Source organism: Callithrix jacchus, chromosome 12, assembly GCF_049354715.1.
Source record: "Callithrix jacchus isolate 240 chromosome 12, calJac240_pri, whole genome shotgun sequence".
Lineage (NCBI taxonomy): Eukaryota > Metazoa > Chordata > Mammalia > Primates > Cebidae > Callithrix > Callithrix jacchus.
In genome coordinates this window covers 688,900-760,988 of record NC_133513.1, presented here as the reverse complement: position 1 = coordinate 760,988, position 72,089 = coordinate 688,900, and positions in this window count along the sequence as shown.

The following is a 72,089-nucleotide window of genomic DNA, read 5'->3' as shown; positions in this document are numbered from 1 at the left end:
ATAATATTTAGATATTTTTCGATTCGCGTAAAATTAGAATTTCGGTATTTTACATGAGAGAGCATATTGAGTTGGTGTATATACTCCAAAACAGAGTAGAAAAGGGCATTGTATATTTTTTATGACAGATTATATTCACAGGAATTTTGCTTTTAACATTGGGGTGTCAAGATAATATTTAGATTTTTTTCCTTTCGGGTAAAATTAGAATATCCGTATTTAACATGAGAGAGCATATTGAGTTGGAGGATATACTCCAAAACAGAGTAGAAAAGGGCATTGTATATTTTTTCTGACAGATTATATTCAGAGCAATTTTGCTTTTAAAATTGGGGTACCTAGATAATACTTAGATTTTTTTTCGATTCACGTAAAATTAGAATTTCAGTATTTTACATGAGAGAGCATATTAAGTTGGTGTATATACTCCAAAACAGAGTAGAATAGGGCATTGTATATTTTTTCTAACAAATTATTTTCAGAGCAATTTTGCTTTTAAGATTGGGGTGCCTAGATAATATTTAGATTTTTATCGATTCACGTAAATTTATAATTTCGGTATTTTACATGAGACAGCATATTGAGTGGGTGTATATACACCAAAACAGAGTAGAGAAGGGCATTGTATATTTTTTTTGAATGATTATATTTAGATCAATTTTGCTTTTAACATTGGGGTGCCTAGATGATATTTGTTTTTTTTTTCGACTCGCGTAAAATTAGAATTTAGGTATTTTACATGAGAGAGCATATTGAGTTGGGTTATGTACTCCAAAACAGAGTAGAAAAGGGCATTGTGTATTTTCTCTGACAGATTATATTCAGAGCCATTTTTTTTAACATTGGGTTGCCTAGAAAATATTTAGATGTTTTTCGATTCGTGTATAATTAGAATTTCAGAATTTTACATGACAGAGCATATTGACTTGGTGTATATACTCCAAAACAGAGTAGAAAAGAAAATTGTATATTTTTTCTGACAGATTATATTCAGAGCAATTTTGCTTTTAACAATGGGGTGCCTAGATAATATTTAGATTTTTTTTGATTGACGTAAATTTAGAATTTCGGTATTTTACATGAGAGAGCATATTGAATTGGTGTATATACTCAAAAACAGAGTAGAAAAGGGCATTGTATATTATTTATGACAGATTGTATTCAGAGGCATTTTGCTTTTAACGTTGAGATGCCTAGATAATATTTAGATTTTTTTCGATTCGCGTAAAATTAGAATTTTCGTACTTTACATGAGAAAGCATATTGAGTTGGTGTATATAACCCAAAACACAGCAGAAAAGGGCATTGTATATATTTTCTAACAGATTATATTCAGTGAAATTTTGCTTTTAACATTGGGGTGCCTAGATAATATCTAGATTATTTTCGATTTGCGTAAATTTAATATTTCAGTATGTCATATGAGGGAGAATATTGAGTTGGTGTATATACTCCAAAACGAAGTAGAAAGGGCATTGTGTATTTTTTCTGACAGATTATATTCAGAGTAATTTTGCTTTTAACATTGGAATGCTTAGAAAATATTTAGATTTATTTCGGTTCCTGTAAAATAAGAATTTCGGTATATTACATGAGAGAGCATATTCAGTTGGTGTATATACTGCAAAACAGAGTAGAATAGGGCATTGTATATATTTTTTGACAGATTATATGCAGAGCAATTTTGTTTTTAACATTGGGTTGCCTACATAGTATTTAGATTTTTTTCGATTCTCTTAAATATACAATTTCGGTATTTTACATGAGAGCGCATATGGAGTTAGTGTATATACTACAAAACAAAGTAGAATAGGGCATTGTATATTTTTTCAGACAGACTATCTTCAGAGCCATTTTCTATTAACTTTGGGGTGCCTAGGTATTATTTAGATTTTTTTTGATTCGCGTAAATTTAGAATTTCTGTATTTCACATGAGAGAGCATATGGAGTTGGTGTATATACTCCAAAACAGAGTAGAATAGGGCATTGTATATTTTCTCTGACAGATGATATTCAGAGCAATTTGCTTTTGACATTGGGGTGCCTAGATAATATTTAGATTTATTCGATTTGGGTAATATTAGAATTTCTGTATTTGACATGAGAGAGCATACTGAGTTGGTTTATATACTCGAAAACAGAGTAGAAAAGGGCATTGTGTATTTTTTCTGACAGATTACATTCAGAGCCATTTTGCTTTTAACATTGGTGTGCCTAGATAATATTTAGATTTTTTTCGATTCACCTAAAATTAGAATTTCGGCATTTTACATGAGAGAGCAGAGTGAGTTGGTGTATATACTCCAAAACAGAGTAGAATAAGGCAGTGTATATTTTTTTAACAGACGATATTCAGAGCCATTTTCTTTTAACTTTGTGGCGCCTAAATATTACTTAGATTTTTTTCGTTTTGCGTAAAATTAGAATTTCTGTATTTTACATGAGAGAGCATATTGAGTTGGTGTATATACTACAATAAAGAGTAGAAAAGGGCATTGTATATTTTTTCTGACAGATTATATTCAGAGCAGTTTTGTTTTTAACATTGGGGTTCCTAGGTAATATTTAGATGTTTTTCGATTCGGTTAAATATAGATTTTCTGTATTTCAGATGAGAGAGCATATGGAGTTGGTGTATATACTCCAAAAAAATGTAGAGTAAGGCATTGTATATTTTTTCTAACAGACTATATTCAGAGCCATTTTCTTTTAACTTTAAGGCACCTAGCTATTATTTAGATTTATTTTGATTCGTGTACAATTAGAATTTCGGTATTTTACATGAGAGAGTATATTGAGGTGGTGTATATACTCCAAAACAGAGTAGAAAATGGCATTGTGTATTTTTTCTGACAGATTATATTCAGAGCAATTTTGCTTTAAACATTGGGTTGCCTAGATAATATTTAGATTATTTTTGATTCACTTAAATATAGAACTTATGTATTTTACATGAGAGAGCATATGGAGTTGGTGTATATACTCCAAAACAGAGTAGAATAGGGCATTGTATATTTTTTCAGACAGATTATATACAGAGAAATTTTTTTTTTAACATTGGGGTGCGTAGATATTATTTTGATTTTTTTCGATTCGCTTAAGTATAGAATTTCTGTGTTTTACACGAGAGAGCATATGGAGTTGGTGTATATACTCAAAAAGAGATTATAACAGGGCATTGTATATTTTTTCTGACAAATTATATTCATAGAAATTTTTCTTTTAAAATTCAAGTGCCTAGATAATATTTAGATTTTTTCGATTCGGGAAAAATTAGAATTTCAGTATTTTACATGAGAGAGCATACTGAGTTGGTGTATATACTCCAACAAAGAGTAGAATAAGGCATTTTATATTTCTTGTAACAAACTATATTCAGAGCCATTTTATTTTAATTTGGGGCGCCTAGATATTATTTAGATTTTTTTCGCTTCGAGTAAAGTTAAAATTTCTGTATTTTACACGAGAGAGCATATTGAGTTAGTGTATATACTCCAAAACAAAATAGAAAAGGGTATTGTATTTTTTTTTGACAGATTATATTCAGAGCAATTTTTATTTTAACATAAGGGTGCCTAGTTCATAATTAGATTTTTTTTGATTCACGTAAAATTAGAATTTCGTTATTTTACATGAGAGAGCATACTGAGTTGCTGTATATACTCCAAAATAGAGTAGAATAAGGCATTGTATCTTTTTTCTAACAGACTATATTCAGAGCCATTTTTTTTAACTTTGGCGTGCCTAGATATTATTTAGATTTTTATCGATTCGTGTAAAATTAGAGTTTCGATATTTTACATGAGAGAGCATATTGAGTTGGTGTATATTCTCCAAAACCGAGTAGAAATAAGCATTGTATATTTTTTCTGACAGATTATATTCAGAGCATTTTCTTTTTAACATTGGGGTTCCTAGATAATATTTAGAATTTTTTGATTCACTTAAATATAGATTTTTTCGGTTTTACATGAGAGAGCATATATAGTTGGTGTATATATTCCAAAACAGAGAATAGCGCATTGTACATTTTTTCTGACAGATTATATTCAGAGCAATTTCGTTTTTAACATTGGGGTGCCTAGATAATATTTAGATTATTTTCGATTCACGTAAAATTAGAATTTCGGTATTTTACATGAGGCAGTATATTGAGTTGGTGTATATACTCGAAAACAGAGTAGAATAAGGCATTGTATATTTTCTCTAACAGACTATATTCAAAGCCATTTTCTTTTAACTTTGGGGCACCTAGATTTATTTAGATTTTTTTTGATTTGCGTAACATTAGTATTACGGTATTTTACATAAGAGAGCATATTGAGTTGTTATATATACTACAAAACAGAGTAGTAAAGGGCATTGTATATTTTTTCTGACAGATTATATTCAGAGAAATTTTGCTTTTAACATTGGGGTGCCTAGATAATATTTAAATTTCTTTCGATTCACGTAAATTTAGAATTTCTGTATTTTACATGAGAGAGCATACTGAGTTGGTGTATATACTCCAAAACAGAGTAGAATAGGGCATTGTATATTTTTTCTGACCGATTATATTCGGAGCAATTTTGTTTTTATCATTGCGATGCCTATATAATATTTAGATTTTTTTCGATTCACGTAAAATTGGAATTTCTGTATTTTACATGAGAGAGCATACTGAGTTGTTGTATATACTCCAAAAGAAAGTAGAATAAGGCATTGTATATGTTTTCTAACATACTATATTAAGAGCCATTTACTTATAACTTTGGGGCACCTGCATATTATATAGATCATTTTCGATTCGCGTAAAATTAGAATTTCGGTATTTTACATGAAAGAGAATATTGAGTAGGTGTATATACTCCAAAACAGTGTAGAAAAGGGCATTGTATATATTTTCTGACAGATTATTTTCAGAGCAATTTTGCTTTTAACATTGGGGTGCCTAGATAATATTTAGATTTTTTTCGATTCGCTTAAATATAGAATTTCTGTATTTTACATAAGTGAGCATACTGAGTTGGTGTATATACTCCAAAACAGAGTAGAATAGGGCATTGTATATTTTTTCTGACATTATATTATGAGCAGTTTTGTTTTTAACATTTGGATGCCTAGATAATATTTAGATTTTTTTCGATTTGCTTCAATATAGAATTTCTGTATTTTACAAAAGAGAGAATATGTAGTTGGTCTATATACCCCAAAACAGAGTAGAATATGGCATTGTATATTTTTTATAACAGACTATATTCAGAGCCATTTACTTTTAACATTGGGGCGACTAGATATTGTTTAGATTTTTTTGAATTCGCATAAAATTAGAATTTCGGTATTTTATATGAAAAAGAATATTGAGTTGGTGTATATACTCAAAAACAGAGTAGAAAATGGCATTCTATATTTTTTCTGACACTTTATTTTCAGAGCAATTTTGCTTTTAACATTGGGGTGCCTAGATAATATGTAGATTTGTTGGATTAACGTAAAATTAGAATTTCGGTGTTTTACCTGTGAGAGCATACTGAGTTTGTGTATATACTCCAAAACAGAGTAGAATAAGGCATTGCATATTTATTCTAACAGACTGTATTCAGAGTCACTTTCCTTTAACTTTGGGGCACCTAGATATTATTTAGATCTTTTTCGATTCGTGTGAAATTAGAATTTCGGTATTTTACATGAGAGAGCATATTGATTTGGTGTATATATTACAAAAATGAGTAGAAAAGGGCATTGTACATTTTCTCTGACAGATTATATTCAGAGCAATTTTGCTTTTAACATTGGGGTGCCTAGATAATATTTAGATTTCTTTCTATTCACGTAAAATTAGAATTTCTGTATTTTACATGTGAGAGCATACTCAGTTGGTGTATATACTCCAAAACAGAGTAGAATAAGGCAGTGTATATTTTTTCTAACAGAGTATATTCAGAGCCATTTTCTTTTAACTTTGGAACGCCTAGATATTATTTAGACTTTTTTCGATTTGCGTAAAATTAGAATTTCGTTATTTTACATGAGAGAGCATATTGAATTGGTGTATATACTCCAAAACAGAGTAGAAAAGGGCATTGTATATTTTTATGACAGATTATATTCTGAGAAATTATGCTTTTAACATTGGGGTGCCTAGATAATATTTAGATTTTTTTCGATTCACTTAAAATTAGAATTTTGGTGTTTTACATGAGAGAGCATACTGAGTTGGTGTATATACTCCAAAACAGAGTAGAACAAGGCATTGTATATTTTTTCTAACAGATTATATTCAGAGCTATTTTCTTTTAACTTTGGGGCCCCTAGATATTATTTAGATTTTTATCGATTCACGTGAAATTAGAATTTCTGTATTTTATATGAGACAGCATACTGAGTTGGTGTATATACTCCAAAGACGAGTAGAGTAGGGCATTGTATATTTCTTCTGACAGACTATATTCAGAGCAGTTTTCTCTTTAATATTGGGCTTCATAGATAATATTTAGATTTTGTCGATTCGGGTAAAATTAGAATTTCTGTATTTTACATGAGAGAGCATACTGAGTTGGTGTATATACTCCATAACACAGTAGAATATGGCACTGTATATTTTTTCTAACAGACTATATTCAGAGCCATTTACTTTTAGGTTTGCGGCACCTAGATATTATTTAGATTTTTTTCGCTTCACGTAAAATTAAAATTTCGGTATTTTACATGAGAGAGCATATTGAGTTGGGGTATATACTAGAAAACAGAGTAGAAAAGGGCATTGTATATTTCTTCTGACAAATTATATTCAGAGCAATTTCGCTTTTAACATTGGGGTGTCGAGGTAATATTTAGGTTTTTCGATTCGGGTAAAATTGGAATTTCTATATTTTACATGAGAGAGCATACTGAGTTGGTGTATATACTCCAAAACGGAGTACAATAAGGCATTGTATATTTTTCCTAACAGAGAATATTCAGAGCCATTTTCTTTTAATTTTGGGTCGCCTAGATATTATTTAGATGTTTTTCGCTTTGCGTAAATTTAGAATTTCAGTTTTTTACATGAGAGAGCATATTGAGTTAAGAATATACTACAAAACAGAGTAGAAAACGGCATTGTATATTTTTTCTGACAGATTATATTCAGAGCAATTTTGCCTTTAACATTGGGGTTCCTAGATAATATTTGGATTTTTTTTCGATTCACTTAAATTTAGAATTACAGTATTTTACATGAGAGAGCATAATGACTTGGTTTATATACTCCAAAGCAGAGTAGAATAGGGCATTGTATATTTTTTCTGACAGATTATATTCAGAGCAATTTTATTTTAACATTGAGGTGCCTACATAATATTTAGATTTTTTCAATTCAGGTAAAATTAAAATTTCTGTATTTTACACGAGAGAGCATACTGAGTTGGTGTATATACTCCAAAACAGAGTAGAATAAGACATTGTATATTTTTTCTAACAGACGATGTTCAGAGCCATTATCTTTTAAATTTAGGACGTCTAGATATTATTTAGATTTTATTCGATTCGTGTAAAATTAGAATTTCGATATTTTACAAGAGAGTATATTGAGTTGGTGTATATACTCCAAAACAGAGTAGAAAAAGGCATTGTATATTTTTTATGACAGATTATACTAAGAGCAATTTTGCTTTTAACGTTGGGGTGCATAGATAATATTTAGATTTTTTTTGATTCGCTTAAATATAGAATTTCTGTATTTTACATGAGAGAGCATATTGAGTTGGTGTATATACTCCAAAACAGACTAGAATAAGGCATTGTATATTTTATCTGACAGATTATATTCAGAGCAATTTTGTTTTTAACATTGGGCTGCCTAGATAATATTTAGATTTTGTCAATTCGGGTAAAATTATAATTTCTGTGTTTTACATGAGAGAGCATATTGAGTTGGTGTATATAATTCAAAACAGAGTAGGAAAGGGCATTGTATATTTTTTCTGACAGATTATATTCAGCGCAATTTTGCTTTTAACATTGGGGTGCCTAGTTAATATTTAGATTTGTTTTGATTCACTTAAAATTAGAATTTCGTTATTTTACATGAGAGAGCATGCTGAGTTGGTGTATATACTTCAAAACAGAGTAGAAGAGGGCATTGTATATTTTTTCTGACAGATGATATTCAGAGTAATTTCGCTTTTAACATTGGGGTGCCTAGAGAATATTTAGATATTTTTCGATTCGCTTAAATATAAAATTTCTTTAATTTTACATGAGAGAGCATACGGTGTTGGTGTATATACTACGAAACAGAGTATGATAGGGCATTGTACATTATTTCTGACAGATTATATTCAGAGAAATTTTGTTTGTAATATTAGGGTGCCCAAATAATATTTAGATTTTTTTCGATTCCAATAAATTTAGAATTTCTGTATTTTACATGAGAGAGCATACTGAGTTGTTGTATATACTCCAAAACAGAGTAGAATATGGCATTGTATATTTTTTCTAACAGACTATATTCAGAGCCATTTTCTTTTAAGTTTGGGGCGCCAAGATATTATTTAGATTTTTTTCGTTTCACGTAAATTTAGAATTTCGGTATTTTACATGAATGAGCATATTGAGTTAGGGTATATACTACAAAACGGAGTAGAAAAGGGCATTGTATATATTCTTTCTGACAGATTATATTCAGAGCAATTTTTCTTTTAACATTGGGGTGCCTAGATAATATATAGATTTTTTTCGAATCGCTTAAATATAGAATTTCTGTATTTTACATGAGAGAGCATACTGACTAGGTTTATATACTCAAAATCAGAGTAGAATAGGGCATTGTATATTTTTTCTGACAGATTATATTCAGAGCAATTTTGCTTTTAACATTGGGGTGCCTAGATAATATTTAGATTTTTTTCGATTCGGTTACATATAGAATTTCTGTATTTTACATTAGAGAGCTTATGGATTTGGTGTATATACTCCAAAACAGAATAGAATAGGACATTGTAATTTCTTTCTGACTGATTATATTCAGAGCAATTTTGTTTATACCATTGGGGTGCCTAGATAATATTTAGATTTTTTTCGATTTGCTTAAATATAGAATTTCTGTATTTTACATGAGAGAGAATACTGAGTTGATGTATATACTTCAAAACAGAATAGAATAAGGCATTGCATATTTTTTCTAACAGACTACATTCAGAGCCATTTTCTTTAACTTTGGAACGCCTAGATATTATTCAGATTTTTTTTTTCGATTCGCATAAAATTAGAATTTTGGTATTTTACATGACAGAGCATACTGAGTTGGTGTATATACACCAAAACAGAGTAGAATAAGGCATTGTATATTTTTTCTAACAGACTGTATTCAGAGCCATTTTCTTTAACTTTGGGGCTTGTAGATATTATTTAGATTTATTTTGATTCCCGTAAAATTCGAAATTCGGTATTTTACATGAGAGAGCATATTCTGTTGGTGTATAAACTACAAAACAGAGTAGAAAAGGTCATTCTATATTTTTTATGACAGATTATATTCAGAGCAATTTTGTTTTTAACATTTGGGTGCCTAGATAATTAGATATTTTTCGATTCACGTAAAATTAGAATTTCGGTATTTTACATGAGGATCATATTGAATTGGTGTATATACTACAAAACAGAGTAGAAGAGGACATTGTATATTTTTTCTGACAGATTATATTCAGAGCAATTTTGTTTTGAACATTGGAGTGCCTCGACAATATTTAGATTTTTTTCGATTTGCTTAAATATAGAATTTCTGTGTTTTCTATAAGAGAGCATATGGAGTTGGTGTATATACTTTACAACGGAGTAGAATAGGACATTGTATATTTATTCTGACAGATTATATTCAGAGAAATTTTATTTTTTACATTTGGCTGCCTAGATAATATTTAGATTTTTTTTGATTCGTGTATAATTTCAATTTGGGTATTTTACATGAGAGAGCATACTGAGTTGGTGTATATACTCCAAAACAGAGTAGAATAAGGCATTGTATATTTTTTCTAACAAAATATATTCAGAGCTATTTCTTTTAACTTTCGGGCCCCTAGATATTATTTAGATTTTTTTCGATTCGCGTACAAATGGAATTTCGTTATTTTACACGAGAGAGCATATTGAGTTGGTGTATATACTTTAAAACAGAGTAAGAAAGGGCATTGTATATTTTTTCTGACAGATAATATTCAAAGGAATTTTGCTTTTAACATTGGGGTGTCTAGATAGTATTTAGATTTTTTTCGATTCACGTAAAATTCGAATTTTGGTATTTTACATGAGAGAGCATACTGAGTTGGTGTATATACTCCAAAACAGAGTAGAATAAGAAATTGTAGATTTTTTCTTTCAGACTATATACATAACCATTTTCTTTTAACTTTGAAGCACCTAGATATTATTTTTATTCATTTCGATACTCGTAAAATTTGAATTTCAGTATTTTACATGACCGAGCATATTGAGTTGGTGTATATACTCCAAAACAGAGTAGAAAAGGCCATTGTATATTTTTTCTGACAGATAATATTCAGAGCAATTTTGCTTTTAACATTGGGGTGCCTAGATTATATTTAGATCTTTTTCGATTTGCTTTAATATAGAATTTCTGTATTTTACATGAGAGCATATGGAGTTGGTGTATATACTTTAAAAGAGAGTAGAATAGAGCATTGTATATTTTTTCTGAGAGATTATATTCTGAGCAATTTTGTTTTTTACATTGGGGTGCCTCGATAATGTTTAGATTTTTTTTGATTCGCTTAAATAGAGAATTTTTGTATTTTACATGAGAGAGCATACTGAGTTGGTGTATATACTCCAAAACAGAGCAGAATAAGGCATTGTATATTTTCTCTAACAGACTATATTCAGAGCCATTTTCTTGTAACTTTTGGGCGCCTAGATATTATTTAGAGTTTTTTCGATTTGCGTAAAATTATAATTTCGGTATATTACATGAGACAGCATATTGAGTTAGTGTATATACTACAAACCAGAGTAGAAAAGGGCATAGTATATTTTCTCTGACAGATTATATTCAGTGCAATTTTTCTTATAACCTTGGGGTTCCTAGATAGTATTTAGATATTTTTCGATTCTTTTAACTATAGAATTTCTGTATTTTACATGAGAGAGCATATTGAGTTGGTGTATATACTCCAAAACAGAGTAGAATAGGGCATTGCATATTTTTTCTGACAGACTATATTCAGAGCAATTTTGATTTTAACATTGGGGTGCCTAGATAATATGTAGATTCTTTCGATTTGGGTAAAATTATAATTTCTGTATTTTACGTGAGAGAGCATACAGAGTTTGTGAATATACTACAAAACAGAGTAGAATTAGGCATTGTATATTTTTTCTAACAGACTCGATTGAGAGCCATTTTCTTTTAAATTTGGGGCGCCTGGATATTATTCAGATTTTTCTCAATTAGCGGAAAATTAGAATTTCAGTATTTTACATGAGAGAGCTTATTCAGTTTGTGTATATACTCCAAGAAAGTGCAGAAAAGGGCATTGTATATTTTTTCTGACTGACTATATTCAGAGCAATTTTGCTTTTAACATTCGGGTGACTAGATAATATTTATTTTTTTTTCGATTCACGTAAATTAGAATTTAAGTATTTTACATGAGAGAGCATATTGAGTGGGTGTATTTACTCCAAAACAGAGTAGAATAAAACATTGTATATTTTTTTCTGACAGACTATATTCAGAGCAATTTTGTTTTTAACATTGTGCTGTCTAGATTATATTTAGATTTTTTTCGATTCACATAAAATTAGAAGTTCGGTATTTTACATAAGGGAGCATATTGAGTTGGTTTATATACTCGAAAACAGAGTAGAAAAGGGTATTGTATATTTTTTCTGACAGATTATATTCAGAGTAATTTTTCTTTTAACATTGTGGTGCCTAGATAGTATTTAGATTTTTTGAGAATCGATTAAATACAGAAAATCTGTTTTTTACATGAGAGAGCGTATGGAGTTGGTTTATATACTCCAAAACAGAGTAGAATAGGCATTGTATATTTTTTCTGACAGATTATATTCAGAGCAGTTTTTTTTTAACATTGGGGTGCCTAGATAGTATTTAGATTTATTTCGATTCGCTTAAATATAGAATTTCTGTATTTTATAAGAGAGAGCATATGGAGTTGGTGTATATACTCCAAAACAGAGTAGAATAGGGCATTGTATATTTTTTCTGACAGATTATATTCAGAGCAATTTTGTTTTTAACATTGAGGTGCCTAGATAATATTTAGATTTTTTCGATTTGGGTAAAGTTAGAATTTCGATATTTTACATGAGAGAGGATACTGAGTTGGTGTATATACTCGAAAACAGATTAGAATAAGGCATTGTATATTTTTTCTAACTGACTATATTCATAGCCATTACTTTTAACTTTGGGGTGGCTAGATATTATTTAAAATTTTTTTGATTCGGGTAAAATTCGAATTTCGGTATTTTACATGAGAGAGCATACTGAGTTGGTGTATATACTCCAAAAAAGAGTAGAAAGTGACATTGTATATTTTTTCTGACAGATTTTATTCAGAGCAATTTTTCTTTTGATTTTGGGGTGCCTAGATAATATTTAGGATTTTTTCGATCCGCTTAAATATAGAATTTTGGTATTTTACATGAGAGAGCATATGGAGTTGGTGTATATACTCCAAAACAGAGTAGAAAAGGGCATTGTATATTTTTTCTAACAGATTGTATTCAGAGAAATTTTGTTTTTAACATTGGGGTGCCTAGATAATATTTAGATTTTTTTTGATTCACTGAAATATAAAATTTCTGTATTTTACCTGAGAGAGCATACTGAGTTGGTGTTTATATTCCAAAAAAGTGTAGAATAAGGCGTTGTAAATTTTTTCTAACAGACTATATTCAGAGCCATTTTCTTTTAACTTTGGGGTGCCTAGATATTATTTACATTTTATTCGATTTGCGTAAAATTAGAATTTCGGTATTTTATATGAGAGATGATATTAAGTTGGTGTATATACTCCAAAACAGTGTAGAAAAGAGCATTGTATATTTTTTCTGACAGATTATATTCATAGCAATTTTGCTTTTTACATTGGCATGCCTAGATAATATTTAGATTTTTTCGATTCATGTAAAATTTGAATTTCCGTATTTTATATGAGAGAGCATACTGACTTGGAGTATATACTCAAAAACAGAGTAGAATAAGGCATTGTATATTTTTTCTAACAGACTATATTAAGAGCCATTTTCTATTAATTTTTGGGCGCCTAGATATTATTTGGATTTTTTTCGATTCACGTAAAATTAGAATTTCTGTATTTTACGAGTGAGCATATTGAGTTGTTGTATATATTCCAAAACACAGTAGAAAAGGGCATTGTATATTGGTTCTAACAGAATATATTCAGAGCAATTTTGCTTATAACATTGGGATGCCTAAATAACATTTAGATTTTAAAGATTTGCTTAAATATAGAATTTCTGTATTTTACATGAGAGAGCAGATGGAGTTGGTTTACATACTCCAAAACAGAGTAGAATAGGGCATTGTATGTTTTTTCTGACAGATTATATTCAGAGCAATATTGTTTTTAATATTGGGGTGCCAAGGTAATATTTAAATTTTTTTCGATTGGCTTAAATATTGAATTTCTTTATTTTACATGAGAGAGCATATGGGGTTGGTGTATATACTCCAAAACAGAGTAGAATAAGTCGTTATATATTTTTTCTAACAGACTGTATTCAGATCCATTTTCTTTTAACTTTGGGGCAACTAGATATTATTTAGATTTTATTCGATTCGTGCTAAATTAGAATTTTGGTATTGTACATGAGAGAAAATAGTTGGCGTATATACTTCAAAACAGAGTAGAAAAAAGCACTGTATATAATTTCTGACAGCGTATATTCAGACCCATTTTGCTTTTAACATTGGGGTGCCTAGATAATATTTAGAGTTTTGCGAATCTGGTAAATTTAGAATTTCGATACTTTACATGAGAGAGCATACTGAGTTGGTGTATATACTCCAAAACAGAGTAAAATGAGGCATTGTATATTTTTTCTAACAGAGTATATTCAGAGCCATTTTTTTAAATCTTGGGGTGCCTAGATATTATTTAGATTTTTTTCGATTCGCATAAAATTCGAATTTCGATATTTTACATGAGAGAGCATACTGAGTTGTTTTATATACTCCAAAACAGAGTAGGAAAGGGCATTGTATATTTTTTCTGAGAGATTGTATTCAGAGCAATTCTTCTTTTAACATTGGGGTGCCTAGATAATATTTAGATTTTTTCGATTCGGGTAAATTTATAATTTCGATACTTTACATAAGAGAGCATACTGAGTTGGTGTATATACTCCAAAACAGAGAAGAATAAGGCATTGTATATTTTGTCAAACAGACTATATTCAGAGCCATTTTCTTTTAACCTTGGGGCGCCTAGATATTATTTAGATGTTTCTCGATTCGCATAGAATTAGAATTTCGGTATTTTACATGAGAGAGCATATTGAGTTGGAGTATATACTGCAAAACAGAGTAGAAAAGGGCATTTTTTTCTGACAGATTATATTCAGAGCAATTTTGCTTTTAACATTGGTGTGCCTAGATAATATTTAGATTTTTTTCGATTCGGTTAAATATAGAATTTCTGTATTTTACATTAGAGAACATAAGGAGATGGTGTATATAATCCAAAACAGAGTAGAATAGGGCATTGTATATTTTTTTCTGACAGATTATATTCAGAGCAATTTTTTTTTAAATACTGAGGTTCGTAGATAATATTTAGATTTTTTTTGATTCGTGTAAAATTAGAATTTCGGTATTTTACATGAGTGAGCATATTGAGTTGGTGTATATACTCCAAAACAGAGTAGAAAAAAGCATTGTATATTTTTTCTGACAGATTATATTCAGAGCAATTTTGCTATTAACATTGGGGTGCCTCGATAATATTTAGATTTTTTTCGCCTCACTTAAATATAGAATTTCTGTATTTTACATGAGAGAGCATATTGACTTGGTGTATATACTCCAAAATAAAGTAGAATAGGGCATTGTATATTTTTTCTGACAGATTATATTCAGAGCAATTTTTCTTTTAACATTGTTGTTCGTAGATAATAGTTAGATTTTTTCGATTCGGGTAAATTTTGAATTTCAATACTTTACATGAGAGAGCATACTGAGTTGTTGTATATACTCAAAAACAGAGTAGAATAAGGCATTGTATATTTTGTCTAACAGACTATATTCAGAGCCATTTTCTTTCAACCTTGGGGCGCCTAGATATTATTTAGATTCTTTTCGATTCGTGTAGAATTAGAAGTTCAGTATTTTACATGAGGGAGCATATTGAGTTGGTTTATATACTACAAAACAGAGTAGAAAATGTCGTTGTATATTTTCTCTGACAGATTATATTCAGAGCAATTTTGCTTTTAACATTCGGGTGCCTAGATAATATTTAGATTTTATTAGATTCGCTTTTATATTGAATATCTGTATTTTACATGACAGAGCATATGGAGTTGGTGTATATATGCCAAAACAGAGTAGAATAGGGCATTGTATATTTTTTCTGACAGACTATATTCAGAGCAATTATGTTTTTAACATTCGGTGCCTAGATAATATTTAGATTAATTTGATTCAGGTAAAATTAGAATTTCTGTATTATACATGACAGAGCATACTGAGTTGATGTATATACTACAAAACAGATTGGAATAAGGCATTGTATATATATATTTTTTTTAATTTTTTATTGGATTATAGGTTTTGGGGTACATGAGCAGAGCATGCAAGACAGTTGCGTAGGTACACACATGGCAGTGTGCTTTGCTTTTCTTCTCCCCTTCACCCACATTTGGCATTTCTCCCCAGGCTATCCCTCCCCACCTCCCCCTCCCACTGGCCCTCCCCTTTTCCCCCCAATAGACCCCAGTGTTTAGTACTCCCCTTTCTGTGTCCATGTGTTCTCGTTTTTCATCACCCACCTATGAGTGAGAATATGCGGTGTTTCATTTTCTGTTCTTGTGTCAGTTTGCTGAGGATGATGTTTTCCAGATTCATCCATGTCCCTACAAACGACACGAACTCATCATTTCTGATTGCTGCATAATATTCCATGGTGTATATGTGCCACATTTTTCCAATCCAGTCTATTATCAATGGGCATTTGGGTTGATTCCAGGTCTTTGCTATTGTAAACAGTGCTGCAATGAACATTCGTGTACATGTGTCCTTATAGTAGAAGGATTTATAGTCTTTTGGATATATACCCAGTAATGGGATTGCTGGGTCAAATGGAATTTCTATTTCTAAGGCCTTGAGGAATCGCCACACTGTCTTCCACAATGGTTGAACTAATTTACACTCCCACCAACAGTGTAAAAGTGTTCCTTTTTCTCCACATCCTCTCCAGCATCTGTTGTCTCCAGATTTTTTAATGATCGCCATTCTAACTGGCGTGAGATGGTATCTCAATGTGGTTTTGATTTGCATCTCTCTGATGACCAGTGACGATGAGCATTTTTTCATATGATTGTTGGCCTCATATATGTCTTCTTTCGTAAAGTATCTGTTCATATCCTTTGCCCACTTTTGAATGGGCTTGTTTGGTTTTTTCCTGTAAATCTGCTTGAGTTGTTTGTAAATTCTGGATATCAGCCCTTTGTCAGATGGGTAGACTGCGAAAATTTTTTCCCATTCTGTTGGTTGCCGATCCACTCTAGTGACTGTTTCTTTTGCCGTGCAGAAGCTGTGGAGTTTCATTAGGTCCCATTTGTCTATTTTGGCTTTTGTTGCCAATGCTCTTGGTGTTTTGTTCATGAAGTCCTTGCCTACTCCTATGTCCTGGATAGTTTTGCCTAGATTTCCTTCTAGGGTTTTTATGGTGCCAGGTCTTATGTTTAAGTCTTTAATCCATCTGGAGTTAATTTTAGTGTAAGGTGTCAGGAAGGGGTCCAGTTTCTGCTTTCTGCACATGGCTAGCCAGTTTTCCCAACACCATTTGTTAAACATGAAATCCTTGCCCCATTGCTTGTTTTTGTCAGGTTTATCAAAGATTGTATAGTTGTATGTATGTTGTGTTGCCTCCGGTGCCTCTGTTTTGTTCCATTGGTCTATATCTCTGTTTTGGTACCAGTACCATGCTGTTTTGATTACTGTAGCCTTGTAGTATAGTTTGCAATCCGGTAGTGTGATGCCCCCCGCTGTGTTCTTTTTGCTTAGAATTGACTTGGCTATGTGGGCTCTCTTTTGGTTCCATATGAAGTTCATGGTGGTTTTTTCCAGTTCTGTGAAGAAAGTCAATGGTAGCTTGATGGGGATAGCGTTGATTCTGTAAATTACTTTGGGCAGTATAGCCATTTTCACGATATTAATTCTTCCTAACCATGAACATGGAATGTTTCTCCATCTGTTTGTGTCCTCTCTGATTTCGTTGAGCAGTGGTTTGTAGTTCTCCTTGAAGAGGTCCCTTACGTTCCTTGTGAGTTGTATTCCAAGGTATTTTATTCTTTTTGTAGCAATTGCGAATGGCAGTTCGCTCTTGATTTGGCTTTCTTTAAGTCTGTTATTGGTGTAGACGAATGCTTGTGATTTTTGCACATTGATTTTATAGCCTGAGACTTTGCTGAAGTTGTTTATCAGTTTCAGGAGTTTTTGGGCTGAGGCGATGGGGTCTTCTAGGTATACTATCATGTCGTCTGCAAATAGAGACAATTTGGCTTCCACCTTTCCTATTTGAATACCCTTTATTTCTTTTTCTTGCCTGATTGCTCTGGCTAGAACTTCCAGTACTATATTGAATAGGAGTGGTGAGAGAGGGCATCCTTGTCTAGTACCAGATTTCAAAGGGAATGCTTCCAGTTTTTGCCCATTCAGTATGATATTGGCTGTTGGTTTGTCATAAATAGCTTTTATTACTTTGAGATATGTTCCATCGATACCGAGTTTATTGAGGGTTTTTAGCATAAAGGGCTGTTGAATTTTGTCGAATGCCTTCTCTGCGTCAATTGAGATAATCATGTGGTTTTTGTTTTTGGTTCTGTTTATGTGGTGAATTACGTTTATAGACTTGCGTATGTTGAACCAGCCTTGCATCCCTGGGATGAATCCTACTTGATCATGATAAGTTTTTTGATTTGCTGTTGCAATCGGCTTGCCAATATTTTATTGAAGATTTTTGCATCTATGTTCATCATGGATATTGGCCTGAAGTTTTCTTTTCTCGTTGGGTCTCTGCCGGGTTTTGGTATCAGGATGATGTTGGTCTCATAAAATGATTTGGGAAGGATTCCCTCTTTTTGGATTGTTTGAAATAGTTTTAGAAGGAATGGTACCAGCTCCTCCTTGTGTGTCTGGTAGAATTCGGCTGTGAACCCATCTGGACCTGGGCTTTTTTTGTGAGGTAGGCTCTTAATTGCTGCCTCAACTTCAGACCTTGTTATTGGTCTATTCATAGTTTCAGCTTCCTCCTGGTTTAGGCTTGGGAGGACAAAGGAGTCCAGGAATTTATCCATTTCTTCCAGGTTTACTAGTTAATGTGCATAGAGTTGTTTGTAATATTCTCTGATGATGGTTTGAATTTCTGTGGAATCTGTGGTGATTTCCCCTTTATCATTTTTTATTGCATCTATTTGGTTGTTCTCTCTTTTATTTTTAATCAATCTGGCTAGTGGTCTGTCTATTTTGTTGATCTTTTCAAAAAACCAGCTCTTGGATTTATTGATTTTTTGAAGGGTTTTTCGTGTCTCAATCTCCTTCAGCTCAGCTCTGATCTTAGTAATTTCTTGTCTTCTGCTGGGTTTTGAGTTTTTTTGATCTTGCTCCTCTAGCTCTTTCAATTTTGACGATAGGGTGTCAATTTTGGATCTCTCCATTCTCCTCATATGGGCACTTATTGCTATATACTTTCCTCTAGAGACTGCTTTAAATGTGTCCCAGAGGTTCTGGCACGTTGTGTCTTCGTTCTCATTGGTTTCGAAGAACTTCTTTATTTCTGCCTTCATTTCGTTGTTTACCCAGTCAACATTCAAGAGCCAGTTGTTCAGTTTCCATGAAGCTGTGCGGTTCTGTGTCGGTTTCTGAATTCTGAGTTCTAACTTGATTGCACTATGGTCTGAGAGGCTGTTTGTTATGATTTCAGCTGTTTTGCATTTGTTGAGCAGTGCTTTACTTCCAATTATGTGGTCAATTTTAGAGTAGGTGTGATGTGGTGCTGAGAAGAATGTGTATTCTGTGGATTTGGGGTGGAGAGTTCTATAAATGTCCACCAGGTTTGCTTGCTCCAGGTCTGAGTTCAAGCCCTGGATATCCTTGTTGATTTTCTGTCTGGTTGATCTGTCTAGTATTGACAGTGGAGTGTTAAAGTCTCCCACTATTATTGTGTGGGAGTCTAAGTCCTTCTGTAAGTCATTAAGAACTTGCCTTATGTATCTGGGTGCTCCTGTGTTGGGTCCATATATGTTTAGGATCGTTAGCTCTTCTTGTTGTATCGATCCTTTTACCATTATGTAATGGCCTTCTTTGTCTCTTTTGATCTTTGTTGCTTTAAAGTCTATTTTATCAGAGATGAGAATTGCAACTCCTGCTTTTTTTTGCTTTCCATTAGCTTGGTAAATCTTCCTCCATCCCTTTATTTTGAGCCTTTGTGTATCCTTGCATGTGAGATGGGTTTCCTGGATACAGCACACTGATGGGTTTTGGCTTTTTATCCAATTTGCCAGTCTGTGTCTTTTGATTGGTGCATTTAGTCCATTTACATTTAGGTTTAATATTGTTATGTGTGAATTTGATACTGCCATTTTGATTCTAAGTGGCTGTTTTGCCTGTTAGTTGTTGTAGATTCTTCATTATGTTGAAGCTCTTTAGCATTCAGTGTGATTTTGGAATGGCTGGTACTGATTGATCCTTTCTATGTGTAGTGCCTCTTTTAGGAGCTCTTGTAAAGCAGGCCTGGTGGTGACAAAATCTCTGAGTACTTGCTTGTTCTCAAAGGATTTTATTCTTCCTTCACTTCTGAAGCTCAGTTTGGCTGGATATGAAATTCTGGGTTGAAAGTTCTTTTCTTTAAGAATGTTGAATATTTGCCCCCACTCTCTTTTGGCTTGTAGTGTTTCTGCCGAGAGATCTGCTGTGAGTCTGATGGGCTTCCCTTTGTGGGTGACCCGACCTTTCTCTCTGGCTGCCCTTAGTATTCTCTCCTTTATTTCAACCCTGTTGAATCTGACGATTATGTGCCTTGGGGTTGCTCTTCTTGCGGAATATCTTTGTGGTGTTCTCTGTATTTCCTGCAATTGAGTGTTGGCTTGTCTTGCTAGGTGGGGGAAATTTTCCTGGATGATGTCCTGAAGAGTATTTTCCAGCTGGGATTCATTCTCTTCGTCCCCTTCTGGTACACCTATCAAACGTAGGTTAGGTCTTTTCACATAGTCCCACATTTCTTGGAGACTTTGTTCATTCCTTTTTGCACTTTTTTCTCTGATCTTGGTTTCTCGTTTTATTTCATTGAGTTGGTCTTCGATTTCAGATATTCTTTCTTCTGCTTGGTCAGTTCGGCTATTGAAACCTGCATTTGCTTCGCGAAGTTCTCGTATTGTGTTTTTCAGCTCCTTTAATTCATTCATATTCCTCTCTAAGGTATCCATTTTTGTTATCATTTCCTCGAATCTTTTTTCAAATCTTTTTTCAAGGTTCTTAGTTTCTTTGCATTGATTTAATACATGATCTTTTAGCTCACAAAAGTTTCTCATTATCCATCTTCTGAAGTCTAATTCCGTCATTTCTTCACAGTCATTCTCCGTCCAGCTTTGTTCCCTTGCTGGTGAGGAGTTTTGGTCCTTTCTAGGAGGCGATGTGTTCTGGTTTCGGGTGTTTTCCTCCTTTTTGCGCTGGTTTCTTCCCATCTTTGTTGATTTGTCCGCTGGTCGTCTGCGTAGTTGCTGACTTTTCATTTGGGTCTCTGAGTGGACACCCAGAATGTTGATGATGAAGTATTTCTGTTGCTTGGTTTTCCTTCTACCAGTCTAGCCCCTTCGCTGTATGACTGTTGAGGTCCGCTCCAGACCCTGCTTGTCTGGGGTGCACCTCTAGTAGCCGTGGCACAGCGAGGGATGCTACCAGTTTCTTTTTCTGCTCTCTTTGTCCCAGGATGATGCCTGCCTAATGACAGTCTTTTGGATATAGAGGGGTCAGGGAGCCGCTTGAGGAGACAGTTTGTACTTTATAGGGGTTTAATTGCTGAGCTGTGCACTCTGTTGTTCATTCAGGGCTGTTAGGCTGCTATGTTTGATTCTGCTGCAACACAGCTCATTAAACAACCCTTTTTTTTTTCTCAAATGCTCTGTGTTGAGGGGTTTGGGCTTTATTTTTGGATGTCCGATCAGGTGTCCTGCCCAGCTCAAAGGCAGACTAGCCACTGTTTGGCTGCCGAGGCTCCGCCCTGCTGTTGTGTGATTCGCGCTGTTCCTGCTGGCTTTGCTGTGGTCTCCACCACGCCCTGCGGCGGAGTCTCTTCGTTGTAGCGTGTTGCCTCAGCAACGGCAGGCTGCGTCAGCAGTGGGCGTGTATCTCAGTAGGGACGGGTTGCCTCGGCAACGGCTGGCTGCGTCAGCAGTGGGCGTGTATCTCAGTTGGGGCGGGTTGCCTCGGCAACGGCTGGCTGCCTCAGCAGTGGGCGTGTATATCAGTTGGGGCAGGTTGCCTCCGTAGTGGTGGACGCCCCTCCCCCACAGAGCGTCTCCGACCGTCTTCCCGGGATAGTTTGAAATCGCGGTTTTGTTCGTCCCACTGGGTATCTCAAACGATCTGTCCCTTCAATCCCCTGGGCTGGGCTACTGTGCAAGTCTCTTCAGTCTCAAGTCCAGCCCTCTCAAGTCTCAGGTTGCCGGTTCAACAAGGCACCCGGACAAGCGCGCCCTGTGGGGATTGCTGGGTAGGGCCGGCCGCCGCCGCCCCGGCTGCCGGCTTCGCCAGGCAGACCTACTGCCTGGCGTCCCGTGTCTTTTTATACTTGGGAGTTTCCCCGTTCTGTGGGCAACAAAGATCAGTCTGGAAATGCAGCACTGACTCACCGTTTGCGAATTCAACGCGGGCTCCAATCCTGGGTTGTTCTCACAGCGCCATCTTGAGTCCCCTCTCCGGCATTGTATATTTTTTTTAACAGACTATATTCCGAGCCATTTTCTTTTAACTTCGGGGAGCAAAGATATTATTTAGATTTTTTTTGATTCGCTTAAATATTGTATTTCTGTATTTTACCTGAGAGAGCATATGGAGTTGTTGTATAGACTCCAAAACAGAGTATAATAGAGCAGTGTATATTTTTTCTGACAGATTATATTGAGTGCAATTTTGTTTTTAACATTGTGGTGCCTAGCTAATATTTAGATTTTTTTCGATTCTCTTAAATATAGAATTTCTGTATTTTACATGAGAGAGCATATTGAGTTGGTGTATATACTCGAAAACAGAGTAGAATAGAGCGTTGTATATTTTTTCTGACAGATTATATTCAGGGATATTTTGTTTTCAACATTGGGGTGCCTAGATAATATTTAGATTATTTTCGATTCGCTTAAATATAGAATTTCTGTATTTTACATGAGAGAGCATATGGAGTTGGTGTATGTACTCCAAAGCAGAGTAGAATAGGGCATTGTATATTTTTTCTAACAGATTATATTCAGAGCAATTAGGTTTTTAACATTGGGGTGCCAGGATAATATTTAGATTTTTTCTATTCGTGTAAAATTAGAATTTCTGTATTTTACATTAGAGAGCAATTTGTGTTGGTGTATATACTACAAAACAGTGTAGAAAAGGGCATTGTATATTTTTTCTGACATATTATATTCAGAGCAATTTTGCTTTTAACATTGGGGTGCCTAGATAATATTTAGATTTTTTCGATTCACGTAAATTTATAATTATTTTACGTGAGAGAGCATATTGATTTGGTGTATATACTCCAAAACAGAGAAGAATAAGGCATTGTATATTTTTTCTAACAGGCTATTTTCAGAGTCATTTTCTTTTAACTTTGGGGCGCCTAGATATTATTTATATTTTTTTCGATTCGCGTAAATTTATAATTTTTGTATTTTACATAAGAGAGCATATTGATTTGTGTATATACTCAAAAACAGAGTAGAAAAGGGCATTGTATATTTTTTCTGACAGATTATATTCAGAGCAATTTTTCTTTTAACATTTGGGTGCCTAGATAATATTTAGATTTTTTTTGATTCTTTAAAATATATATAATTTCTGTATTTTACATTAGGGAGCAAGTAGAGTTGGTGTATATACCCCAAAACAGAGTAGAATAGGGCATTGTATATTTTTTCTGACAGATTATATTCAGAGAAATTTTGTTTTTAACATTGGAGTGCCTAGATAGTATTTAGATTTTTTCGATTCGGGTAAAATTAGAATTTCTGTATTTTACATTTGAGAGCATACTTTGTTGGTGTATATACTCCAAAACAGAGTAGCATAAAGCATTGTATATTTTGTCTAACAGACTATATTCAGAGCCATTTTCTTTTATGTTGGGGTGCCTAGATAGTATTTAGATTTTATTTGATTCGCATAAAATTAGCATTTCGTTATTTTACATGAGAGAGCATATTGCGTTGGTGTATATACTCCAAAACAGAGTAGAAAAGGGCATTGTATATTTTTTCTGACCGATTATATTCTGAGCAATTTTTCATTTAACATTGGGGTGCCTAGATAATATTTAGGTTTTTCTCGATTCGCTTAAATATAGAATATCTGTATTTAACATGAGAGATCATATGGAGTTGGTGTATATACTCCAAAACAGAGTAGAAAAGGGCATTCTATATTTTATCTGACAGATTATATTCTGAGAAATTTTGCTTTTAACATTGGGGTGCCTAGATAATATCTAGATTTTTTTCGATGCACTTAAATATAGAATTTCTGTATTTTACATGAGAGAGCAGGTAGAGTTGTTGTATATACTCCAAAACAGAGTAGAGTAGGGCATTGTATAATTTTTCTGACAGATTATGTACAGAGCAATTTTGTTTTTAACATTGGGGTGCCTAGATTATATTTAGATTTGTTCGATTCGGGTAAAATTAGAATCTGTTTATTTTACATGAGAGAGCATATTGAGTTGGTGTATATACTCCAATACAGAGTAGAAAAGGGCATTGTATAATGTTTATGACAGATTATATTCAAAGCAATTTTGCTTTTAACGTTGGGGTGCCTAGATAAAATTTAGATTTTTTTCGATTCACGTAAAATTATAATTTCGGTATTTTACATGAGAGAGTATACTAAGTTGGTGTATATATTCCAAAACAGAGGAGAATAGGGCATTGTATATATTTTTTGACACATTATATTCAGAGCAATTTTGTTTTTAACATTGGGGTGCCTAGATTATATTTAGATTTTTTCGATTCGGGTAATGTTAGAATTTCTGTATTTTATATGAGAGAGCATATTGAGTTGGATTATATACTACAAAAAAGACTAGAAAAGGGCATTGTATATTTTTTCTGACCGAATATATTCACAGCACTGTTTCTTTTAACGTTGGGGTGCGTAGATAATATTTAGATTCTTATCGATTCGCTTTAATATAGAATTTCTGTATTTTACATGAGAGAGCATATGGAGTTGGTGTATATAGTCCAATACAGAGTATAAATAAGCATGGTATATTTTTTCTGACAGATTATATTCAGAGCAATTTTGTTTTTAACATTGGGGTGCCTAGATATTATTTAGATTTGTTTCTATTTGCTTTAATATAGAATTTCCGTATTTTACATGAGATAGCATATGGATTTGATTTATATATTCCAAAACAAAATAGAATAGGGCATTGTATATTTTTTCTGACAGATTTTGTTCCGAGCAATTTTGTTTTTAACATTGGGGTGCTAGGATAATATATAGATTTTTTCGATTCTGGTAAAATTTGAATTTCTGTATTTTACATGAGAGAGCATATTGAGTTGGTGTATATAATGCAAAACAGAGTAGAAAAGGGCATTGTATATTTTTTCTGACAGATTATATTCACAGCAATTTTTCTTTTAACATTGTGGTGCCTAGATAATATTTAGATTTTTTTCGATTCACGTAAATTTAGAATTTCGGTATTTTAAATGAGAGAGCATATGGATTTGGTGTATATACTCTAAAACAGAGTAGAATAGGGCATTTTATATTTTTTCTGACTGTTTATATTCATAACAATTTTGTTTTTAATATTGGGTTGCCTAGATAATATTTATATTTTCTTCTATTCGCTTAAATATAGAATTTCTCTATTTTACATGAGAGAGCATACTGGGTTGATATATATACTCCAAAACCGAGTAGAATAAGGCATTGTATATTTTCTCTAACAGATTATATTCAGAGCCATTTTCTTTTAACTGTGGGGTGCCTAGATATTATTTAGATTTTTTTCGATTCACATAAAATTAGAATTTTTGTATATTACATGAGAGAGCATACTGACTTGGTGTATATACTCCAAAACAGAGTAGAAAAGGGCATTGTATATTTTTTTGACAGATTATATTTTGAGCAATATTGTTTTTAACATTGGGGTGCCTAGATAATATTTAGATTTTTTTCGATTCGCTTAAATATAGAATTTCTGTATTTAACATGAGATAGCAGGTAGAGTTGGTGTATATACTCAAAAACAGAGTAGAATAGGGCATTGTATATTTTTTTTGACAGATTATGCCATTTCCTTTTAACTTTGGTGCGCCTAGATATTATTTAGATTTCTTTCGATTCGCGTAAAATTAGAATATCTGTATTTTACATGAGAGAGCATACTGAGTTGGTGTATATACTTCAAAACAGAGTAGAAGAGGGAATTGTATATTTTTTCTGACGGATTATATTCAGAGCAATTTTGCTTTTAACATTGGGGTGCCTAGATAATATTTAGATTGTTTTCGATTCACGTAAAATCAGAATTTCGGTATTTTACATGAGAGAGCATATTGAGTTGTTGTATATACTCCAAAACAGAGTAGAATAAGGCATTGTATATTTTATCTAACAGACTATATTCAGAGCCATTTTTTTTTAACTTTGGCGGGCCTAGATATTATTTAGATTTTATTCGATTCACATAAAATTAGAATTTTTTTATTTTATATGAGAGAGCATATTGATTTGGTGTATATACTCCAAAACAGAATAGAAAAGGGCATTGTATTTTTTTTCTGACAGATTATGTTAAGAGCAATTTTGCTTTTAACATTGGGGTGCCTTGATAATATTTAGATTATTTTGATTCGCTTAAATATAGAATTACTGTATTATACATGAGAGAGCAGGTAGAGTTTGTGTATATACCCCAAAACAGAGTAGAATAGGGCATTGTATATTTTTTCTTACAGATTGTATTCAGAGCAATTTTGTATTTAACATTGGGGTACCTAGACAATATTTAGATTTTTTCGATTCTGGTAAAATTAGGTTTTCTGTATTTTACATGATAGAGCATACTGAGTTTTTGTATATAATCTAAAACATAGTAGAATAAGGCATTGTATATTTGTTTTAAAAGACTATATTCAGAGCCATTTTCATTTCACTTTGGGGCGCCTAGATATTATTTAGATTTTTTTCGATTCATGTAAAGTTAGAATTTTCGGTATTTTACATTAGAGAGCATATTGAGTTGGTGTATATATTCATAAACAAAGTAGAAAAGGGCATTGTATATTTTTTATGACAGATGATATTCAGAGCAATTTTGCTTTTAACATTGGGGTTCCTAGATAATATTTAGATTTTTTTCAATTCACGTAAATTTAGAATTTTCTTATTTTACATGAGAGAGAATATTGAGTTGGTGTATATACTACAAAACAAAGTAGCAAAGGGCATTATATATTTTTTCTGACAGATTATATTCAGAGCAATCTTGCTTTTAACATTGGAGTGCTTAGATAATATTTAGATTTTTTTCGTTTCGCTTAAATATGTAGTTTCTGTATTTTACATGAGAGAGCAAATGGAGTTGGTGTATATACTCCAAAACAGAGTAGAATAGGGCATTGTATATTTTTTCTGACAGATTATATTCAGAGCAATATTGTTTTTAACATTGGGGTGCCTAGATAATGTTTAGATTTTTTTAATTCGGGTAAAATTATAATTTCTGTATTTTACATGATAAAGCATATTGAGTTTTAGTATATAATCTAAAACATTGTAGAATAAGGCAGTGTATATTTCTTCTAACAGACTATATTCAGAGCCATTTTCATTTAACTTTGGGGCGTCTAGATATTATTTAGATTTATTTCGATTCACGTAAAGTTAGAATTTTCGGTATTTTACATGAGAGAGCATATTGAGTTGGTGTATATATTGCGAAACCGACTAGAAAAGCGCATTGTATATTTTTTATGACAGATGATATTCAGAGCAATTTTGCTTTTAACATTGGGGTGCCTAGATAATATTTAGATTTATTCGATTCGGGTAAAATTAGAATTTTGGTATTTTACTTGAGAGAGCATACTGAGTTTGTGTATATACTGCAAAGCAGAGTAGAATAGGGCATTGTATATTTTTTCTGACAGATTATATTCAGAGCAATTTTGTTTTTAACATTAAGGTGCCTAGAAAATATTCATATTTTTTGGATTCGGATAAAATTAGAATTACGTTATTTTACATGAGACAGCACACTGAATTGGTGTATATAATCCAAAACAAAGTAGAATAAGGCATTGTATATTTTTTCTAACACACTATATTCAGAGCCATTTTCTTTTAACTTTGGGGCACCTAGATTTTATTTAAGTTTTTTTCGATTCGCGTATAATTTGAATTTCCCTATTTTATATGAAAGAGCATAGTGAGTTGGTGTATATACTCCAAAACTGGGTAGAAAAAGGCATTGTATACTTTTTCTGACAGATTATGTTCAGAGAAATTTTGCTTTTAACATTGGGGTGCCTAGATAATATTTAGATTATTTTCGATTCACGTAAAATTAGAATTTCGTTATTTTACATGAGAGAGCATATTGAGTTGGTGTATATACTACAAAACAGAGTAGAAAAGGGCATTGTATATTTTTTCTGATAGATTATATTCAGAGAATTTTGTTTTTAACATAGGGCTGCCTAGATAATATTTAGAATTTTTTCGAGTCGCTTAAATATAGAATTTCTGTATTTTACATGAGAGAGCATATGGAGTTGGTGTATACTCCAAAACAGAGAAGAATAGGGTATTGTACATTTTTTTTGACAGATTACATTCAGAGAAATTTAGTTTTCTACATTGGGGTGCCTGGATTATATTTAGATTTTTTCGATTCGGGTAAAATTATAATTTCTGTGTTTTACATGAGAAAGCATACTGAGTTGGTGTATATACTCCAAAACAGAGTAGAATAAGTCATTGAGTATTGTTTCTGACAGATTATATTCAGAGAAATTTTGCTTTTATCACTGGGGTGCCTAGATAATATTTAGATTTTTTTCGATTCACGTAAAATTAGAAATTTGGTATTTCACATGAGAGAGCATATTGTGTTGGTGTATATGCTCCAAAATAGAGTAGAATCAAACATTGTATATTTTCTGTAACAGACTATATTCAGAGCCATTTTCTTTTAACTTTGGGGCACCTAGATATTATTTAGATTTTTTTCGATTCGCATAAAATTAGAATTTTTGTATTTTACATGAGAGAGTATATTGATTTGGTGTATATATTCCAAAACAGAGTAGAAATGGGAATTCTATATTTTTTCTGACTGGTTATATTCAGAGCAATTTTGCTTTTAACATTGGGGTGCCTAGATAATATTTAGATTTTCTTCGATTCACGTAAAATTAGAATTTCGGTATTTTACATGAGAGTGCATATTGAGTTGGTGCATATTCGCCAAAACAGATTAAAAGAGGACATTGTATATTTTTTCTGAGAGAATATATTTAGAGCAATTTTGCTTTTAACATTGTGGTGCCTAGATTGTATATAGATTTTGTCGTTTCGCTTAAATATAGAATTTTGGTATTTTACATGAGAGTGCATATGGGGTTGGTGTATATACTCCTAAACAAAGTAGAATAGGGTATTGTATATATTTTCTGACAGATTATATTCAGAGGAATTTTGGTATTAACATTGGGGTGCCTAGAAAATATTTAGATTTTTTTCGATTCACGTAAATTTAGAATTTCTGTATTTTACACGAGAGAGCATACTGAGTTGGTGTATATACTCCAAAACAGAGTAGAATAGGTCATTGTATATTTTCTCTAACAGAATATATTCAGAGCAATTTTATTTTAACTTTGGGACGCCTAGATATTTTTTAGATTTTTTTCAATTCGCGTAAAATTAGAATTTCGGTATTTTACATGAGAGAGCATATTGAGTTGGTGTAGATACTCCTAAACAAAGTAGGAAAGGGCATTGTATATTTTTTTCTGACAGATTATATTCAGAGAAATTTTTTTTTAACATTGGGGTGCCTAGATAGCATTTAAATTTTTTTCGATTCACGTAAAATTAGAATTTCGGTATTTTATATGAGAGAGCATACTGAGTTGGTGTATATACTCCAAAACAGTAGAATAAGGCTTTGTATATTTTTTAATTACAGACTATATTCAGAGCCATTTTCTTTTAACTTTGGGGCGCCTAGATATTATTTAGATTTTTGTAGATTCGCGTAAAATTAAAATTTCGGTATTTTACATGACAGAGCATTTTGAGTTGCTGTATATACTCCAAAAACAAAGTGCAGAAGGGCATTGTATATTTTTTCTGACAGATTGTATTAAGAGCAATTTTACTTTTAACATTCCGGTGCCCAGATAATATTTAGATTTATTTCGATTTACGTAAAATTAGAATTTTGGTATTTTACATGAGAGAGCATACTGAGTTGGTGTATATACTCGAAAACAGGGTAGAATAGGGCATTGTATATTTTTTCTGACAGATTCTATTTAGAGCAATTTTGTTTTTAACATTGGGGTGCCTAGATTATATTTAGATTTTTTCGATTCGGGTAAAATTAGAATTTCTGTATTTTACATGAGAGAGCATATGGAGTTCGTGTATATACCCCAAAATAGAGTAGAATATGTCAATGTATATTTTTTCTGACAGATTATATTCAGAGCAATTTTGTTTTTAACATTGGGGTGCCTTGATAATATATAGATTTTTTCGATTCGGGTAACATTAGTGTTTTTGTATTTTGCATGAAAGAGCATATTGAGTTGGTGTATATACTACAAAACAAAGAAGAAAAGGGTATTGTATATTTTCTCTGACAAACTATACCCAGAACAATATTGTTTTCAACATTGGGGTGCCTAGATACTATTTAGAATTTTTTCGATTCGCTTAAATATAGAATTTCTGTATTTTACATGATTGAGCATATGGAGTTAATGTATATACCCCAAAACAGAGTAGAATAGGGCATTGTTTATCTTTTCTGACAGACTGTATTCAGAGCAGTTTTGTTTTTAACATTGGGATGCCTAGATATTATTTAGATTTTTTTCGATTCACGTAAAATTAGAATTTTGGTATTTTACATCAGAGAGACTACTGAGTTTGTGTATAGACTCCAAAACAAAGTAGAATAAGGCATTTTATATTTTTTCTAGCAGACTATATTCAGAGGAATTTTTGTTTAACTTTGGGTCGCCTAGATATTATTTAGATTTTTTTCGATTCGCGTGAAATTATAATTTCCGTATTTTCCACGAGAGAGCATATTGTGTTGGTGTATATACACCAAAACAGAGTAGAAAAGGGCATTGTATAATATTTCTGACAGATGATATTGAGAGCAATTTTGCTTTTAACATTGGGCTGCCTAGATAATATTTAAATTTTTTTCGATTCATGTAAAATTAGAATTTCTGTATTTCACAAGAGAGAGCATACTGAGTTAATGTATATACTCCTAAACAGAGTAGAATAAGACACTGTATATTTTTTCTAACAGACTATATTCTGAGCAATTTTCTTTTAACTTTGGGGCGCCTAGATATTATTTAGATTTTTTTCGATTCGCGTAAAATTAGAATTTCTGTATTTTACATAAGAGAGCATATTGAGTTGGTGTATATACTCCAAAACAGAGTAGAAATGGGCATTGTATGTTTTTCCTGACAGACTATATTCAGAGCAAATTTGTTTTTAACATTGGTGTTCCTAGATAATATTTAGATTTTTTTATTCACGTAAAATTTGAATTTCGGTATTTTACATTAGAGAGCATATTGAGTTGTTGTATATACTCCAAAACAGTAGAAAAGGGCATTTTATATTCTTTCTGACAGATTATATTCAGTGAAATTTTGCTTTTAACATAGGGATGCCTACATAGTATTTAGATTTTTTTCGATTCACTTAAATATAGAATTTATGTATTTTCTATTTGAGAGCATATTGAGTTGGTATATATACTCCAAAACAGAGTAGAATAAGGTGTTGTATGTTTTTTCTAACAGACTATATTCAGAGCCGTTTTCTTTAAACTTTGGTGTGCCTATATATTATTTAGAATTTTTCGATTCGGGTAAAATTTGAATTTCGTTATTTTACATGAGAGAGCATACTGAGTTGGTGTATATACTCCAAAACAGAGTAGAATAAGGCATTGTATATTTTTTCTAACACACTATATTCAGAGCCATTTTCTTTTATTTAATTTTTTTTTTTTGGGCTTTTTTTTTTTTAATTTTTTTTAATTTTTTATTGGATTATAGGTTTTGGGGTACATGAGCAGAGCATGCAAGACAGTTGCGTAGGTACACACATGGCAGTGTGCTTTGCTTTTCTTCTCCCCTTCATTTTCTTTTAACATTGGGTCGCCTAGATATTATTTTCATTTTTCTCGATTCGCGTAAAATTATAATTTTGGTATTTTACAAGACAGAGCATATTGGGTTGGTGTATATACACCAAAACCAAGTGGAAAAGGGTATTGTATATTTTTTATGACAGTTTATATTCAGAGAAATTTTGCTTTTAACATTGGGGTGACTAGATAATATTTAGATTCTTTTCGATTCGCTTAAATATAGAATTTCTGTATTTCACATGAGCGAGCATATGGAGTTGGTTTATATGCTCCAAAAAATAGTTGAATAGGGCATTGTATATTTTCTCTGACAGTTTATATTCAGAGCAATTTTGATTTTAACATTAGGGTGCCAAGATAATATTTAGATTTTTTTCGATTTGCTTAAATATAGAATTTCTGTATTTTACATGAGAGAGCATATGGAGTTGGTGTATATACTCCAAAACAGAGTCGAATAGGGCATTGTATATTTTCTCTGACAAACTATATTCAGAGCAATTTTGTTTTTAACATTGGGGTGCCTAGATAATACTTAGATTTTTTCAATTCGGGTAAAATTAGAATTTCTCTATTTTACATGAGAGAGCATACTCAGTTGGTGTATATACTCCAAAACATACTAGAATAAGGCATTGTATATTTTTTCTAACAGACTATAATCAGAGCCATTTTCTTTTAACTTTGGGGCGCCTAGATACTATTTAGATTTTTTTCGATTCACGTAAAATTAGAATTTCTGTATTTTATATAAGGGAGCATATTGAGTTGGTGTATATACTCCAAAACAAAGTTGAAAAGGGCATTGCATATTTTTTCTGACAGATTATATTCAGAGAAATTTTGCTTTTAACATTGGGGTGCCTAGATAATTAGATTTTTTTCGATTCACATAAAATTAGAATTTTTGTATTTTACATGGGAGAGCATACTGAGTGTGTGTATATACTCCAATACACAATAGAATAAGGCAATGTGTATTTTTTCTAACAGACTATGTTCAGACCCATTTTCTTTTAAATTTGGTGCGCCTGGATATTATTTAGATTTTTTTCGAATCGCGCAAAATTAGAAGTTCGGAATTTTACATGAGAGCATATTGAGTTGGTGTATATACTCCAAATCAGAGTAGAAAAGGGCATTGTATTTTTTTTCTGAAAGACTATATTCACAGCAAATTTGCTTTTAACATTGGGGTGCCTAGATAATATTTAGATTTTTTTTATTCACGTAAAATTTGAATTTCGGTATTTTACATGAGAGAGCATACTGAGTTGGTGTATATACTCCAAAACAGAGTAGAATAGGGCATTGTATATTTTTTCTAACAGACTATATTCAGAGCCATTTTATTTTAACTTTGTGGCGTTTATATATTATTTAGATTATTTTCGATTCATGTAAAATTAGAATTTCTGTATTTCACATGAGAGTGCATATTGAGTTGGTGTATATACGCCAAAACAGATTAGAAAAGGGCATTGTATATTTTTTCTGAGAGATTATATTCAGAACAATTTTGCTTTTAACATTGTGGTGCCTAGATTGTATTTAGATTTTTTCGATTCGCTTAAATATAGAATTTTGTTATTTTACATGAGAGAGCATATGGGGTTGGTGTATATACTCCTAAACAGAGTAGAATAGGGTATTGTATATATATTCTGACAGATTATATTCAGAGCAATTTTGTTTTTAACTTTGGAGTCCCTAGATAATTTTTAGATTTTTTTGATTCGTGTAACATTAGAATTTCTACATTTTACATGAGAGAGCATACTGAGTTGGTGTATATACTCCAAATCAGAGTAGATTAAGGCATTGTATATTTTTTCTGACAGACTATATGCAGAGCCATTTTCTTTTAACTTTGGTGTGCCTAGATATTATTTAGATTTTTCTCGATTCGCATAAAATTAGAATTTCGGTATTTTACAGGACAGAGCATATTGAGTTGGTATATATACTCCAAAACAAAGTGGAAAAGGGCATTTTATATTTTTTCTGACAGATTATACTCAGAGAAATTTTGCTTTTAACATTGGGGTGACTAGATAATATTTAGATTTTTTTCGATTCGCTTAAATATAGAATTTCTGTATTTTACATAAGAGAGCATATGGAGTTGGTTTATATGCTCTAAAAAATAGTTGAATAGGGCATTGTATAATTTTTCTGACAGTTTATATTCAGAGCAATTTTGATTTTAACATTAGGGTGCCAAGATCATATTTAGATTTTTTTCGATTCGCTTAAATATAGAATTTCTGTATTTTACCTGAGAGAGCATATGGAGTTGGTGTATATACTCCAAAACAGAGTCGAATAGGGCATTGTATATTTTTTCTGACAAATTATATTCAGAGCAATTTTTTTTAACATTGGCGTGCCTAGATATTATTTAGATTTTTTCAATTCAGTAAAAATTAGAATTTCTGTATTTTACATGAGAGAGCATACTGAGTGTGTGTATATACTCCAAAACATAGTAGAATAAGGCATTGTATATTTTTTCTAACAGACTATATTTAGAGCCATTTTCTTTTAACTTTGGGGTGCCTTGATATTATTTAGATTTTCTTCGATTCACGTAAAATTAGAATTTCGGTATTTTACATAAGAGAGCATATTGAGTTGGTGTATATACTCAAAAACAGAGTAGAAAAAAGCATTGTATTTTTTTTCTGACACACTATATTCAGAGAAAATTTGCTTTTAACATTGGGGTGCCTTGATAATATTTAGATTTTTTTTATTCACGTAAAATTTGAATTTCGGTATTTTACATGAGAGAGCATACTGAGTTGGTGTATATACACCAAAAAAGAGTAGGATAGGGCATTTTATATTTTTTCTAACAGACTATATTCAGAGCCATTTTATTTTAACTTTGTGGCGCCTATATATTATTTAGATTTTTTTCGATTCATGTAAAATTAGAATTTCGGTATTTTACATGAGAGTGCATATTGAGTTGGTGTATATACGCCAAAACAGATCAGAAAAGGGCATTGTATATTTTTTCTGAGAGATTATATTCATAGCAATTTTGCTTTTAACATTGTGGTGCCTAGATTGTATTTAGATTTTTTCGATTCACTTAAATATAGAATTTTGTTATTTGACATGAGAGAGCATATGGGGTTGGTGTATATACTCCTAAACAGAGTAGAATAGGGTATTGTATATTTTTTCTGACAGATTATATTTAGGGAAATTTTGTTTTTAACTTTGGGGTGCCTAGATAATTTTTAGATATTTTCAATTCGTGTAAAATTAGAATTTCTATATTTTACATGAGAGAGCATACTGAGTTGGTGTATATACTCCAAAACAGAGTAGAATAATGCATTGTATTTTTTTAATAACAGAATATATTCAGAGCCATTTTCTTTTAACTTTTGGGCGCCTACATACTATTTAGATTTTTTCAATTCGCGTAAAATTAGAATTTCTGTGATTTACATGATAGAGCGTATTGAGTTGGTGTATATACTACAAAACAGAGTACAAAAAGGCATTGTATATTTTTTCTGACAGATTATATTCAGAGAAATTTTGCTGTTAACATTGGGGTGCCTAGATAATATTTAGATTTTTTCGATTCGCGTAAAATTAGAATTTTAGTATTTTACATGAGAGAGCATACTGAGTTGGTGTATATACTCCAATACAGAGTAGAATAGGGCATTGTATATTTTCTCTTACACTTTATATTCAGAGCAATTTTGTTTTTAACATTGGGGTTCCTAGATTATACTTATATTTTCTTTGAATCGCTTAAATATAGAATTTCTGTATTTTACCTGAGAGAGCATATTGAGGTGGTGTATATACTCCAAAACAGAGTAGAATAGGGTATTGTATATTTTGTCAGACAGATTATATTCAGAGCAATTTTGTTTTTAACATTGGGGTGCCTAGATAATATTTAGATTTTCTTCGATTCACGTAAAATTAGAATTTCTGTATTTTACATGAGAGAGCATACTGAGTTGGTATATACACTCCAAAACGAAGTAGAATAAGGCGTTGTATGTTTTTTTTAACAGACTATATTTACAGCCATTTTCTTTTAACTGTGGGGAGCCTATATATTATTTAGATTTTTTTCAATTCGCGTAAAACTAGAATTTCGATATTTTACATCAGAAAGCAAACTGAGATGGTGTATATACTCCAAAACAGACTAGAATAAGGCATTGTATGTTTTTCTAACAGACTATATTGAGAGCAATTTTCTTTTAACTTTGGGGCCCTTAGATATTTCAATTTATTTCGATTCTCGTAAAATTAGAATTTCGGTATTTTACATGAGAGAGCATATTGAGTTGGTGTATACACTCCAAAACAGAATAGGAAAAAGCATTCCATATTTATTCTGACAGAATATATTCAGAGCAATTTTGCTTTTAACATTGAAGTGCCTAGATAATATTTAGATTATTTTCGATTCACGTAAAATTAGAATTTCAGTATTTAACATGAGAGAGCTTACTGAGTTAATGTATATACTCCAAAACAGATTTGATTAGGTCCTTGTATATTTTTGCTAAGAGAATATATTCAGAGCAATTTTGTTTTTAACACTGGGGGTCCTAGATAATATTTAGATATTTTGGATTCGGGTAAAATCAGAATTTTTGTATTTTACATGAAAGAGCATATTGAGTTGAGATTGTGTATATACTACAAAACAGAGACTAGGGAATTGCATATTTTTTCTGACAGATTATACTCAGAGCAATTTTGTTTTTAACATTGGGGTGCCTAGATAATATTTAGATTTTTCCGATTCGGGTAAAATTAGAATTTCTGTATTTTACGTGAGAGAGAATACTGAGTTAGTTTATATACTCCAAAACAAATTAGAATAAGGCATTGTATATGTGTTATAACAGACTACATTCAGAGCCATTTTCTTTTAAATTTGGGGTGCCAAGATATTTACATTTTTTTCGATTCACGTAAAATTTGAATTTCGGTATTTTACATGAGAGAGCATACTGAGTTGGTGTATATACTCCAAAACGAAGTAGAATAAGGCATTGTATATTTTTTCTAACAGACTATATTCACAGCCATTTTCTTTTAACTGTAGGGAGACTAGATATTAGTTAGATTTTTTTCGATTCACGTAAAATTAGAATTTCGGTATTTTACATCAGAGAGCAAACTGAGTTGATGTATATACTCCAAAACAGAGTAGAATAAGGCATTGTATGTTTTTCTAACAGACTATATTTAGAGCCATTTTCTTTTAACTGTGGGGTGCTTAGATATATAGACTTTTTTGATTTTCGTAAAATTAGAATTTCGGTATTTTACATAAGAGAGCATATTGAGTTGGTGTATACACTGAAAAACAGAGTAGAATAAAGCATTGCATATTTTTTCTGACATAATATATTCAAAGCAATTTTGCTTTTAACATTGGGGTGCCTTAATAATATTTAGACTTTTTCGATTCGGGTAAAATTAGAATTTCTGTATTGTACACGAGAGTGCATACTGGGTTGGTGTATATACTCCAAAACATAGTACAATAAGGCATTGTATATTTTTTATAACATACTATATTCAGAGCCATTTTCTTTTAACTTTGGGGTGCCTAGATATTATTAAGATTGTTTTAGATATGCCTAAATATAGAATTTCTGTATTTTACATGAGAGAGCATATGGAGTTGGTGCATATACCTCAAAACAGAGTAGAAAAGGGCATTGTATATTTTTTTGATAGATTATATTCAGTGCAATTTTGCTTTTATCATAGGGGTGCCTAGATAATATTTAGATATTTTCGATTCGGGTAAAATTCGAATTTCTGTATTTTACATGAGAGAGCATACTGAGTTGGTGTATATACTCCAAAATAGATTAGAATAGGGCATTGTATATTTTTTCTGACAGATTATATTCAGAGCAATTTTGTTTTTTACATTGAAGTGCCTAGATAATATTTAGATTTATTCGATTTGGGTAAAATTATAATTTCGGTATTTTACATGAGAGAGCATACTGAGTTGGTGTATATACTCCAAAGCAGAGTAGAATAAGGCATTGTATATTTTTTCTAACAGACGGTATTCAGAGCCATTTTCTTTTAACTTTGAGGCGCCTAGATATTATTTTGATTTTTTTTTTTTGATTCACGTAAAATTAGAATTTCGGTATTTTATATGAGAGAGCATATTGAGTTGATGTATATAGTCCAAACCAGAGTAAAAAAGGGCATTGTATATTTTTTCTGACAGATTATATTCAGAGCAATTTTGCTTTTAACATTGGGGTGGCTAGATAGTATTTAGATTTATTTCGATTCGCTTCATTATAGAATTTTTTTATTTTACATGAGAGAGCACATGGAGTTGGTGTATATACTGCAAAACAGAGTAGAATAGGGCACTGAATATTTTCTCTGACAGATTATATTCAGAGCAATTTTGCTTTTAACATTGAGGTTCCTATATAAAATTTAATTTTTTTTCGATTTGCGTAAATTTAGAATTTTTGTATTTTACAGGAGGGAGCATATTAAGTTGGTGTCTATACTTTACAACAGAGTAGAAAGAGCATTGTAGATTTTTTCTGAGAGATTATATTCAGAGAAATTTTGCTTTTAATATTGGGGTGCCTAGATAATATTTAGATTTTTTTCGATTCACGTTAAAATAGATTTTCTGTATTTTACATGAGAGAGCATATTGAGTTGGTGTATATACTCCAAAACAGAGTAGAAGAAGGCATTGTATATTTTTTCTGACAGATTTTATTCAGAGAAATTTTGATTTTAACATTGGGGTGCCTAGATAAAATTTATTTTTTTGATTACCGTAATATTAGAATTTCGGTATTTTACATGAGACAGCATATAGATTTGGTGTATATACTCCAAAACAGAGTAGAAAAGGGCATTGTGTATTATTTCTGACAGATGATATTCAGTGCATTTGTTCTTTTAACATTGGGGTGCCTAGATAATATTTAGATTTTTTTCTATTTGCGTAAATTTAGAATTTCGGTATTTTGCATGAGAGAGCCTATTGATTTGGTGTATATACTCCAAGAAAGAGTAAAAAAGGGCATTGTATATTTTCTCTTACATATTATATTATGTGCAATTTTGCTTTTAACGTTGGTGTACATAGAAAATATTTATATTTTTTGTAACCACGTAAATTGAGAATTTATATATTTTACATGATTGAGCTTATTGATATGGTGTATATACTCCAAAACAGAGTAGAAAAGGGCATTGTATATTTTTTGGAACAGATTTTCTTTAGAGCAATTTTGCTTTTAACATTGTGGTACATAGATAATATTTATATATTTTTTTATCCGGTAAATTTAGAATTTTAATATTTTACATGAGAGAGCGTATTGATTTGGTGTATACACTCCAAAAGAGTGTAGAAAAGGGCATTGTATATTTTTTCATACAGATTATTATTACAGCAATTTTGCTTTCAGCATTTGGGTAAATATATAATATTTATATGTTTTTCTATTCACGTAAATTTAGAGTTTTGGTATTTTACATGACAAAGAATATTGAGATAGTGTATATACTCCAAAAGAATGTAGGAGAGGGCATTGTATATTTTTTCTAACAGATTATTTTTCGAGCAATTTTGCTTATATCATTCGGGGACATAGAGGATATTTATATTTATTTCTAACAGCATAAATTTAGATTTTCAGTATTTTACATGAGAGAGAATATTGAGATGGTATTTATACACCATAAGAGAGTAGAAAAGAGCATTGTATTTTTTTTCTAACAGAGTATCTTCCACGCAATTCTGTTTTTTACATTGGGGTGCATAGAGAATATTTATATTTTTGTCTAACCACGTAAATTTAGAATTTTTGTATTTTACATGTGAGAGAATATTGAGATTGTGTATATACTAAGAAAGATAGTAAAAAAAAGCATTGTGTATTTTTTCTAACTGAGTGTCTTTAGAGTAATTTGGTTTTTAACATTGAAGTCAAAGGAAATACTTACATTTTCTCTATCCACGTAATAATAGAATTTCCATGTTTTACAAGAGGGAATATGGAGATGGTGTATATACCTTAAAACAGAATAGAAAAGGGCATTGTATATTTTTTCTAACAGAGTATTGTCAGAACAATTTTGTTTTTAACGTTGGGGTAAAAAGAGAATATTTATATTTTTAGTAATTTTGTGTTTAACATTTGTGTTAAAATGAGTATGTATATGTTCTGTAACCGCATAAAATTAGAATTTTTATATTTTACAAGATAGAGAATATTGAGTCGGTGCATATACTTTAAAACATAGTAGAAAATTGCATTGTATATTTTTTCTATCAGAGTGTCTTCAGAGTAATTTTTTAAGGTTAAATTCGAGTATTTATATTTTCTGTAACTGCATAAAAATAGAATTTTTGTATTTTACAAGACAGCCAATATTGAGACGGTGTATATACTTTAAAATAGTGTAGAAAGGGGCCTTGTATATTTTTTCTAACACAGTATTTTCATAGTAATTTACATTGTGTGTGGGAGCAAATTTCTCAAATCCCTTTGAACATATTCTCCCTCTCCCCTGTTTTTCTCTTTGCTCACTATTGAATCATTTTCAGGTTTCTTGATTTCTTATCTTTTCCCGATGGGCATTTTAGCTTCTGTCCACTTCTACTTTCAGAATTCTTCAGCTACCAAGACCCACCTCCTCAGAGAGTTGCTGGAGATTTTAGTAACAAAAATTTTCTCTGTCACATTTAGGAGACGTGCTTCCTTATCTTTATTCTATCAAGCTGGGTGAATTTACAGAAAACACTTTATATCTTAGAACCAGTTTCCTCTCTGTAGAATGTAGCTAACCTCTGTTCTGTGGTCACAAGGATCATCAAAATAAAAAATAATCATAGTTAATATGTGTGGCTTACTAACCATGTTCTAGAAACCATGTCAAGTGCTTTCTGCAGATGGTTCCACTTTTATTTTACTATTGGAACTATCGTCAACCCTACTTCGCAGAGTACTAAATTGAGTGTCTGAGCTGCTAAGCCACTTGTCCAACGATATACAGCCAGTAAGTAACAGAATGAGGATCAGCATTTGAGATAGAAATATTCTACACAAAAATGTACTGTTAGAGTGAAACTAGAGTGGTATCATCTCAGATAAGCGTTCATGCCTGTTCGCTTATGGAATCGGCGGAATACATTAAATGCATTCAGGAGATTGGGAGACATTGTTTAAATTTTCCCCAAAACCCAGAAGAACTCAAAAGTACTCATTGTCTTGGCCTTATTGGTATTTGACTATGAATACAATAGATCCCACAGAAGCAAGTCTAGTAGAGTGGCCTTGGCAAAAGGCTAGGATTTAGGAGCACGTTTAGGCAACTCAAGCCTTCTCGGCTTCCATTTTGTCATCTGTACTTTCATCATTCTGATTTTTAAGAGCACCTTTGTTGAAAGTAAAGGTTCAGTGAAACAGCACAGATGAAGTCCTTCCTATTTGGTCTGGCAGGTAGTAGTTGCTCAACACGTCTTGTCTATTAATGACGACCACAATGATAATAGTGGACTAATAATGAATTGATAAAATATGATTATGTAAGTTCAAATGAGTTTTGATCTCACCCCTCTCCTCTGTTTCATATGGTTTTTATGTTCTACATTGTATGGCTTAACGTTGGCAGGTGGGGGATTTTGATAGACACATGATAAAATCAGAAGCCCCAAGACTTATATTTTCATCACAGAAATGTATTACTTCCTTGAGTTGTGACCTGGAGAGAGTTACTTTGTCTAAGTTAACCTTACTTGTAAAAATAATCATAAATATACCTGCCCTTTCTCGTCATCTCAGCCTCTCCGCAGTCAGTGTGAGGTACCATTGATATAGTGTATATGAAGGGGTTTGCAAGATCTGGAGTGCTGTATGTATGCTATTTTGCCTCTTAAATTGTGAGTGGTGTTTTCCCATTCTCCTTAAATGACCCAACACTACGCTCTTGGTAAAATAAATGCATTTGTGCATGAACATTTGGCAAATAATAAGAGCTGCATTTGCAAGAATTTTTCCCTTGAACAGCCAAGTGAGCCACTATGAGCTGCACTGTAGCAGTGACATTTACAATAATTTGTTCAGAAGAGCAATTGCCAACTTGCTTATTTGACTAGTATGGAGTACCATACGTTGTTTAGGGTGATGAGATCAGTAAACCAGCAATTTGGTAGAGCCATCAGAGAAGAGGATGTAAAGAAATGAATATCTGAGATCCTGAGTTTCCAATCAGATCAAGAAAAAGAAGCCTATAAGAATAGGTCCCATTTATTTGGGGGAGAAACATACACCGCTTTGTATGAAGGCTTCATTTTCTAGGAATATTTTCTAATGCTTTCAAAAACATTGTGATATATGTAGGACTATTCCCATTTTACAGATGAGAAAACTGAGGCTATGAGGTTTAAGTCACTAGTCTGCTCCTTCTTCCATTCTGGTTTTTAGAAAATGGTGCCACCACCTATCCAGTCACACAAGCCAAAGTCCTATGAGTGAGCTCTGGTTTATCACTTTCTCTCTCACTTCTCATATCCAACTTACCATTCAGGCCTGCTGATTTTAGTTCTTAAATATCCCTTAGCTTCTGTTTTTTCTTTCCATTAAAATTCTCATTGCAGCCCTTCTGTGGATTACCTCCTGGCCTTCCACCTGTGTGTCTGTGTCCATGTTGTCTCCAGTCTGTCCTCCACATAAGTCAGACCATGCCCCATACCTCCCAGTCCTTCTTAGAATGAGGACAAACCTCCTCACCATGGCCACAGTCTTCTTTCCATTTCTCTGTCCTCATGGCGTGCCCCTCCTCTCTGCTCTGCACTGCAAAGGCTCAGCATCTTGTACTGGCCAAGGTCCAGGTCCCCCTGCACCACATATTTGCCAGGAATGCCAGATCGTCCTTACTTTGCCCACTTACTGCCCACTCATGCTTCTGATCTCGGTCCCTCCCTAGGGGAAACCTTTCCTGAACTTTGTAACTAAAGCAAAGCCTTCTCCTGGGTGCTCTCATTGTTCCAGAGACCTGCCTGCACAGCACTTGTACCAGTTAAACCTTTACATTAACTGGAGTGACAGATATGTTAGTGTCCACTGCTGCCTCGCAGGAATAAAGCCAGAAAAGGTAAGGCCCTATCTGTGTGCATTTCTACAGTCTAGTGTGCTTAGTGAGATATTGTTTAAGAAGAATGAGTTGGACATGACAGCATGGCTGGAAAGTGATGGATTGAGGATTTAAACATACTTCTTTCTGGTTCTAGAGAGTTGGCTGCTAACACTATTCACTTTGGGACAGTGTCATTTTAGGACTGATAAGGGTACTTTTTGCTACGATCAAATATATTTTGGGTCCATCAGATGAAGTTTGATAAAAGTGGGTTATTAAGAACCCACTGATAAGCAGAGCTGCCTGACCAAGATTTTCAGATTTTGCATCAAAGAGAAAAGTAATGAAAGTGGGCTGATGGGAGGGAAAGGAGGGCTGAAAAGTGAAGCAGGAACAGCTATTTCTATAGTGCCCTTGACCCTGCCTTTCTCTGTTCTTCACTCTGGCTGAAATTGACCACCCTGAGTGCATTCAGATAATGATAAATTATCTCTGTCACACTGTGTGTGTGTGTGTGTGTGTGTGTGTGTGTGTGTGTGTGTGTGTTTGGCTATGTACAAAAGAGGCAGCTTCTGTGAATAAATGAAGCCTTGTAATTAAGGAATTTGTTGTAAATGGCAAGATGCATTGGTGCTTGGTCCTTAGTACTCCTCGCTGAGGCCACATTTCCTTGAACTGGCTTGTATTTGCCACTGACACTACTAGCAGCAGGATGGAGGGGAGGAAGGAAGACACCAGGTGTTGCAATGCTTAGCGCCTGCTTTCAGCTTTGCTGCAAACTAAAACACTGACGACTTTGGTTAACCCCCTAACCTCTTTGAGCCTCAGTTTTTTCATCTGAAAAAATCAATGATGGTTTGAATTTCTTCCGAATATGACATTCAGTTATCTCTGTCTCCATTGTGGAAGCACTGGGAGCTATTGTTCTCCTGTGTCTGGTGGCCGTTATGACTTCTGCATTATCAAGGGGCCCTCTCTAACCTAAATAACCCCCCAAAGAAATTAAGTTTGTAATCATTTCTGCCTGGTAAGTGAAATGACAAGAGAAAAGAGCTAGTTGTCAATGGTCCTGTGGATGGGGAATTAATGGGATCTGTGCAAACAGTTGCTTATAGAGCAATAATTTGCCTTTTGTTTTCCTTTGCAACTCAGAAAAAAGTGAATAATTTTCAAAGAGCCTCTCATTGAACATATTTTTAAAAAACATGTCATTGGCAAAAGGGGCACTTGGTTGCTTGATTGCCATATATCTCTGAGTATGTGGAACAGTTATTTTTAGCTGGGGGTAACTAGCTGAGAAGAAAGCAGCAGCATCTTGGAGGCAGAAGAATCTTTGTATGTCTTATGTTGGCATGGAGAAAGCAAAGCGAAAGGGCAGAGTATAAAAGGTTGTTAACTAGATAAGGGGTCAGCTGCATTTCCTCTGGCTGCTCAGAGGTGAGGCCCTAAAGCAATGGAGACAACATTGTGGGTGGGAATGTGTTTGCAGGGTCTAATTAGTTTACCCAAGAAAAGCAAAAAGAGAAAGGTCTAAAAATATGTAGATTGTAAAATTCATGGCTTCATTTGCTCTTCTTTGCCTTTGAAACCTTTTTAAAACCTTATAGTAGAACAATATGTAATCCTTGAAGCCTTTTTGCTACCACTCTTGTCAGGTTGTCTAAGGCCACCGTAACTTATCAGCTACTGGGGAAAGTTGTTTAAACTCTTTAAGCCTCCTTTTTTCCCACTGGTTCACTTAGGGGCACCAATTCCTAATGTTTCTGCCTGAGTTATTGTTTTTCAGATCCCATACTTGTTTGCATATGTGCTCTATAAGATGCGTCACCTAGCACACGTTGTGGGCAACCTCAGGTGTAGAAGTTAGGACATCTTTGTGCCTGGATTTGGCTGTTACTAACAAGACGGAACGGGGAGGAAGGGCAGAGTAGACTACTGTAGAATTTTTCTGGATTCTTTTGGTTTCTCCATAAAATGATACTGTTCTTATATTTAAAGATAACTATCTGCCTAGGCGTATTGAAATTCTAAGGTTGACACCACTTTGCATTGATCCTAGGGCAGGGTTTCAGGATTGCTGGAGCAGCATCATCCTTTTACAGTATAGATTTCAGTCAGCAGGCTGGTCGTGGCCTCCTCAGTGTGCAATCTTCTTACTGATGGTGGGCGTCAGTGGGCTGGACTCACAGTTTCCATCTCTTAGGCTGGGCAGGCCCATGGTGGCAATGGAAAAATTTCATGGGAACATACATCAGAAGTAATAAGAAATCCATCTTCTTAAAGCCTTCATAGGAGATTTCCTGAAGATTTATAAAAGGCACTTCATTGATCAAATGACTCTGATGTTTCCCCTCACTGGAAGAAATTCAGGTCACCAGCCCACTTAAAATCATTGTGTTCTCCTTTTGCAGTAACCTCTGTTCATATAATTTCTTTATGGCATATTATATACTATTAACTTAATATCCTGATTAGTGGAGCTAGCAAACACTCAGTATCACTATAAACTGCAGTATCATAACTGACTTCCTTTAAAAATCATCTAATGTTTCTTTAAAATCACTGGTGCTTTTGTAAAGTAGTTCATATTTAGGAATATGAACATTTTATCATGCTGGAAAATTATTTGAATTCCTTTTCATTTAAAACCTATAGTTTTCTATTTAATCTAGCTTTCACAAATATTTTATTTGCCCACTATAGAAAAATCGAGTTTAGAGATAAATGTAAAGTCACTCATAGCTCCATCCAAAAGTCAACAACTCTTAATATCATTATTTTTGTTCTTGTTCTCAGTATTTTTGCTGAATCTATGTTTCGTAGAGTTTCATCATATGTCAGATAAAACTGCATATATATGAGTTTTTAAACAATACATTTTTATTGTCATAAATGAAATACACATTTAATATGGTATGACTAGGACATATAGAGAGATATAACAAAGAAAATTAAAGTCATTTAAAATCTTACCAAATCTAATAACCATAAACCTTTCGATGTATTTTCTCAGAATACTTTTTCCTATGCCTTTTATATTTTCTTGATTATCAAGTACTTCAAGCGTATAGAAAAGACAGAAACTAATATAAGCAGCAATGGAAAATTTTAAAATATGGGTATTTTTCTGCATGTGTTTCAGATTGTTTAGTTTTTGTTGTCCTTTGCCCTCCCCACGTGTCCCTTTATTTTCCTGGCAAAACAAAGCATTACAGATATAGTTGCAGCTTCCTATACTCCATTTTATTTTTCTAAAACTTACTGATATTGAAATGTCTACCTCTGGTCTACTTACTTTCCCTGCCAAATAATACTTTACCATATGGAAATACCACGATGTACAATTACATGCATAGTGCCATATACATTTGTTTACAGGTTTCTTGGGAAGAATCTCTCTTACTGTGTTTTCAGAAGAGGGATTGGTAAATTGTAGGGGAGGCTTGTCTTCATTTTTACTATGAATTTCCAATTGTTTAAAGTAGTTGTAACAATTGGTATTCCCACAGGAAATGTGGGGAAACTTGTTTTGTGTTTGGCTTCACTTGATATTCCTAGGCTTTTACTTTCTGTTTGCCAATCTTATGAATGTAAAATGGTATGTTTTAATTTATATTGTGCGCAGACTTTATTATTCGGGACACATGTAACCTTTCTCATGCACCACTGTCATGGATTTGTTTTCAATTTAACTCATTTATTACGCACGAAAAATTGTGAGGTTTCTCAAAGATGGCGATGAGAACTGCTGATGGATTTGCTGCATTAGATCCACCCTCTCCAGCTCTGGCCCTCTAGTGTCAGTATTTCTGCCTTCCATTTCTAGTGCTTCCTCTTTTCAGGTTCTGGGAACATTCTGGCTGTAGAAATCAGTTGCAGTAATTGGAAGAACTTTTACTAAAGTGACTTACTTGTCTTCTTACCTAGTAATTATGCAGACTGTAAAATATATTTATGAAAAATTCAAGTTATATACAAAACCAGACACTACCAAAGCATATACAAGTTCATGATCCCTTTTATTTTTCTCTTCTTCCTCTTCCAATATATAACCACTTGTAGAGAGCCCCTACTATTTCCTTTGTATTTATGTTTATGTCCAAATGCAATAGATATTCTCTAACATATCTCCTTGGATCCATAAGAAGAAGGTGAATGTAATTTTTAAAAATGAATATGATATCTCTACATCAGCACAGTATTGCATTATACGGAAATAAGAGAAAGAATCTAACTCTTCCATGGACATTTAGGTTGCTTGTAGTTTTCTATTATTTTAAACAGTGTTGTGGAAAACGTTCTTGTAAATGTCTTTGGACATCGATGTGAAAATTGTCTTAGGAGATATTTGTAGAAATGCTATTTACATGGTCTTTTTGCCTACTTTATTCATTTTTATTTAGAACATTTTATAGAACTTTAGGAATTGGTGACTTCTAAGTAGGTGTAAAACACAGTACCGGGCCAGGCATGGTGGCTCACACCTGTAATCCCAGCACTTCGGGAGGCCGAGGCAGGTGGATCACGAGGTCAAGAGATTGAGACCATCCTGGTCAACATGGTGAAACCCCATCTCTACTAAAGATACAAAAAATTAGCTGGGCATGGTGGTGCGTTCCTGTAGTCCCAGCTACTTGGGAGGCTGAGGCACGAGAATTGCCTGAACCCAGAAGGCGGAGCTTGCAGTGAGCCGAGATCACGCCATTGCACTTCAGCCTGGGTGGCATGAGCAAAACTCCATCTCAAAAACAAAACAAACAAACAAAAAACACAGTACCTGGATTCTCTGAGCTTTATGTTCTGTTTGAAGCAGGGGAAGTGACAGTAACTACCTGTTAGGGTGATTTTGAGGATTAAATGAGATACTGTGTACAAAGTTTATAGCATGGGTTTTGGATCACAGCAGAGACTAGAAAGTTCAGTTTTGCCTCCTCTTAGTCGGTCCCAAACCCAAATATACTTTTAAATTTTCTTTCAGTACAGATTTTAAAGTTTGATAGAAATAGAATTATATTGTGATCACTCCATATGTAAGGTTTCTTTTAGTCAAGAAAATGTTTTTGATATTCAGCCATGTTGTTGCACATGTCAATAGTTCTTTCCTTTTTTATCCTCCTATCTCAGGTCTTAAAAAAGGAATAGTGCAAAAAAAATGAAACAATATTTCCACTTGTATTCGGTTTTGGTCTACAGTTAACATTGTTCTCAAGTATCACTAACAGGTTCCCATGGAGAGAAAAATTTATTTTCTGTCCACAACATAACAGGAATTATAACAGATGCAGAAGGCCTACTAGCCCTGTGTGAAAATCATCATGTTGACTATATTTCTCAAAAGTTAAACTCAGGTGTAGGGGCAGCTGTCAGTCTGTTTCCTCACTATCAATCCCACCACTTTTATTTTTTCATTTGGGGAAAAATAATAATGACTGTAAGAACAATGAAAAAATAATAAAAGGACAGGAAAAAGGTTGAATGCACTGGCTGTGGCAGGGAGCAATCAGAAACGGTTTGTTATTTCCCTTCACTTTATCAAAGTTGCTACGTGGACTCATTCTTACCCACCTGTTGGGTAGAATCTTTGATATTTTCTATTTCACTCAGCAATTTAGGATATTAAGAAATTCTGTCTAGTTCAAAACAGGAGCAGAAAACCAAGCACCACACTTTCTCACTCATAATTAAGAGTCGAACAGTGAGAACACATGGACACAGGGAGGGAACAACACACATTGGGGCCTGTTGGGGGTCAGAGGAGGGTGAGACGGGGAGACCATTAGGACAAATAGCTAGTGCATGTGAAGCTTAAAACCTAGATGAACGGTTGATAGGTGCAGCAAAGCACCATGGTACACATATACCTATATAATAAACCTACACATTCTGAACCTGTATCCTGGAACTTAAGAAAAATCCTGTTTAGTTTAATTTCCAAACTCAAAAATCTCATTCAGCTGAAAACTTAACGCTTTTTTACATATTTAAGACATAAAATAATCAACAATGAATACAGGTAGAGGTTGAGCATCTCTGATCCATAAACCCCAAAATCCAAAATATTCCAAGATCTGAAATTCATCCACATCGATGGCTGAGGTAGCGATATGCGTGCTTTCTGATGGTTCAATGTATACAAACTTTGATTCATGCACAAAATTGCTAAAAATATGTAAAATTTTATTTGCGTTATGTGTATGAGGTGTACGTAAACATAGGTGAATTTTGTGTTTAGACTCCAGTTATATCTTTAAGAGATCTCTTTATGTATATGTAAATGTTCCAAAATATGAAAAAAGTTTAAAATCCAAAACTCTTCTAGTCCCAAGGAATTCAGATAAGGAATATTCAACCACTACATCTAATAAGTCATGGACACTTTAAAATGAAATTTTAAAAGTATTTAAAGAGTCCAAAAGACATCAGGAGAAAAGGGACAGGACAAAAAGTGGGGAAGGGGATGCAAACAAAAACAAACAAAATAATAAAACAAACCATTAAATTGTAAGCTTGAATCCAATTACATCATTCAACCACTAATAAATCTATATTTAATAACGTTAAATGTTATTGAATCATACCACATACTCCAATTAAAGTGCCAGAATTGATTTAAAAAACCCACAAGACCCAGTGCTGTATATGAAATACACACTTTGAATAGAAAAAAAGCAGACAAATATACGTAGGTCTAAATAAGTACATTTGAATTTTTTTAAGACAGTGTCCTACTCTATCTCCCAGGCTGGAGTACAGTGGTGCGATCTCTGCTCACTGTAAACTCCGCCTCCTATGTTCGAGCAATTCTCCTGCCTCAGCCTTTTGAGTAGCCGGGAATACAGAAACCTGCCACCATGCCTAGCTAAATGTTGGGGTATTTTTAATAAAGCTGGGGTTTCACTGCATTGGATAGGCATGTCCTAAACTTTTGACCTCAAGTGATCTACCTGCCTCAGCCTCCCAAAGTGCTGGGATTGCAGGTGTGAGCCACTGTACCTGACCCTAAATGAGTACATTTAAAATGATATACTATGCAAACAGTCAGCAATGGAAGTGTGAAGAAGCTATATTAATACCAAATAAAATATGCTTAAGTCAAAACAGTATTTCCAAAGATAAAGAGGGATAGTTCATGATTACAGAAGAGTCATTTCATCAAAAAAAATGGATTAAAAATAATTTGTGCATCAATTTGCACAAAACAAAATTGAACTAAAGGAATAAACAAACAATCCACAATTTTGATTGGTGATTTTAATACCCATCTCCCAAGCAATTGATAGATAAACTAGACAAAATCTTAGTCAAGATGCAGATGACCTGAACAACACTCTCCACCATCTTAAACAAACCAATGGAAGACGACACCCAATAACCACAGAATACTGTATGTTTCAAGTACATGTAGTGTTCACTAGGATAGGTCACATGCTAGGTCGTAAAACAAGACTGAATAGATTAAATCAAATTGAATTCATGCAGTGTATGTTACCTGACCACAATAGGATTAAAACAGAAATTAACAATAAGAGAACTAGGAAAGCTCCAAGTACTTGGAGATTAAATATAATACACAAGCCCAAGAAGAAAGCAAAAGGTAGAATATAAAATATTTTATTCTAAGGGATAATCAAAATACAACATGCCAACACTTATGAATTACAGCTATGGGAGTTCCCAGAGGGAAGTATAGCCGTACATGCTTATACTGCAATAGAAGAAAAAGAGAAAGGTCTAAAATCAATGACGTAAATGTTCACCTAAAGAAGATTGAAAACACACACACACACAGAGCAAAGAAAACTCCAACGAAGTAGTAAGAAGGAAACAATAAAGGTAAAAGTGCAGAGATAAACCAAATTGAAGACAGAAAAAATAATAGAGAAAACTACCAAAGCAAAGAAGCTGGTTGTTTTAAAATATCAACATTAATAATCCTTAAGCTACTCTGATCATGAAAAAAAGAGAGGAAACACAAATGGTCAGTATCAATATCAGAAGTGAAAGCGAAGTGAAACTATCACTACAGATCCTGCAGACGTGAAAAGGATAATAAGAGACTATCATAAACAACGTCATGGTGACAAATTCTGCAACTTAGATGAAATGAACAAAGTATCTGAAAAATACAACAAAAACTAACACGAATTTTGCAGAAAATGTGTCTGGGAAAATTAAAAGATACATTAAACAAAAGAATATGCAAGCCACAGCCTGACAGAAAATGGTCATAAATCTATTTTCAGTAAAGAGCCTGATTTCCAGAATATAGAAAGCAGTTTTATAACCTGAAAATAAGGCTGGGCACAGTGGCTCACACCTGTAGTGCCAGTACTTTGGGAGGCCGAGGAGGATGAATGGCTTAAGGCCAGGAGTTTGAGACTAGTCTGGGCAACATGGTGAGACCCTGACAGCTAGTATAAGTACAAAAAATTAGCCTTGTATGTTGGCTAATATCAATACAAAAAGTTAGCCTGGTATCAGCTAATTGGGAGACTGAGGTGGGAGGATCGCTTGAGCCCAGGAAGCAGAGGCTGTAGTGAGCCAAGATTGCACCATTGCCTTCCAGCCTGGATGACAGAACAACTAAAAGAAAAAAAGAGAACAATTACTGTTTAGAAGGGGAAAAATTTGGGGAGCCACTTTGCAAAGATAGTATACAAGTGGGACAAAATGCTTAACATCAAGGAAATGCAGATTAAAACCACAGTGAGATACTACTACACACCCCACAAAATAACTAGGTTGGGAAAAACTAAACACCAAATGTTGGCAAGAATACAGCACAACTATAACTATTGCTAATGGGACTATAAAACAGTACAACTACTTTGTCAAATTTCTGGAATTTTCTTATAGAACGAATATACATCTCATCTATAATAAATTTCCGAGTTAGGAATCTACCCCAATTAGTGAAAATACATGTTAATAAAAATACTTATAGAAGACCACAATAGCTTTACTCATAATAATCAAAAGTTAAAAATATTTCTGGTGACCACAAATAGAGGATCAGGTAGCAAACTACATTATTTCATAGCATGAAATACTACTCAGCAATAAAAATGAAAGAGATACTGATATGTGTAACCTGACTGATAAATATAAAAATTATTTTGTGGACTGAAGGGAGCCTTATATATAGGGTTATCACAACATGATTCAAGTTATGTGGAATTTCTAAAGTTGGCAAACTTAGTCGACAATGAAAAAAATCCAAGGGTACAGAGCTGGAGACTGAGGCAAGTCATGAGGAAACTTTCTGGGATTGTATTAGTCCGTTTTTTCACTGCTGATAAAGACATACGTGATACTGGGTACTTTATTCAAAAAAGGTTTAAGGGACTCACAGTTGCACCTGGCTGGGGAGGCCTCATCATCACGGCAGAAAGTCAAAGGGACATCTTACATGGTGGCAGACAAGAGAGAAATGAGAAACAAGCAAAAGGGCTTTCCTCTTATGAAGCATCAGCTCTTGTGAGACTTATTCACTATCACAAGAACAGTATGGGGGAAACTGTCACCATGATTAAATTCTCTCCCACCAGGTCCCTCCCACAACACGTGGGAATTCTGGGAGCTACAATTCAAGAAGGGATTTGGGTGAGGACACAGCCAAACCATATCAGGGATTATAGTAATGTTCTTTATTTGATAGAGTTTTGGATTACACATATGTATACTTTTGTCAAAATTCGGTAAATACATACTTAAAACTTTTGCATTTCATCATTTGTAAACTTTACACCAAAAGGAAAAAGAAAGGTACCAAATTGTAGTTAATGCACGTTGAGTTACTGATGTCTGCAATTTACTTTAAAATGCCTAAAAACTATAATGGATTACTGGATGGATAGAAAGATGGATCTATGGATGGACATGAGATAAAACAAGACTCCAAGTTGGTGAAGATACAGTTAAAGTGTTCACTGTAAAGTTTTTTCAACTTTGTTGTACGTTCATAAATGTTCATGATAAAATATCAACGAAAACAATTTTCATCCCTCCTCCTCTGTGACAGCCTCAGCCTGAGAAACCCACAGTGGGAAGGGAAAGGAGGGCAGTGTGTTTGTTTATGACCACCCACCCTCACTTCTTAGCAGTGCTTTCTGGCTCTTCTAGGGTTGGATAGGGGCAGGGAGAAAGGAGAGACAGAGGAACAGATAGGGCGTTATTGAATAGTTCAGCTGTATTATGGTGTCACATTTTAGGAGCAGTCATGCAGTTTTGGGCCCTTTCTCATGCGTTCCTGAGAAATTCTCCTGGTAGGGATCTCTGACAGCAGTTCACTACCTCAGGTAATACAGTTTCTAGGAAGCCACTAAGAGCCCTCCTACCACCTGCCTCTGGGGGTCCTGGGCAGCCTCTTCCTTACCCCTGGCAGGAAGCTTTTCAGGGCAGCGTCCTCCTTAAAATCAATGGTTTTCTCTATTATGGAATTCCTATTTGGCCCATATAAAACATGCAAACACCTTTGTTTGGCTTAACTTGAAGTACGGGCCACTCCCAGCTCCAGTCTTTATCGCTTCTATCTGCCCCATTATTTCAACTTGGCCACAGCCTTTTGCCTTTGGATTGTATTCAGATGGGATAGCAGTTCCCGTGTTCTCCAGCCTTCAGGGACGTGAGCTAATCAGCTTGAATGGTTAAATAGAAGTTCCTGTTCAGGCAGCTCATTAGCTTTAAAATGAAGCAGCAGCCTTTTCCCATCCATGAGAATTGGGTGAGGAGGGAGTTCATACAACACACAACCCTTTCAAAAGTCTTCAGTGTAATTAAAAAAAATGCCCAGCGTGGTGGCTCACATCTGTAATCCCAGTACTTTGGGCAGCTCAGGTAGGCAGATCATAAGGTCAGGCTTTGGAGACTACCCTGGCAAACATGGGGAGACGCTGTCTCTACTCAAAATTAAAAAATTAGCTGAGTGTAGTGGTGGGCCCCTGTAATTCTAGCTACTCAGGAGGCTTAGGCAGGAAAATCACTTCAACCTGAGAGGCAGAAGTTGTAGTGAGCCGAAATCATGCCACTGCACTCCAGCCTCGGGAACAGAGCAAGACTCTGTCTTAAAAAAGAGAATTTTTAGTCCTGTCCTATAAAGGTAAGAGGTAGATAATAACCTATTCTGGCAAAACTGGTTCTTGCCCACACCATTTGAAAAGTCTAGAACCTGATTGTAAATGAAAGGATTCTTGACAACTACTGTTTGGCGCTTGATCTTTGACTCCAATGCCAAACGTGGAGAAGACAGCATGTTTCCACTGTTCTGAAAACAGTAGCTAATCTGTGCTTCCCTTTGCTGTCTCGAGTAGAGTAAAACATTTATGAGGTACAGAGGCTTGCAGAAAAGTATTTTAGAAGTGGAGTCAGAACTCTACTGTGGAAAGGGGGCTGAGAGAATCATGAATCCGATTCCTTCTCTTGCCAGAGGAGACTCAGATTTGTGATGTGGTTTCTCTGGGTAAACATGAGTCAGTAACAGAAGAGATCAGTAAAACTCTGGTCCACTGCTTAGAAATTAGTGTTTTATGACCTCCCCTCTGCCAGGGAAATAAGCATGAAGACAGCGCTTTTCCTCCCACTATTTTTAAAACCCAGATGAGGAGGTGTTCTATTGCTCCACGTGGTGCGCTTTTGAACTGAGAAGGACTGAGCACGGAGAAGCCAGAGTAGCACTGCCCCCACCCCGGGCCACCTGAAACTCATCATGCTGCTTTCTTTGGAGCGGCTTCCAATTTAAAATAAGACTTAAGGGGTTTCATTTCGCTCTGTAATTCTGCTGGAAGGAGGCCTGAGTAAGGTTGAGCTGAGGTTGCAGAGGAAAGGAGCCGTTTGTCCCACAACCTGAACAAAAGAGAACTATGATGAAGCAGCATTGTCCATCTGAGGTAATACCCAAGGTACATTGCCTCATGTCAAGAAAATCAAGGACATGAATACACATGGAGTGAGGTTAAGAATGGAGGTTTTACAGGCAAAAGAAGAAAAGAGAACATCTCTCTCTTCTGCAGAGAGAGAGGGGCTTCTGAGTGTGTTTTCTGGTGAACTGCACAAGGTTTTATAGACTTGTTGAGGAGGTGGTGTTTGATTTACATAGGGTCCAAATATGGGTTGGACCAGGTGAGAGCTTTACATAGCTCGTGAAGAAGCTGGCTATCCACCCGAATCTTCTTATGCATATAGGTTTTCTACTTGGCCAGTGCATGTTGTCTGTCCCTTACTGCACTTGTGGTTGATAAAGAAAAAGGAAGATGAAGCCGTCAGGTTGAGCATGCCTGGCACCCAAGTAGCCTCCTATTGTTACAGCTGCTGGCATTCGCCTGTGGAAGCTTCCAGCTTGCTTGTCTATATCTGCAGCTCGATTTTACAGGCCGCTCTTTGTTAGAAATGGTTTTGGGACTGCTTTTTATTCAAAGGGAAACCTTACCAAAGAATTCCTTACTTTCAATCTCTGACTAAATAATTTCTTTAGAACTCCTGTATCAATGGGACTTCTGGATTACAGTTGAAGTAGTTTTGGCTGATCATCAACTCTGCCTCCACTTAATAGTGAATGCTTTTATTTTCTATGTTTCAAGGAGGGACTCTTTGCTTCTTGCCCTTCTTCAGAATAGCAGTGTGGAAATTGTATTTAAGAACACCTGTTGGGCACAGTGGCTCACACCTGTAATCCTAGAAATTTAGGAGGCTAATATGGGAAAATTGCTTCAGGCCAGGAATTTGAGAGCAGTCTGGGCAACATAGCGGTACCCCATCTCTCAAAAAAAAATTACTGGGTGTGGGGATGCATACCTGCTGCCCTGTTGGCCCAACATCTGTCAGGAGGCCATGGAAGAAAGGTCACTTGAGCTCAGGAGTTTGGGGCTGCAGTGAGCTATGGTCATGCCACTGTACTCCAGCCTGGGTGACTCCATCTCTTGAAAAACACAACAAAAACCAACAAAAGCCCACCTTCTATCTGGAATGGGAACCGGTAGAGCCTTATGACAGTGAGTGACTCAGAGGCAGAGCAAACGTTTGGCCACAGTTTTAATGGTGCAATTTGAACCCTGTGTTTGTCCTACTGACCAAGACTGTGGCTGTCTTAGGGTCCTCCATATGGTCTGGCCTTGGATTAGAAGAAACTGTTCTTGTTCAACACTTTCTGTTTGTGGAGCCCAAGATAAGAACTTTATGTTTGTTTCACAGATGAGAGGGTGCTAAATAGCTTGCTTAGAATCACACAAGTCAGAGGTAGGAGGGCCACGTTCTTTAACCAGTTTGTGAGTAGATGTCTTCCCAAGAACGTACAGCTGATGGCATAATGCTGACCTTAAGCCTACGTTAATCCAATTGATGTTTAATGAAAAGCAATAGATTTCCTCCTGTAGCCCAAGAAAGAGCCACTTGACTACAGCTAATCGGTGAGAGAAATACCTCTCTCAAAGGAATAGGTGATCAGAATTCATGGGCAGCAATGGGACATAGGAATGTGGAAATGAGAGGTGTGGGCTCCAGGGATGCTGGAGAAAACTCCTCCTCCAGTATTCCCTAACTCTCGAATGCTGCTGTCTTTTCAATACAAATACAAACCCACTCTGTTGTTTTGCACTGCCCCGTGCCCTGAATCTCTTGTTTGTGGACTGTATCCTCCAGTAACTTATTCAAGCAAGGATACACTGAAGCAAATTGTTCTGAAATATGACTTTATTTCTTCTTACACTTACATGACTGGTGGGGCATAGAATTTTTGATTGAAAATAATTTCCCATTCAAGTTTTAAAGATACTACTCCATTATTTCCCAGCTTCTGGTAGTGCTGTTGAGAAGCCTGAAACCATTCTGATTTTTGATTCTTTGTAAATACTGTTTTTTAAAAAACTTTTCTGAAAACTTAGGAGAGCTGTTTTCCTTTGTCATATATTGCAGATTTTCAAGACAATGTTCCTTGGTGTGAGTTTGTGTTCATGTGTTTAAACCTAGGAGGTTATGTTATTCAACTTGAGAAGTTGCCGTTTTTTTTTAACTTTTATTTAAGTTCAAAGGTTCAAGCACAGATTTGTTATTTAGGTAAAGTCTGTCATGAGGTTTATTGTACAGATCACTTCATTACTCCAGTATTAAGCCTAGTCCCATTTAGTTGTTTTTCCTGATCTTCTTCCTTCTCTCATTCTCCACTCTCTGAAAGGCTCTAGTGTGTGTTGTTCTTCCGCCTGTTGTATGTTCCTGTGTTCTCATAATTTAGCTACCACTTGCAAGTGAAAATATCTGGTATTTGGATTTTGTGTTCCTGCATTAGTTTGCTAAGAATAATAGTCTCCAGCTTCATCTATGTCCCTGAAGAGAACACGATCGCATTCTTTTGTGGCTGCCTAGTGTTTTTTGTTGTATATGTACCACATTTTCTTTATCCAGTCTACCATTGATGGGCATTTAGCTTGATTCCATATTTTTGCTATTGTGAACAGTGCAGCCATGGACATATGCGTGCACATGTCTCTATAACAGAAGGATTTATATTCCCTTGGGTACATACCTAGTAACCCATTACTAGGTTTGCTGAATCAAATGGTATTTCACTCTTTAGGTCTTTGAGGAATCATGACACTTTTTCACAATGGCAGAACTAATTTGCATTCCCGAATACAGTGTGTAAGTGTTGTTTTTCTCTCTAACCTTGCCAGTATGTGTTTTTTTTTTTTTTGCTTTAATAATTGCCATTATGACTGGTGTGAAATGGTATCTTATTATAATTTTCATTTGCATTTCTCTAATAATCAGTGACGTTGAGCTTTTTTAATATGATTGCTTGTTGCATATATGTCTTGTTTTAAAAGTGTCTGTTTATGTTCTTTGCCCACCTTTTTATGGGTTGTTTGTTTTCCTCTTGTAAATTTAATTTCCCTACCGATGTTTGATATTAGATTTTTGTGGAATGCATAGTTTACAAACATTTTCTCACATTCTGTAGGTTGTCAGTTTTCTCTGTTGATAGTTTATTTTGCTGTGTGAAAGTTTCTCATTTTAATTTGACCCGTTTTCAATTTTGCTTTTGTTACCTTTTCTTTTGGCATGTTCATGATGAAATCTTTGCCTGTGCTTATGTTTTGAATGGAATTGTCTCGTGTCTTGCAGAGCTTTTATAGTTTTTGGTTTTACATATCAGTGTTTAATCTATCTTGAGCAAATTTTTGTATGTAATGTAAAGAAGGGGTCTAGTTTCAGTCTTTTGCATATGGCTATCCAGTTATCCTGGCATCGTTTATTGAATAGGGAGAATATTTTCCCCCTTGCTTGTTTTTGTTAAGTTTGCCAAAGATCAGATAGTTGTAGAAGCTTGGTTTTGTTTCTGGATTCTCTATTCTGTTCCATTAGTCTATGTGTTTGTTTTTGTACCAGTACTATGCTGTTGTTTCCTGTAGCCCTGTAATGCAGTTTGAAGTCTGGTAGCATGTCGCTTCCAGCTTTGCTCTTCTTGCTTAGGATTGCCTTGGCTGTTTTTGGTTCCACATAAATTTTTCAAAAGCTGGTTTTCTGAAAAAAATAATAAAACTCAACCTACTTCTTAACATATTTCAAGAACCCAAATGAAATCATGACTGCTCTTGGAGATGGCACTCTGTATGTTTCAATTTACTACCCAGTAACTGGTCTATTAAAATCATACTGGTTAAAAAAATAATAAACTTGAAGCTAGACCAATGAAGGAGAAAGGGAAGAGATTCAAATAACCACCATCAAAAACAATAAGGGCAATATTACCACTGACCCCACAGAAATACAAACCACCCTCAGAGAATATTATGTACAACTGTAGGCACTATTTTTCCTTTAATTTTGAGATGAAGTTTTGTGCTTGTTGCTCAGGCTGGAGGGCAATGGTGAGATCTCGGCTTAGTGCAACCTCTGCCTCCTGAGTTCAAGCTATTCTCCTGCCTCAGCTTCCTGAGTAGCTGGGATGACATGCATGTGCCACCATGTCTGGTTAATTGTGTATTTTTAGTAGACATGGGGTTTCTCTATGTGGATCCAGCTTGTCTTGAACTCCCAATCTCAGGTGATCAACCCACCTTGACCTCCCAAAGTTCTGGGATTGCAGATGTGAGCCACTGAACCTGAAAAAATTGAGAAATCTAGAAGAAATTGATAAATTCCTGGTTACAACCACCCTCCCTGAGATGCAAGTTTGGTTTAACATATGCAAATTGATAAATGTCATCGTCACATAAACAGAACTAAAGAAAAAAAATTACCCACATGATTATCTCAATGGATGCAAAAACAGCTTTTGATAAAATTCAACTTTCATGTGTGTTAAAAACTCTCAATAAACCAGGTATTGAAGGAACATACCTCAAAATAATAAGAGCCACATGTGACAAAACCACAGCCAGCATCATACTGAATGGACAAAAGCTGAAGGCATTCCCCTTAAAAATTGGCACAAGATAAAGATGCCCTCTCTCCCCACTCCCATTCAGCATAGCTTTGAGGGTGTTCTTTGCTCTTGGATTTCTAATTCTTTTAATTGTGATGTTGGGTAGTTAACTTGAGATCTCAATTTTGTTTTTGAGATGGAGTGTTGTTCTCTCAACCAGGCTGGAGTGCAGTGGTGTGATTTGGGCTCACTGCAACATTTATCTCCTGGGTTCAAGCAGTTCTCCTGCCTCAGCCTCCTGAGTACCTGGGATTAGAGGTATGTGCCAAAACACCAGCTAATTTTTGTATTTTTAGTAGAATGGGGTTTCACCATGTTGGTCAGGCTGGTCTCAAACTCCTGACCTTGTAATCTGCCCGCCTTGGCCTCCAAAAGTGCTGAGATTACAAGAGTGAGTCACCGCAGCTGTCCCGAGTTCTCACTTCTTGATGTGAGCATTTAATACTATAAATTTCTCTCCACACTACTTGACTAGCTGCATCCCAGAAACTCTGGTAAGTTGTACCTTTGTTCTCATTACTTGCAAAGAACTTCTTAAACTTCTTGATTTCTGCCTTAATGTCATGATTTACCCAGGAGTCATTCAGGAGCAAGTTACTCAGTTTCCATGTAAGTGTATGGTTTTGAATGAATTTCTTAGTCCTGATTTCAAATGTGATTGCATTTGCTTTGTGACCTAAGGTATCTTCTATACTTATGAATGATCTATGTGTTGAGTTGAAAAAATGTGTATTCTGCAGTCATTGGATGAAATGTTCCTTGAATATCAGTTCCATTTGGTCTGTAGTAAAGATTAAATTTCATGTTGATTGGTTGGTTTTCTGTCTGGAAGATCTGTCCAGTGCTGAAAGTTGGGTGTTATAGTCTCCAGCAATTACTGTGTTAGGGTTTATCTCTCTCTTTCTTATTTGCTGCGTGTGTCTGTTCTTTTTTCTCTCTCTCTGTCTGTCTCTATTTCTATCTTTGGAATTCTGATCATTTTAGTGTTGAACCTGTTCAAATTTTCTTCCGGATTTCAACTTTTTTCTTATCGCTATTTCTGGAAGACATAAGGTTCATCTACTCAACTTTGTTGTCTTACTATTCTAACAAGAATTTTTCACAAGTTCTGCTGTCATATTTTTAATTTCTAAGCGTTTACTTTTTCTTTAAATTTGGTTCTTGTTTCATGAAAATGGTAACACTTTTATCTCATCGTGAACATTCATATGGGTTTCAGAAGGTCTTATCTCCTAGCACAGTCCTCATTCAGGCTGCATTTATGTGTCTTCTTGCTCTGGTCTCGGCCATTCATGTTAGAAGCTTCGCTCAGATGCCTGGTGACCCTTAGCTGTCTGTGTCTGTTAGAAAAAAATGGAGCACTGAAAAGCTAAAAGCTGATGGAAGTTCTGTGATTGTAACATTTTGTGGAGGGTGGTCTTGCTGGGTCAGACCTTTTCTTCTTGAGCAAGAGAGATTCTCTCTAGAGAAAAATCATCTTAACTTCTGACCAAGTGTATCTGCCACCCTCATTGGAACTCAGTGGTAGGAAAACCTGGAGGATCTCAGTGTTCAGTGTGTACATTTAAGCACTTGTGTCTAGAGAGCTCCTGCCTAGAGACACCAAATTTTACCCTATAGAGAGGAAACCTCCACCCTGCCACCACCGTGGGATGCAGTCACCGATTCTAGGGAGAGGATCTGGGATCTACCTACTACTGAAACATAAATTCCCTAGGTAAATTTAGCTGCCAACTCTTGAACCGTTGGGGATCCTGGTTGCCTTCCTGCCACTGGCTTGGGATTTAGCATCTCTGTGTCTACTGTGAGGTGTCACTGACAGCTTCTGCTTGCCAGTTTTCTATATGCTGAAGGGATTGTCTTTATTTTCTTTTTATCTTTGTTGGTTTATTTATTTTTAATCATCCCATGTTAATGTGGTTTAATGATGGAGTGAAGGCATATGCAGGTATTCAACGAAACATCTTAGCTGAAGTCTGTGTATTTCACTTGTAGTAAAATCTTGGTCATTCTGTGTTTCAGTTAATCAAATTTTTATATATGCATTCTGATTTGGGGATGATGTGAGGGAAGAGAGAGAGAAAGAGAGACTCAGACGGACAGAGACAGGGTGAGAGAGAGAGGCTACTGTGACAAATCTGTGGGTCTGTGTATTTGGAAGTCAATAGGAATTTAGCCCTGTTTTCTGTCTAAAAAGCAGGAGTGTCCAGACAATGGATCTTGAACTAGGCTAAGAATCTTTGAGGCAATGGCGCAGATCCAGTTGTGTTTAATTTTTAGTCCTTAGGCTGAAAGGGAAAATAACGTAAAACACATTTTAAAAAATTTCTGGCTGGGCGCGGTGGCTCAAGCCTGTAATCCCAGCACTTTGGGAGGCCGAGGTGGGTGGATCACAAGATCAAGAGATCGAGACAGTCGTGGTCAACATTGTGAAACCCTGTCTCTGCTAAAAATACAAAAAATTAGCTGGGCATGGTGGTGCGTGCCTGTAATCCCAGCTACTCGGGAGGCTGAGGAAGGAGAATTGCCTGAACCCAAAAGGCGGAGGCTGCGGTGAGCTGAGATTGTGCCATTGCACTCCAGCTTGGGCAACAAGAGCGAACCTTCATTTCTAAAAAAAAAAAATTTTTTTCTGAAAGTGGTGTTTTCTGATTTGCCCTCAGATAATTAGATATAGAAGGTAGCCATACATTTTTGGCTAACTCAGCATTCGTTGCTCCATTCAGCGAATTCATCTTTATATTCATGTTCTTTCTCTCCAGCTTAATATCCAAAATTTAAAAGTGAGGAATGCAGAATAGTTGAACTAAAAGAAACAGATCAACTACAACCTGCTTCTTCTTCCTCTCACCCAAAGAAAACCATTGTTAACACTTTGCTATATTCTCTTTATGTACTTTTCTCAGGTACTTTTATTCGAATATATTTTTGATCATAAAATTGTCTTAGACAATAAGTTGTCAGAGAAGAACACCCACTCTTTTTACACTCCAGGCTTCCAGCTTGAAGGTGACTGACTTGGGAATCCTGTATTTTAACAAGATATGATGTTGATATGGAATCTTTTATTGGACTGTTCTGAGGTGTTCTCTTTTTAGCATACTCTCCTTCATCCCCTTCTTCCCTGCTATACACACACATACACATTCACACATACACGCATTCTTTCTTTCTCTTTCACATGCACATCCTCATACGCAAATACAAGCACGCTCATACACGTGCACACACACAGGTACGTGCATGCACACACTCACACTCATGTGAACCAACATGCACATACACACTCTCCTTCATCTCTTTCCTCCCTGCTACACACACATACTCTAACACTCATATGCACATGTGCACACACACATATGTACAACATGCAATGTGTCAGAAGGCCATGTAGAACATGATTGTTACTCTCCAAAAGGAAGGACACCCACACTTTTGCAATGGAAAAAAACAGCTCTGTTTTTGTAAAAAAAAAAAAAAAAAAAGAATTTTCTATTAGGCCTAGAAAGAAACTTAAAAAGTGTTTCTTCTTTTATCTGATCGGAACTTGTGTATGTGCACACACCCGTGTGACAGAAAGAGCCAGGGAGAGAGGGAGGGAGAGGAGGTGAAGGCAAGAAGAGAGAGAGCGATTAAAAAGCAAGTGCACTGTGGCAAGCTCGTCTGGACTAAGTGAGAAGCAGGCGGTTGTGGTGATGAGATAGGAGCTTGGAATGCTTCCTGGTACCAAGACTGTCATAAGTGGAATTGGGGTCTGAAAAAGTGACAGCAAAATTCAGCGTTCCTTTGACAACCACTCAGAAAATAGAAGGTGAGGAAGCAGGAGGAAGGGAAGGTGTGGGGCCAGCCATGAGAATGCACCCCGCTGCTCCACGGATGCCTAGAAATGCTGGTCACTTATAGGGCACAGGTGAGGGGAAGTCTGGACTGGTGGCAGTAATGCTGCCAAGCCATGTAGCCTGCTCTCTCAAGGGTGAATGTTCTTGCAAAAGTAGTGGGAAAGATTATTCCCTAGTTTATATAGGCCCCATTTGTCCTAGACACAGATTTTAATGTTCTCAGGTGATCGCTTGCTTGATTGTCTGTGTAAAAGATCAGCAATCCTTTTTTTTTCTGGAAAGGTCTAGGCAGTAAATATTTTAGGCTTGGCAGCCCATATGGTCTCTGTCACAGCTACTCATCTCTGTGGTTGTGGTGTGAAAGCAGCCATAGAAATGGGTAATAAAGGAGTGGGGCTGAGTTCCAAAGTACTTTTATGAGAACAGAAAATTGCATTTTATATAATTGTTGACATGTCCCAAGATATTGTTACTTTTTTGAATTCTTTCACATTCGTGGCTCATGAGCTGTCTGACAAGAGACGACAGGCAGGAATTGGTGGATGGGCCATGGTTGCCCAAACCCTGTGTCCAAATCATGGCATTGTACAAGCAGGAGGGATCTCTGACCCTCTCTTTTTTTCCTCTTTCCTTCTTTTCAGTTTCTCATTGTGCTGATTTGGAAACCAGAAATCGAAAGCTCTGGGAAGTGAACTCTTTCTGACTTAACCTCTTAGTGGCAGTGTTAGGATAAAATGTCAGGTCTCAAGGAGCACTTCTTAGAGCCCAGATCAGACTGAATGCTGCTTTTGTGATTGCAGAAGGCATACCATCCTCTGGTACACTAGCTCCTTAGCGTCACCCTGAATCTGAAACTTAGTTCTTCATAAAGTCTTTTGTTCTATGATTCCTCAGTGCATCATTTGCTAATTTGCGCCAGTTATTCTGTTTAACACAACTGAGATATAGACATAAGCAAAGTTCCTACCCTTTAGGAACTCACTTCTTCAGGGCCTGGTTTTGATAATCCAGACAAAGCTACTTAAATGTAGTTTTATCCTTAAAAGCAAAATCAGCTGCACTTATGTAAGTTACAATAATAATTAGAATTTAGGAAAAATCCATTCTTAAAACAAGAAGGCAAAGAGAATAAAAAATAAACATCCAAGTCACCCTCTGACTGTGCGTTGGTTTTAAAACAACAAGACTATTATTTTAAGTGAACACAGGAAAATTTTGCTACCAAGCGAGTACAATTTCTAACAGGTGATACATCGACTCCTCTAATTCCAGACATTTCCAAAAGTGCCCTTACTACCTACATTACTTCCTTCTGTAAAGCTCTACTGATTAAGACTTTATCTTTTGTGGTTGGATTTTTGCTTTTGGAATTACAACCTGCTTTTCAAGTCACATTTTGTAAATTAGTTGAGGTATCTTGCTGAGTGATAAAGTCTGAGTCAAAAACTTCATGAAAAGTGCCTCGTTAACTCGTGAGGCATCATGGCAAAGATCCCAATTGTTGGACTGAGGCAGAGAGGTAGAAAGAAGAACACAGACTTTAAGGTCTGACAGATGTAAGTATAGGTCCCACCTCCACCACTTATTAGATGTGTAATGTTAAATGAGCATATATACCTCTTTGAGCCTCAGCTTTCCTCTCTGTAAAAAGAAGATGTTAAACCTTCCCTTGCACTATTGTTGTAGGGATTAGAGATGATGTCAATAAAAATGTTTCCAGCATGCTCGGTATTCAACGTACCTTGGATAGACTTATTTGGCCAGTTCACTGCAAAGGGTAATATACACGAGTAAGATTTTTTCTTTTCTTCAAAATAGACTTTTTGGGATTAAACTCTAAAAAAGTGTTAAATAAATGAATCAAGATCTTTTTCATTTCTGTTGTTGAAGTATTTGCCTTCTTACGTTTGGTAATGTTAGGATTTTCCACAGAAGAAGTTGACACTTTCCTTCTTAATCATACTGGCGATACCATGTTTCAACACTAGTTACTATTTTCTTTTCGAAAAGTGTCATTTGTCTAGCTTCCCTTGAAAGATCAGCTAAGTGTCACATTATCCCTGCTTCTGCTAATCTTTCAAAATGCTCACCACCATAGTCATAACATTTTCTTCATGCTCAAGTTGATTTAAAAAATGTTCTAAAGACAGTGTTGCTGAATTTTTATTTGTTTAATAAAAATTAGGCTTTTAAATATAAAAATATAGATTTATTATAAAGCCTCTAGAAAGCAAAGAAAAATAGATTTGAAAAATACCTTGTTTAATCACATAAAGCTAGGCAGAGTTAAATCACTGTTTCCATTTTGGTACATTTTATTTTAATCTTTTCACTATTTTAATGTCCTTCTTTATATCCATAATGGTGATAACATGATGTATATATGAACATGTATATATTATATAAATATATAAAATACATAAATATATCTTTTAAAAATGGTATCTGTAGGCCGGGCGCGGTGGCTCAAGCCTGTAATCCCAGCACTTTGGGAGGCCGAGGCGGGTGGATCACGAGGTCAAGAGATCGAGACCATCCTGGTCAACATGGTGAAACCCCGTCTCTACTAAAAATACAAAAAATTAGCTGGGCTTGGTGGCGCGTGCCTGTAATCCCAGCTACTCAGGAGGCTGAGGCAGGAGAATTGCCTGAACCCAGGAGGCGGAGGTTGCGGTGAGCCAAGATCGCGCCATTGCACTGCAGCCTGGGAAACAAGAGCGAAACTCCGTCTCAAAAAATAAATAAATAAATAAATAAATAAATAAAAATGATATCTGTTTATTTATTATATATAAATATATATCTAATGACTATATATCTAGATATCTACTTCTATATTTATATATCTCCATGATAGAAGTTGGCAAATACTGAAAACTGTAGAGGAGTTCGAAGAAACAACCTATAATCTCATTATACAGAAATAATTTTCTTCCCTTTTGCTTCTCCACATTTTGGCTTAGTTCAAATTTAGAAATGATTTTCTTAACGTTTTTGGTATTGTGTTTTTAGAGTATCAAGATGTTGCTGCATATTCTGATTTTTATGTATAGTTGTGACAGGAACACCCACAAAAATAATTGTTCTAGAAAAGAATTTGTTAATAAATATTTTCTTCCAGGAAGTGGTGTATTAGCGTTTTAAAAGAAACATTTCTGGACGTCAAAGTAGACATTGGGCTTATATCAACAGCTCAATCTTTTTTCAAATACGCTTTATTTTTAGGGCAGTGTAAAGTTAATAGTGAGGCATAGTGGAAAGTACAGAGAGTTCCTACATTCCCACCTCCCCAAATGCACAGCCTCCTCCACTATCAGCCTTCTTCACTAGAGAGGTACATTTGTTACAATGGATGAACCAACATTGACTTATCACTGTCACCCATCGTTTATAATTGACATTAGGGACCATTCTTGCTGTCGTATATTCAGTGAGTTTTGACAAGGGTGTAATGGCATGTGTCTACCATTATAGTAACACACAGAGTAGTTTCATTGCCCTAAACATCCTCTATGCTCTTCCCATTTATCCTTTCCCACTTTTCAACCCCCAGCAATCACTGAACGTTTTGATGTCTCTATAGTTTTGCCTTTTCCAGAATGTCATATAGTTGGATTCATATAGTAAGTGGTCATTTGAGATTGGTTTCTTTCACTTAGTAGTATGTATTTGAGTTTCCTCTATGTCTTTTAATGGCTTCATAGCTCACGTGCTTTTTTTCTGCAACAAAGGCCACATTCAAAGATTATTGCTTTCATTGCTGAATAATATTCCACTGTGTCGATGTAGAGGTTTGTTTATCCAGGCACTTACGAGTCTATAGTAACCAGTGTGGAGCCTGGGGAAGCCATAAATGGCCTGGTTGTGGCGAAGGCCTGGAGCCTATGTCCATAGGAGCCATGGAGATTGGAGGCATTAGATCTTAGAGCCATAGGGGAAGGCCTGGAGCTTGGGTTGACAGGGTCTGTCCCATAGCCTGTGGCTATAGAAACCTGCCTGGTGTTGAGTTCACTGAATTGTGCCTGGCATTGGAGTTGATGTTGAAGTCAGGTGTTACATTTGCTCTCCTCTCTGCACATACATAGTATCTCTTTCCATGCTGCACTACCCAGGTTTAGGGGCGGGGTAATGCAGATAATAGAAAACTCTCTTTTATACTCTATTTTATGCCGTTTCTCTTACTTTTCTACTCCACAAACGTGCTATAACCTCTCAACTGAATTCCTTGTCTCTTTTGAAGACACTTTGATGCACGGATGGCTGTTCAAATTGATGTTTCTGTGAAGGAATAAGTGCTGAAAAGTTCTGTTTTGCCATTTTGTCCATGGCATTCTTCTCTGTTAACTGAAAAAATATTTTTACTGAATAACATATTGTTAACAATTGTCAGACCCTTGGTTTAGCTCTGGAAGTTTCTCCTTTAGAGCAAGTTCCTTTCATAGTTCCCTATAGAAAGACTATAGTTGTAAAATGTTGGTAGAGATGATATTTTGTGTGTAGAATTAAGGACCGATTACACATAAATGTTTAGCGGACAGTAAACATTTGTGAGTAATCTGTTCTTACACACAAAAAGAAGGTCTATAGCTTTAGGAAAGGGAAAATTATCAAGGTTATTCAGACAATATAAAATGAGTTGAGAAAATTGAAGGGAATGTTTATACTTGAATGAGACCTCATGGAGAAAGACAAAATAAGGAAGCCATGGGAGAATATTTGCATTCTCGGAACCACAAAAGTGAGGAAAGCCAAGAGCACAGCTGGAGTTGCACCAGATCAAGTAGACATTCCATCAGAGCCTGAACTGAGAATGCACCATTCCTAGTCACCTTGATAACAGCTTCATTTTCTGTTAATAATACTCTATGAGAAAAATCTTGCAAAAATAGTCAGAAAAGGCAGAGTCACATGCGGTTCAGTGTGTTCCACCTTGGCAGACGGTCTTAGGAGGAGTTTTGGAAGGATCGTGCTGCAGGCAATGGATAAGATAATGATGAGAAATTTTCCAGCTCTGTATAAAAAGGCAAGCGAAATATATGCTTGTGAATTTTTGGCTGCTTTTTTATGCTGTATTTTCAGATCAATTTTATCCCAGTTAATGTGAATATAAATTCTGATTGTTACGGTTATCTTTCGTGGGGTGTCTATTATTTTGTCAGAAATTGTATCAGGAACTTTATATCAATCACTAAATTACACATTTCCAAGCTGCATATGAATTAGGTATTACTATGATCATTTTACAGATGAAGAAGATGAGACTCAGAGCAATACATAAGTTGCCCAAGGTCAGAGAGCAAGTAAGTACCAGAAATAAAAGCCAGATAAATCTAATTCCCATATCCTTGCTCTTTCAATGATGTTTCAGAGTTGATTACAAAAAGAATTGTTCTGTGTGCTCAGGATAATTTACTACCTACTAAATTTAACCATAGGGCAGTCTTATAAACAGGGTAGAGTAGTCAGTTAAGATAAAATTTGAGAGGAAAAAATTAAATTAAAATAGTACATAACCAATGATCAGAATATTCTCTCAGTATTTTAGAAATTTATGTAAGAATAAACTAGATACTGATAAAAAAGTCACATTCTTTATGCACAAATCTTGTAAGTAGCTACTGTTAAGGAGAGGATACTATTTACCTAGAAGAAAGTGGGGTTGTCAACCACTATATAACCATTCGTGGGGTGAATGTCTTTTTTATTTTAGGCCTCTGGCTGATGGATCCAAGAGGTAGATGCGTGATGTCAAAATATTCTCTTTTATAGGTAATTACAATTTACAATGGAAGATACAGAGGCCACAAGGTAGTAGAGTTGAGTTATATTAACAGAAAACCTTGTTAGAGAAAAGAACCACCTCTCACTCTCATGTTCAATGGCAAAGATTAATAGAAGGTACAGCAAAATGGACACACATGCGAGTATACCCACATTGATATTGGAAGTAACTTTTTTCTTATATACTATAAATCATATCCCAGAATATACTCATAATGTGTACACTTATTGGGATATTACAATCAACGTACAAAATATGTACCATATGTACATTGACTGTGATGTACATATGTGTACACAATACAGATGTACAAAAAATGTACATAATCTGTACAACATGTACATTTATATGTACATAATGTGTACACAGTAGGTATGTACATAATGTGTACAATATGTAAATATATTGTAATATTACAATGATTTCATATAATCACAACAGCATATATAATCACAATACACATATAATACATAATATCACTATAATGTACATATTGCACACATTATATACATTTAAATTTATTGTGATATATGTACACATGTACATCATGCACACGTGCAGATTTGTGGTATATATACGTGTACATAAGTGTGCACAGTATGTACATATGTACACTACACATATGTTCATATAATGTAGATATGTACCTTCTGTACAGGAGTACACAGTATGTACAATATATACACGTATATACTAGGTACACATATAGGTGTATACCCACTTTGGTAACCGGAGAGATTTCTATCTAATATACTAAATATAAAATCCCAGAATGTAGTCATAGTGTGTACATTTATTTTCGTATTGTGATAAATGTATTAAATAGGCACAATCTGTACATGTACTCTGCTGTACATAGGTGTACACAATGCACATGTACAAAAATGTACATAATCTGTAAAATAGGTACCTATATATTTCTATAATGTGTACACAATGCATAGGTACATAATGTGTACACTATGCCCATTCCTTAAAATATCAGTGATAAAATATATATAATCACAGTAAGATATATAATCACACTAATACATATATGTCGTGTAATATCACCAAAAAGTAAGTATTGTACACATTAGGTATGTATTAGGTACATATGTATAGTGCACATATTATGAAAATATATATGTATCATGATAACACCGTATGTACACGTATACAAACATGTGCCTACTATTTAAACAATGTACACATGCAGAAATAGGTGCAAACTACATACCTATGCACAGCAGGCTATTACTACAGTTCTGCTCGTAGCAGCCTCAATGCCCACCCCGGCTGCTTAAAGACCCCCTGGCTAGGGGGCTGTACCCACAGCCCCCGCCAGAGGGCCCATAACAGCTACCAGGCCCACGCTGGCTGCTTAGGGACCCCCTGCCTAGGGCGCTGTGCCCACAGCTGCTGGGGCCCGGCTATTTTGAAAATGTGGTGTAATATGATACTGGCAACCATATCACACAAAAATGATAATGTTATTGTGGTTCTTTACATATTAGGCAATAGTTCTAGTTACACATTTGGCATATTGACAAAAATGTCATCCTCACCCCATTGACATTAGAATTGAAAGCATAGGAGGGTTTCACCCCTTGCAATGTTTAATTCAATATAATTGTTTTCTTGTTTACATTAGTGACCATATCAGAGCACGGTGTACATCTCTTGCAGTATTCAGAATATTTCTCTATGGGCAGCAACATTTTTCTCTCCTTATCTGGATATTAGGAAGAATATCACAGGACCGGCTTACAGCGCCAGTCACATCGTGAGCAATGTCATCTGTAATCCCCTAGTTATTAAGAACAATGTAACGGGGGTCTCGTGTGCTTTTGGAGATATTTGGAGTAATATCCTTTTAGTTTCTGGATATTAGAAACAATACTACAGTGGTGGTGTACACTTCCTGCGATATTAAGAGTATACTCATCCTCTGTCCCTGGGATATTAGGAACTACATCGCAGAAGCGTTGCACTTTGCCTATAATATTGGAACAATCACAGAGTGTACACCTTCTTTCATTGTGAGAGAAATACCTACTTAGGATATGATGGATAATATCACAAAATGGACACACATGGGTATATACCCACTGTGATATTGGAAGTCATTTTTATCTAATATACTAAATGTCATAACCCAGAAAAAACTCATAATGTGTACACTTATTGGGATATTACACTCAATGTACAGAATATTTAACATATGTACATTGACTGTGATGTACATACATGTACACAATACAGATGTACAATAAATGTACATAAACTATCATTTGTACAAATATATGTACAAAATGTGCACACAATAGGTATGCACATAATGTGTACAATATGTACATTTATTGTAATATCACAATGTTATATAATCACAACTGCATATAAAATCACAATACACATGTAATATGTAATATCAATATAAATGTACATATTGCAAACATGTACATTTACATTTATTGTGATATATGTAAACATGTACATCATGTACCCATTATGTACAGATGCACAATATATGCAAGTGTACATATGTGGGTACAGTATGTACATATGTACACTACACATGTGTACATATAATGTAGATATGTACCTTCGGTACCCGAGTACATTCTATGCACAATATGTACGCATATAAACTATGTACACACCTGGGTGTACAACCACTTTGGTAACCAGAGAAATTTCTATCTAATATACAAAATATAATAATTCAGAATGTAGTAATAGTGTGTACATTTATTGGCATTGTGCAATAAATGTATAAAATAGGTACAATCTGTACATTTACCCTGCTGTACATATGTGTACACAATGCACATGTACAAAAAATGTACATACTCTGTAAAATATGTACCTACATATTTCTATAATGTGTAAACAATGTATAGGTACATAATGTGTACACTATGCATATTCCTTAAAATATCAGTGATAAAATATATATAATCAAAATAACGCATATAATCACAGTAATATATATTTATCATGTAATATCACAAAAAAGTAC